General features: G+C 35.9%; 1 protein-coding gene across 1 annotated transcript; it reads left to right on the forward strand.

Annotated features, from left to right (window-relative positions):
- Positions 1–28,309: 28,309 nt before the first annotated feature.
- LOC145127308 (uncharacterized) lies at positions 28,310–34,370 on the forward strand. The gene is made up of 4 exons (XM_079062527.1): positions 28,310–28,441; positions 29,631–29,726; positions 29,805–30,078; positions 33,919–34,370. Exons 1-4 carry the CDS (start codon positions 28,310–28,312, stop codon positions 34,368–34,370), a joined length of 954 nt encoding a protein of 317 aa, XP_078918653.1.
- Positions 34,371–72,089: the final 37,719 nt, after the last annotated feature.

Here is a 72,089-nt window from a genome sequence, read left to right on the forward strand (position 1 = left end):
TTTAGTCTATGGTATTATATTTGAGATTGTTTATACTATGATTCATAAGATGAACTTATTTAAATGTAGAGCATTCTAACATGTTAAAAGAAAGTCATTAAATATATAAAGCTAGTATAGTAACAATAGTTCAAAATTGATTCGAATATTTGAATAAGGTGTATTATTATGAATATCTGTTGAAATTAGTTTAACTAATGGATCGTTCAGATTGATCACAATATGTACTGATTCAAATACATCCAAAGGTTTGGGTGAAATGTATTTGTGGCATCATAGTCTTGGATACATAAATGAGAAATTCATTACCAAGTATCCATTTGGATCGGATTTTGAATATCATTTGGCTTCAAGCCTCATGATAAATAAAAATCTTGTTTATCAAGATATATGATGAATACATCATTGGGTGATGTGAATATCTGTTGGAATTAGTTTGCACTTTGCACTAATGAACCATTCAGATTAACCATGATACATGGAAAGACCAACTTCGTATGAGAATGATCTAGAACCTTTCATGTATTTAGAGCTCTCATAAAGCGAAGTTAAGAATCAATTGGGCAATAGGATGAGACGTTCATGGTGAGCATCTCAGTCCAAAACCTTATCGATCATCTAAGTGATTGTGAAAGAGTTTAATGATCTATCTCCACCCCAAAACACTACCACTAGGAACTGTTAGTTGGATAGAGAAATAAATCGTTCATTGATGTTGCAATAGATGATTCGCATTATGCATACTAACAATTCATGGATTGTACCATGAATAGTGTTACGAGAAGTCCTTTGGCCTTTTACCAACTAGTAAGGTTCATAAAACACTCTGTGATATGTGAAGTAGGATTCAATCCTTACTTCCACATATGGAAGTATACGATTATGAGGCTACGCTCTTCGTGAAGCGCTTGACAATATACAACATAGAATAGAGATCTGTTATCTCGTTGGAGAACCCATCAAGCATTTTGGATAATTGTTTAACAATCCTTTTGAGAACAAAGTGTATGTTACACGAAGGGCAGTCTCCCAAGAGAGGGAGATGATTTCCAAATAGGCTAGTGGGAGCCGCATTGATCTTGATAAGATTCGAGATTCAACCAACGAAGAGCCTAAAGTTGGACATAGCATTCAATTTGGAATTGAAAGACCCATTAAGGAAACTAACATACCTCCATCTTTTTCTTATAGATCTGATAGCTGACGTCATACACATAGTTATATAAGAGTTTATATTACTGAGGTATATGAGTCACTGGTAGATAGCAATCAGAGTGTACCGGCTATCAGAAGCTATGGTAGGCCCTAAAGGCTACAACATGGAAGAAAGACTTGGAAAGCGAGATTCAGTCCATGTATGTTGTAATTTGGTAGATCAAGATCTTGGACTTAACGATTAGGTGTAAGTGGATCTGCAAGAAGAGATAAGCATGGATAGGAACAAACACATAATCGAACCAATGTAGGTTGTGAAGGAGGTGTAAGCTTAACAAGTTCAATTATGGAGCAAAATAAGCATCTCGTAAGTTAGATCATTATTTCAATGAGAAAGTTCAAAGAGTTTGAATTTCGAGAAATAAAGATGAGCCATACATATGTCATTGCTAGTGGGAGTAATTGGAATCCTTGTTTCAGTGAAAAATTTTAAGGATTTGAATTTCAAGAAACATAGATAAGGTATATATGTCAGTGTTAGTGGGAGCACTAGAATCACCCTTGTACTGTACGTAGATAATGTACAATTCATAGGAAACTATAGTCTAACTTAGCAAGTGTAAAAAGTTGGTTTGGTAGGGGAATTGCTTTACTATGATATACATGGGAGATACAACACACGTACATAATAAGGATCTATGGAGATAGATCTAAGTGATTTGTTGGATTGGGCCAAAGTAAATGGAATTTTGAGGAAACTCGACATTCAGAACTCAAAAAGGAGTTTAGGCTTATTATAATCAGGCATTACATTCAGCGATGCTAATCTCCTAGTTCTACTGTTGAGCTAAAGAAAATGATTGGTGTCCCACATGCTTCTGCTATGGGATCGATCATATATGTCATGACATGAACCATATTTAATGACTCGTATGCCTTGAGCATGACAAGTTAGATTAGATCAATTTGGCAAGAATCACTGAATGAAGATCAAGAACATTCTTAAGTGTCCTAAGAGGACAGTGTAAATGATCTTAACAGTATGGAATATATCATTGTGAAAGTTACATTGATGCTAAGTTCCTCGTTGCTAAAGACGATTCTATTAGCATTCAGAATTCGTGCTTTTACTGAATGGTGATGTATTAGCTTAGAAGAGTACCGAGCAATACACCATAGGGGATTTAACAAATTTAGAGTATATTGAAGTTGATTAAATTGCAAAGAAGAAAATGTGGCTAAAAGAGATTCATTAGTGACATCCTTTTTTTGAAATTCAATCATTGATGGTCCTTTTGAAGTTTCTTGTTATAGGTGATTTTGTATCATGAATGTGTATTTAAGTGTAATGGATTGACCTGTTGACCAAAATTCAATCTTGATGAATATTAAATAAGTAAGGAAGGTGCGGAGTGCACACTTGTTTAAGTTTATTCAAGATTCAAAGTAGATTGTCATTTAGGGGCGAATCCCCTAAACAAACGGGGGTCCGGGGGCAGCGCCCTTGGGAGCGGGGTCCAAGGGGAGGCAACCCCTGGCGGGGTCCAAGGGGTAGAGCCCCTGGCTGGGGTCGAGCTAAATTTTCTGTAAATGAACCCCATTTTTTACTTGATTTTGACCTTTATTAATGATCTCGTTTTAGTGACTCTTGTTGGTTTTGACAGTTGGAGTAGTTTTTTGGACAAAGAAAACTGCCTTGACAGTTTTCAGACAAATGAACTACTTAATCATTTTGGTCATCAATTTTCCTGGTACAACAACATTCACAAAATTCATAACAACCATATTTTCTGTTCTTGCTCTCAATTCTGAGTCTTATCCGATTAAAGATTGGAAGTACCACCCAAATACTTTAATCTGAAAGTGAAACCACAATTCTCAGAATTTCCAAGCCTTTCTATACCCCAATTTCTTACAAATATTAAAGTATTTCCGTGATCATGGAAAGTGGTGATTCTGTGAAGGAAATGACAAGTAAGTTTGACAAACTGGACAAGTTTGAAGGGTAAGATTTTCGTAGATGGAAGAAAAAGATGAAGTTTCTCCTTACCACTCTGAATGTGGTGTATTTTCTGAGTACACCCATGCCAGTCTTACCACAATCTGTTGAAGATGAACCTTTGGAGGCAAAAAGAAGAAGATCAAAGTGGGAAAATGATGATTACATATGTAGTGGTCATATTCTCAATGGTATCTCTAACTCTCTTTTTGATATCTATCAAAATTTCGAATCTGCAAAAGAACTGTGGGATTCTCTTGAATCCAAGTACATGGCCGAAGATGCTTCTAGCATGAAGTTTCTTGTAAGTAAATTTATGGGTTACAAGATGGTTGACTCCATGCCTGTTATGGAACAATTCCATGAAATGTTAAGGATTCTGGGACAGTTTGCTCAACAAAATCTGAAAATGTATGAAGCCATTTCTGTGGCTGTGATCATTGACAAACTGCCCCCTTCGTGGAAGGATTTTAAACACAATCTAAAACATAACAAAAAGGAATTGACTTTGAATCAACTTGGAAGCCATTTACGGATTGAAGAGTCCTTAAGGACTCAAGAACTTGATAATAATCCCAAAGGCAAGAACCAAGTTGGTTCCTCTTCTGTGAACATGGTGGATGGAGAAGGATCAAAGAACCAAAAGAAGTCTAATGGAAAAAGGAAGTTTAAAGGAAAGGATGACAAGTCTTACAACAAGAAGGCTAAAGTGGTGTGTTGGAATTGTAACAAACCGGGTCACTTCAAGAAAGATTGTCGTTTTTGAAAAGTGAACAAGGATGGTGCCGGACCAAGTGGATACAAGGATCCAGAAAAGCAACAAGGTCAGATTTTTGTTTTCATGCAGAATTCTAAATATATTCAAAATTATATTTATGTGATTTCTGAAACATTTTATGTGTAGGATGATAATGTTGTTGGATTTTGAGCATTCTAACACTCCTAAGTGTACATGCAACCCTAAATACCTTGGATCTATGTTTTCTCTATTATACATGCAAATATGAACTTTCCAAGGTATTCATCCTAACTAGCATAATAACATTGATTCATATGAATATATCAAGTTAGAATTACATACCTCTTTGATGTAAAATGACTTCATGAAGCTTGAGTGCCTAGTGCCCCAAGTGTGACACCTCCAATGGTTCACACAACACCAAATACACTTGGAATAACTTGAGAGAACATACACACTTAATGAAAATCGGCTAGCCCTTATCATCATACACTAGTGGCCGATTTTGCAACAATAAGATGCTTATATAGTTAGTGACAATTAGGGTAAACCCTAATTGTCATGGCTTTCCATTTCCTTGGATCCCTGGGTTCAAACATACCATGGAGCATCCATGGAGCGTCTAGTGGGTTTTAGCCCAACTTGACAATCCATGGAGCATTAGCCCACCATACAAGTAAAGGTGATTTACACAATCAACCCATATATTTAATTAGTCTTCTTTTGATCACTTAATTAATTCTAGATTAATTCTTGATCAATAGTTATTAAATAATCTTATTAATATATTATAACTTATAATATATTAACAAACCTTAAGTGTTATTTTTCTCATTATAGTCTATCTAAATGCATGATGCCATGCAACCCAAATGGACCATGTCCGGTCGGGTCAAGTCTTACCAATTATAGTTATGGACTTAGACATTAATCCAACAGTCTCCCACTTGGATAAGTCTAAAACTATTATTGCGTATGAATTCAAGAACCGACTGGAAATCGTAGCTCTCAAAAGCTTCCGTCGAACTCTGACCTTGCCGATGATCTCTGACCTTTGTCAATGACTTGTCCATTAGATAAGTGATCATATATTCCTCCATTATAGATATCATATGGACTGAGACATGGATTATCAATAATTCTCTCAGTCCATTTGTTGTTTCCCGATTTCCGATTCATGATGACTGACTGATTGAGCAAATCAAATCAGTCCTGGCTTGGCCAAGCACTCACATGTGTCATCACTAAATCATCGAGGGGCCCACATATATCGCTTTTATCCCGAAGGTAAAAGGAATGGATAAACTTCGACTCATATGGCTTGTTCTACTACTTGTTGAATCATACAAAAAGGCACGTTTTATAACATCGAGTTACCAATGCGGTTTCGTGCAATCAATGTATATCCAACTCATAGTAACAACTCATATCTCTAGGTTTGAAGAATATAAGATATTATCGTCTCATGATCACTCGTGATAAAATCCATGAAGTGATTCAAATGAGCGTGGGTTGAATCCAATACTCAGAACTTATGAGCACTCATGAGTGTTGTAGCACTGATTTGTCCAACATCTTAGACCTCTACAAGCCAACCCATGACATTCTCGATTCATATCTACTTCCAACATATGACCGGCTGTGGATGGTTTGAATAACTTAGTCATTCGGGAAGAATAACCTAGTTTATTCTGGAAGTCAAAACATGCAAAATGAAACACAAGAATAATTGAATCCAATATGGTATCAAAACCTATGAATATAAATAGAACACTTTTATTTATCACCATACTGATTACTCATTATTCATTGTTTCGGTTTTATCAACTTTATACTTGAATTAAAAAACACTAGTTGTCCCATGCTCCAAGCATGTACACTATGTTTTTCAAAACAATAGCTTTGCCATACACAAAGTATGCACTCTATGTTTGTCTATGGTCCTTACTTTGTGAAATAAACCAATTGAACATAATTTCAATGATTCTAATTTCACACTCCCAAATCCTTATCGAAAAATGTGAGAATTTCAAATTCCTATCATTTATCGAAATCTGTTTAGATTTTAAACTTATATGAACTGACCCTCTTGTAATGAATATGTACAAAGTCACAAAGACTTGTCAACAGTCATTATAAGGTATTCCAATGGAGTTCAACTCCATGTAAACTAAGTCTCATATTCAAAGTACATTGCTTTGAACATGCTTCTTGCATTAAGTTTTTCTAATCTTACACAGATTGCTTCCATATGGTCCTTCCAAAGTTAACACTATACTTCCAACTGTCCCTGAGCAATCAATCTTTGGTAAACCTTAGATTGTCCTCGACAATTGCTTAATCATTTTAGTCATATCCAATTCTATACCTTTTCCCCTTCTTAACGCCCCAAGCATTTGGAAAATTTAGAAAGGATAAATATTATAGCACATGCAATCGATCCTGTACCCAAAGCAAATGTGACACGATTCATGCAATCGATCTTGTACCCTTTTCCTACCTTGTTAAATCCAGGTTAGAGTGCCGGTTAACCACACACGCTCCACTAACGGTTTAAACAAAGTGCAAAGTGTAATTTCATTGATTAGCACCTTATTCACATTTTCCTAAGTAACTAAGATTAGGAATTTATAAGTGTTTAGTTACTTAGTATTTATCATTAATACTTTTAATGAAGGGAGAATTATAGTCCTTATCCTACCCGTTCGGCTAACGACCCTCCACCAGTCAAGGAAGCGGTGGGTGAGAGTGGACACCCATTAAACTGCCATTTTATAGGCAGTAACCTTATACCCCCCTTATAGACCGGCTTCGTGAATGAGGCCTACTAATGGTAAAACGACTTTACTCTTATACATATATATAAATATTATTAACTTATAATATTATAAAGTATAAGGGTTGAATTTTAACTTTTAAAATTCTAAGGGCTTAACTTGGAATTAAAGTATTCATAAGGGAAAACTTTTCAAATTCCAAAAATTGAGGGTAAGTTTTGAAACTATTCAATTCCATAACTTATGTGTTTAAAGTAGTTTTAATTAAAAGACTCTTCAAGTTCCATAACTTGAGAACAAGTTATGGAAGACTTTAAACTATTAAAAGAATAAGACTTTTCTTTATTCATAACTTATGAAATATTTATGAGTTTTATGAAACTTTAATGTGACTTTTCATGTAACTTGAGGACAAGTTACAAAAACACATTTTAGAATCAACTCTTAGATTAAAATGGATTGAAAACACATAATCAATTAACTTTCCTATTAATCTAAGCAACTCATATGAACAAAATAATTCAAATCAAACTTTTTCATGTAATTAGCCTAAACCTTAAACTAATACAAAACATGAATCTATTGACAATTATCTTTGAAATTGGATTAGCATGAACATTACCACATCAAAAACAAGTGTACAGGGTCAAAACAGCTTATGGTAATGTTCCTAGTCCAATTCCAGCCACAAACATCAAACAGCAAGCTGTCAGCACCCAAAACTCGTCGAGTTCTTTGAGGAACTCGTCGAGTTCATGCCCAAAAAGATGAACTCGTCGAGTTTTTTGCATAAACTCGTCGAGTTTTATGGTCTGGACAGTTTCAGCTTTGAAAAAACAAGTTTGCATCAAGTATAAGAGAAAAAAAAAACCTGGATTTGATACCACTGTTGGATTTTGAGCATTCTAACACTCCTAAGTGTACATGCTGTTGGATATAGTGTCTAAGTCCATAACTATATTTGGTATGTACTTGACCCGACCCGGCATGGTCCATTTGGGTTGCACTTCACCCGAACAATTTATGGATAATCGTTTGAGAATAGTATAAGTTATGATTTATTAATATATTATAAGTCCTAATATATTAATATGAAATCATATTATTTAATTAGTATTGATCTATAATTAATCTAGAATTAATTTAGAGATCAAAAGTATGACTAATTAAATATGGGCTCTTGTATTTATATAGTGTGGGCTAATGCTTATTTGGAATGGGCTAGGCTTGCATGGAAAGTCTAGGGATACTTCATGGAGCTTTAACCCATGGATCTCATGGAAATGAAAAGACATGGGTATTAGGGTTTACATGGATGTAACCCTAATCCACCACACTATATAAAGGAGGCTTTGGTTCTTGAAATAACATGAGTTGATGTGTGTAAACTAAGAGGGCCGATTTCAAGAAGTTTGTGACTATTCTCTCAAGTTTCGAAGTTTGTGGTGATTTGTGACTTCCATTTGAGGCATCCACATTATTGGTGCTAGGCTCTCAAACTCCAAGCAATCAACTACTACTACAAGGTAAGTAATTCTACTAGTTTTATTTGATTCAAGTACCCCATGCCATGCTAGTTAGGATAAGAACCTTGGAAAAATAATTATTTGCATGTATCTTAGTCAAACATAGATCCAAGGTTTCTAGGGTTGCATGTACACCATAGGAGTGTTAGAATGCTCAAAACTCATCAGTGGTATCAGAGCCTGGTTTGTTTTATTTGATAGTTGATGCAAAAAAAAAAAAAAAAAAAAAAAAAAAAAAAAACTTGAAAATCGAAGTTTTGTTCAGAAGCTCGTATCAAAATTTCAAATTTTGTATATGTACTTACGATTCTTGAAATTTTTGATATGAACATTCATAAACATATGAGTTTAGAAGATCATAGAAATTATGTGCTAATAATTGATTAAATTAATTCTTGATCTTTATGTGTTTTAATGGAGTCCATAACTAGTTCTTAAGTTATGGATAACCAAAAGTCACATTTATAAATAACCATTAAAAGAACACATAGGTTACAAAAAATGAAGAGTCTTCATTTTTAATAACCATTGACTCATAAGTTATGAGAAATGAAAAGTTTTGAAAGTTTACAAAACTTGCCCTCAAGTTTTGGAACATGTAAAGTCATATTAAAAACTTTAATTCCACCCCCTAGAATTTTAAAAGTTAAAATTCAACCCTTATACTTTATAATATTATAAGTTTAATAATATTTATATATGTATAAGATCAAGTCGTCTTACCGCTAGTACGCCTCATTCACGAAGCCGGTCTATAAGGGGGGTATAAGGTTGTTGCCTATAAAATGGCAACTTAATGGGTGTCCACTCTCACCCACCGCTTCCTTGATCGGTGGAGGGTCGTTAGCCGAACGGGTAGGACAAGGACTTATAAATTCTCATTAAAAGTATAATGATAATACTAAAGTAACTAAACTTTATTGAATTCCCAATCTTAGTTATTTTAGGAAAATGTGAATAAGGTGCTAATCCATGAAATTACACTTTACACTTTGTTTAAGTCGTTAGTGGAGCGTTTATGGTTAACCGGCACACTAACTTGAACTTAACAAGGTAGGTAAAGGGTGACTTAATGTTTATCATAGTATCGATGGAGCGTGTGTGGTTAACCGGCACATCGATTGAGGGGTAATACATTAAGGGTACCAAGTAATTTGCATGGTTACTTCACACCTTGTTTTGTGATCCTCGGCATCCCAGTCACAAAACTTGAAGGGCACACTCGAGATTGAAACATGCCATTGAAGAAAGTTCAATGAATCTCAAAGAATCTAGGAGTTTCTAAACCAATTAAAACCTAATTAAATATTTCGTTTTTCATGGTGGAAATTGGTGAATCGTCATTCACCTACCTTCAAATATCTTATAGCTTAGATTACGACATCCCTCTTCTAAGTTATAAAATATTGTGTTGGGTCCTAGCCTTAATATTACATTTGGGTGTTTTGTTAAGGACTATCTCTATATCTAATCTAATCTATTCCCTCTTCTTATCAGATGCCTTCCAATAACAATGCTTCTGGCTCAAACCCTACTAGCTCCTTCTCTCTCATGAATCTTTGTGGGAGAGTCATCTTTGATGGGTCCAACTTTACAGATTGGATCAGAAACATCAGGATGGTCACTCGGTATGAGAACAAAGAATATGTTCTCGACAAGGAGCTGAAGGTACCCGAGCCAACTGCTACTCCTGAAGAGCTTGCTGAATATGAGGTACATGAAAGAGATGCTACAAAAATGGCATGCATCATGATGGCCACCATGACAGCCGAGCTCCAAAAGTCCTATGAGGACTATTATCCTTTTGAGATGCACCAGGACTTGATGGACCGCTACCATCAAAGTGCTCGTCAAGAGCGATATGAAATAATCTCCTCCATGATAACAACCCGAATGAAGGATGGTGAACCCATCACGGGCCACATGCAGAAAATGCAAAGGTATGTGGACTGTTTATTGAAGCTGAATGTGAACTTCCGTGAGGAGTTAGCAATAGACATCATTTTGCACTCCTTGCCATCGTGTTATGATCAGTTCCGCATGACATATCACATGAACAAGGAAGAAGTCACCCTCAGCAAACTTCAAGGACTCTTGAAGACCGCCGAAAGTGGTCTAAAGGGTAAGTCGGTTGTTACTACTCCTACTCCTACTCCAACTGCGGCCAATGTCTTGGCAATCGGGCATGGCAAAGGGAAGAAGAGAAAGAACCCTTCTAAGGGTACCAAGGGTAAGACCCTTGAAGGCTCCTCTTCAAGCAAAACCAAGAAAGATTTTGTCACTCCTTCTGCTAACCCTAATGAGGGTGAATGCTTCTATTGCCATGAAAAGTCGCACTGGAAGCGAAACTGCCCAAAGTACCAGCAAGATTTGAAGGATGGGAAAGTAAAACCCAACCATGCAGGTATATACACTATATTGTCTAATAACTCACCTCATTCTAAGTCTTGGGTCCTTGATACAGGTTGTGGTATTCACATATGTTGTGATTTGCAGGGACTAAAAAGAAGTGAGAATGTGGAGCAGGGAAAGATAAACTTGATCATGGGAAACAGGAAAGCTTCACCTGTCACCAAGATAGGAGTTTATTCCTTAGTGCTAAATAGTGGGTTTACATTAGATTTGAATAAATGTTATTATTCGCCAGAAATGGCAAGAAATGTTATTTCCTTTCATGCATTGTATAGACAAGGTTTTACCTTTTATTTTGATAATAATAATAATGGTAGTATTGATGCTTTCTTTAATAATGTTCTTTATTTTAAAGCATTACCTTGTGATGGCGTGTATGAAACTGTATCTGTTGTAGATAATCTAGGAAATAATGTATTGTGTATTAACTCTTCCACTAGCTTAGATAAAGCATCCTTATGGCATTGTCGTCTTGGACATGTAAGCAAGAAACGTATAGGCCAACTCCAAAAGGATGGAGTCTTGGAGTCATTTGACCTAAAGTCAGATGATAGTTGTGAATCTTGTTTGCTTGGTAAAATGACAAAGTCACCTTTTACTGGCACTTGTGCTACGGGTGAAGGTTTGTTGGACCTCATACACACGGATGTGTGTGGACCCTTCAGAACCGCCACAAGAGATGCTAATCGGTTCTATGTGACTTTTACTGATGATTTTAGTAGATATGGATATGTCTACCTAATCAAGCATAAGTCAGAAACCTTTGAGAAATTCAAAGAGTTTAAGCAAGAAGTGGAGAATCAGTTGGGCAGGAACATTAAGATGCTTCGATCCGATCGTGGTGGTGAGTATCTTAGTACTGAGTTCCTTGACTATCTTAAGGAATGTGGGATTGTCTCACAATTGACACCTCCTAGGACACCACAGTTGAATGGTGTATCTGAGAGGCGCAATCGGACCTTGTTGGACATGGTTCGTTCCATGATGAGTCGAGCTTCGCTACCAATCTCATTTTGGGGGTATGCCTTAGAGACTACCGCCCATATCCTTAATCTAGTCCCTACAAAGAAGGTTGCCAAAACACCTCACGAGGTGTGGACTGGAAAAGTTCCCAATCTAGACCACATCAAGATTTGGGGTTGTGAGGCTTTCGTGAGACGCGAGACTCACGATAAGCTCGAACCCCGAAGCGAAAGGTGTATTTTTATCGGCTACCCACAGAAATCCTTTGGTTACATCTTCTACATACCCAGTGATAATGTGGTCTTTGTAGCAAGAAGAGGATTCTTTCGAGAGAGAGAATTCATGAGCCAAGGAGACAGTGGGGGGCAAATTGACCTTGAGTAAATTCAAGAGTCAAGTGGTGAAGGAACCTCAAACCCTAGCCCTCAACCTGAGGAGGAAACTCCTGTTGAGCCGACTGAAGAATCTATACATCTGAGGCGTTCCACCAGAGTTAGGAATGCACCTGAGCATTATTATGGTTTTCATATTACTGCAGAAGGTGAGACACTTATCAGTGATAACACACTGGTAAATCTGGATGAGCCTAACAGCTACACGGAAGCCATGGCAGGCCCTGAGGCTGCTAAATGGAAAGAGGCTATGGATAGCGAGATATAGTCCATATATGACAATCAAGTTTGGAACTTGGTTGACAATGTACCTGATCGTAAGATAGTTGGGTGCAAATGGATCTTCAAGAAGAAGACCGACATGGATGGTAATGTAAACACTTATAAGGCACGACTGGTTGCAAATGGTTATTCTCAAACTCCGGGAGTTGATTATGATGAGACCTTTTCACCAGTGGCCAAGATTAAGTCTATTAGCGTTCTGTTAGCCATTGCTGCATTTCATGATTATGAAATATGGCAAATGGATGTCAAAACCGCTTTCCTTAATGGAAAGTTGGCTGAAGATGTTTACATGGTTCAGCCAGAGGGTTTTGTCCGTACAGAGTACCCCAGTAGAGTGTGTAAGCTTGAGAAATCCATTTATGGATAAAACAGGCACCTCGCAGATGGAATCTTTGCTTTGATGAGAAAGTCAAAGAATTTGGCTTTTCAAGGAGTGAAGATGAATCTTGTGTCTATATCAAGGCTAGTGGGAGTATAGTCAGCTTTTTGGTACTGTATGTGGATGGCATACTACTCACAGGAAATGACATCCCAACCCTGCAGGAAGTAAAGTCCTGGCTTGGGAAGTGTTTCGCTATGAAGGACCTTGGAGAGGCTGCCTATATCCTAGGGATAAGGATTTTGAGAAACAGGAGTAAAAGACTAATTGGACTTAGTCAAAGCACCTATGTGGACAAAGTGTATGCTATGACGTGTACTCGACCTGATGTAGCCTTTGCTTTGAGCATGGTTAGCAGGTATCAGGGGAACCCTGGCAAGGCACACTGGACTGCGGTAAAGAATATCCTCAAGTACTTACGGAGGACTAAGGACTGGGTCCTTACCCTCGGTGGCAGTGAGGACTTGAGAGTTGTAGGGTACAGTGATGCTAGCTTTCAGACTGACAGGGATAATTTCCGCTCTCAGTCGGGCTGGGTCTTTACTCTAAACGGAGGGGCAATTACTTGGAAAAGTTCCAAGCAGGAGACAGTGGCTGATTCCACTTGTGAATCAGAGTATATAGCAGCAAGCGAGGAAGCAAAGGAGGCTATATGGCTAAAGAACTTCATCGGAGACCTTGGAGTTGTACCAGCTATAAAGGAGCCAATGGAGATTTTCTGTGACAGCAATAGTGCGGTTGCCTTAGCCAAGGAACCAAGAGATCATGGGAGATCTAGACACATTGACAGAAAATATCACTTCATTAGACATCGAATAGAAGAAGGAATCCTCGTGGCAAAGAGGGTATCATTGGATGAGAACCCAGCAGATCCCCTCACGAAGGGACTGACTTGGGCTAAGCATCTCCAGCATGCTCGGAGCATAGGGCTAAAGGATGATATTAGTTTTAGTAGTTAGATAATCTTGAAATTTGTAAAATGTAATTGACATTTGATGATAAATAAAAGCTGTTATTTATGAGTAAAGTGTTGCTATCTCTTGTCAATCATTTACTATTATTTCTTTTTGCATGTTTTGACTTCCAGAATAATTATGTTATGGTTTATATCATATTATTCAAACTCCCCACAGTCGGTCATATGTTGGAAGTAGATATGAATCAAGACTGTCATGGGTTGGCTTGTAGAGGTCTAAGATGTTAAACAAAGCGGGGCTACAACACTCATGAGTGCTCATAAGTTCTGAGTATTGGATTCAACCCACGCTCACTTGTATCACTTCATGGAATTTATCTCGAGTGATTGTGAGACGGTAATATCATATAAGTCTTCAAACCTAGAGATATGATTTGTTGCCTATGAGTTGGTTATGCATTGATTGCACGAAAACGCATTGGTAACTCGATGTTATAAACCGTGCTTTTGTGTGTAATTCAACAAGTAGTAGAGCAAACATATGAGTCGAAGTTATCTATTCCTTCTAGGATTAGAAGCGATATCTGGGCCCCTCGATGATTTTGTTATGACCTATGAACCGGGCCCGGTCAGAATTAAATTGATGTGTTCAGTTAAGTTCTATGTCAAACAAATCGGAAGTCGGGAAACAAATGCATTCTTCAATGGTGATTTAGATGAGGAAATTTACATGAAACAATCTGAAGGGTTTGTGATGCCTGGTAATGAACATAAGGTGTGTAAGTTGAAGTAATCATTATATGGTTTGAAACAAACACCAAAACAATGACATTAAAAGTTTGATGATGTGATATTCTCTAATGGTTTTGCATTAAACATTGCGGAAGAATATATATATATATATATATATATATATATATATATATATACATATATATATATATATATATATATATATATATATATATATATATATATATATATAGAGAGAGAGAGAGAGAGGGAGAGAGAGAGAGAGGTAAGTTCAATTGAGAAAAATTAAAAGGTTGAGAATATGAGAATCATTTTCAGTCAATCATTCTTGTATATGTAAAATACATTTAGATTAAGTCATTAAGGCGCACCGGTAATTTCCACATCATCTATTATTCATTCATCTGTATCGTTCCTTATTTCTTCGTCAACATCATTTGTCTTCATCAACATCGTCTGTTCTACTACTTGTTCTTCATCAATGTCACCTGTTCTTCATAAAAAAACATCGACACTCATGAAAAGATCAATTCTTCATCAAAAATCTTCGTTTATTCATCAAAATGTCGTGATTTATCATCAAAAACATTTATTCGTACTGTTAAGTGTAAGTCGTGATTCTATTTTGTCTAGTTTCATTGACATCAAACAGAATCGTAAAAAATACTTTATATTTATTGATTGCACATCATTTAGCGATCACCAATCATCTAAACTTAATCAATTGAACCTTCACCAATATCAAAAAACAGATAGCAATCAAACGTTCATCAAGATAATCATATATTTCAAGAATTTTTAAAAAAATCATTTTTCAGGCTTTGAAAATTTTCGTTTTTGATACATTTTTTTCACAATTTTTTATCTCAACCTATTGATTAGTGATCTATTTTGATAGTATTTTATTTGTTAGTAATTATTGGCTTCACAGTATATTCACATATGAATATTACAAGGTGTATTCACAAATAGATATATAATTTTATATGTTATTCGCATATGAATAACTTACAGACTTGCATATTTGTTTTATGTTTTAAAAATCATACTAATTAAGGTGCGAAAACATATTCATATGTGAATATTACGTGGTAATTTAGTTTATGCATTTCATCAAACAGTTGGAATGCATACAAGTTGGCTTTTTAAAAACTATTAAAAACATTATATGAAATTTTTCAAAAAAATTGATTTGTTGTTTTTCTAACCTTATTTTCGAAGTTTTGTTTGACGATCGATGCTGAACGAACGATAAGAAGTGGATATGTTGTTGATTATCTATGATGTTGATCTAATGAAGTTGGGAGTATAATTAATCGCAGATGTTGAAGATATGCTCGTATTCAAGCAGAATTGAAGGTTGGATTGAAAGAACCAAAAACGAATTTTTGTTGTCTACTGTAGAATGATGTTGATAAACGTGTTATTGATGAAGATGATGATTGATTAATGTTGGATGATGTGGATCGAGAGTTTAATTAAAGAAATTTGGATGATTTTTGAAGGTTGGAGAAATTTGGATGATAAACGATCGATTAAGAATCAACTTGAACTGTTATCTAATTATCCATATTTACGTATCAGCCATTGAAGGTTTATCTTATAGTATATTTACAAGTTTGTCAGTGTGTCTTTTATGCCTAGATGCTAATTAAATGATTAGCTGAGAATAATTCCCCCATTCTCAACATTTTTTTTCTTAATTGAACCCTCCTCTCTCTCTCTCTCTGTATATATATATATATATATATATATATATATATATATATATATATATATATATATATATATATATATATATATATATATGGGAAAAGTGAATATACTTTTTAGGGTATATATGCTTAGGTACCCAAACACATCATAATACGTCGTTTTGTTTGATATATTCATTATAATGTTCTTAAACTTCAACCCTAACTTGATTTGCTTTCAACATATTCGAAATTTCACTATTATCTTTCACTTACATCACATCTTTTTGACGAACACATATCAGGCTATATATATTTTAGTTGAAAATGATAATTATGTAAGAGGAAGATAAATATGTAATTTATAAAAATCTTGGAAGTAATTCAAGTTAGAAGTTAAATTATAAAAACACTAGACAATTAGAATGAATTATATGATACAAAACGACGTAGTATGATGTTTTGAGTACCTAAGCTTTTATATATATATATATATATATATATATATATATATATATATATATATATATATATATATATATATAGGTATGATAAACATAGAACCAAAATTATCCATTGAATCATAGAACCACCTTATTTATTTTTGGATCAAACTAGAGTCATTAAGGGTATAATGGTAAGATATAAAAAATTATTTAACTAAGAAAATAATATAATCTATTAAACACCATTAAAACAAGGATTCATTAAATCTAATTAATTACTATCCAAAATAGTATGAGTTTCCTATAATATAAGTGTATGTGCTTTTCTAAATATTGAATTTTTTTATACTATACGTATATAACTATCATCAACAGACCTCATCAAAAGTAAATTTATTTTTGTTTAGTATTACTGAACTAGTGAAGATTCCCCGCATTGCAGGGTTAGTAATCCAAATCAAATCAAACGATGCAGTTCCAAATTAGTCGAGACAATCCCCTCAAGTGACAAGATATAACTCTTGTGCGGATTCAATGGAATCCAACATCTGAATAATATTCTCATGCTTTTACTTCGTCTAGATCTGCAAAAACAATAGACATCATGATTGACCAACAAATATACAACTGATGGAATGCAACAAATAGCAATGTGTTTTGATTTTTGTTAAAAAAATCAAATAAATTGTTTAAAACAAAAACCAAAAGGTGTAAACTCAAAGTACATTGCTAGTTGGTGTTTCTTTTTTGGAAAAAGAATCAACACAATTTTTTTTATTTTTTATTTTTAAAAAAGGTTGTAAATTGGAATTACAGCGATATTTACAGCATTAATAACCAAAAAATGGAAAATGAACCAAAGAGAAATGTATTTTGGTTAATGCAAAGTACATTGCTATTTGGGACATTTTACTCCTAAAAATGGAAAATGCACCTAATATATAGTTAGCTTTTTGGGATAAAAAAATCAGAAGAAATTACAAAAAGCAAGAAAAAAAATGTGTAGATGCAAAGTACATTGCTATTTACTACATTTACCATCTAAATATGGAAAATGCACTAAATGGCAATAGTAAATTACCATATTGTCCTTATCATCTCATGTTGAATAATAACATATTAAAGTCCCATTTTCTCTTCATCTTTCTGACTATTTATGACCTCCGAAGGTTACTCGCTAACAATTTTTTCAAGTTCCTCCATTTTATCCCAATTCTATGTGTTTTCATCAATTCAGATATCAGTTTGTCAAGTTTCCAAAAATAAGTAATATCTCCCGTAAAACACAAAACAAAAATCATATAAAAATATAGTTTTTGCTTACATATCTATGTCTTATTTTCCAGGACTTCACTAATTTATCCCTATATCAATGTGAAAAAATTAAGGATCATTAAAACCAAAAGTTTAATGTCATATAAGTATCAAATATAGTTTACATGCCTTTTTTTCCAAAACCTGACTAACGGACTCATGTAAAGATTGTGTTACAGTTAAGAATTGTTGACAACCAGAAAAATTAACAACTCTGACGAATATACCCCTTTGTGCAAGAGCTATGTAAAGAGTCCTACCTATTTGTATATTAAATTCAAGATTCATATAGGTTCATTCACAATGCAGATATATAATTGTGTTAACCCAAATTTAAAATATATAAAGATATATGTAATTAGATTATATCATTATAATAAAATGATTAGTTCAAGAATTAATGGATTAATTAGTAGAGAATTATGAGCTTTAATGGCAAAAAAATTGTCACTTTCATTGGGGCAGTAAATTTGATCAACTGAAAAGGTTTCATCAGTTATACACTTAGGAAATATAAATAGCACGAAAAATCGAGTGAAAACCCCACAAGAATTGTGTGGAATGACTGAGAATCAAGGGAGAAATAGGGTTTGGAGGTTCTTCAAGATTTTCGGAGTTTTTTTTTTTTTTTTTTTGAAATTGAGGTACATTTATCCAATTTAAGCTCAAATTGGTTGTTTAAATAGGTTTATACAATTGCTTTACATGTTTTGGTTCAACTCCTTGTCTCAATTCAACTGAACCTGTAGCAATTTAACAAAAATTTGACGAGTGTAATTTTGGTATAATAAAACCTAGAACTTGTATTGTTATTGGATTTACTTTCGAAAATTGTGACTGGAATATGTTAGTAAGAATTGGAGAGGGTTAATAGTGATTTTATATATTTTATTTGGTGAAAATTTGAAGCTTTTGTATATTCATCAATGGCAGAAAATGAAATTTCAAGTGAAAGAGAAAATATGTTCGGGTCTGGTGTATACATGGGTTAATCGTCCTTTTTAAAAAAAATAAGAAAAGATTATTAATATTAATATTTTATCTTCTAAAAAATGATTAGAAATGAATGGTGGCGGTCGAGGCAACTATTCACTTTTCATGTTACCTGCTTTTATTTTCATTTCAATTTAAGGAGTATCGTTTCTCTGTTCAAGTATTTAGAAAATACAGGAATTGTCCCTGAACTTTTAGGATTTTTTATTTTAAACAATGACAAAGGAAATTGAAGTTTTCAAATATAGCCCCTACATTTTTATAACTTGTTGATCTATTAACTAACATAGTTGAATATATTTCACTTTTAGCCATACATCCTTATATTTTATGGATGGAAATATTTATGGTTTTACAAAATAAGCATAATAAGTTTTAACATTGAGTTTTATTAATTATTTCAAAGTGCTATTTCTTAAGGAAATATTACATTATCTAGTAATCTATTAGAAAAAGGTTGTTATAAAAATCGTAATCAACATATGTAATTATTATTAGTCGGTTGAATGAGACATACGGGTAGTTGAACCAAAATGATCATATATGATGCTTTCTAGGATTGAGGCCTTAAAAATCATATTGGTTAAATGTAGGGTGCGTGTAGTGTGGCAAGCTTTGGTTAAAGCCTAACGCCAACAAGGTGAGTTTTGTGTGAATTTTGTGGTTGCTTGCATTAAAAGTTGATTCTAATTTATTTGCAATTACATGTTACCATTGTTATTGCTATTAATGTTTATGTGAATTTTATGAACTGTTTTATGTAAAAGGGTGAAAATGGTGGGTGACATATATATATATATATATATATATATATATATATATATATATATATATATAGGGAACATGTGTATTAACTACATGGTCTTATTATTAGTCGTCATACAGGGTATCAGTACACGACGTAGAGCGTAATACGCGGCGGAGAGCTTACGCTCTGATTAATTAGCCGTAAGAATATTTGTTGTGCCTAGCGGATGGACTTGTTCCATGGAAATGACAGTAGTTCCCTAATGTGTCACCAAGGGTGGAAAGAAGTGAAAAGAATTATATTTGATAAATTGTTGCATTTGTTTTTATTTTATTGACGTCAATATGCATGAAAACCACGAACTCACTAGGCCCTAGGCTTACCCATTAGGATCTTTAAATGCACACAACCCAGGAAATAACGTAGCAAGTGGCAGCGGGAATGGAAAGGATAAAGCTCAGACTTGAAGAAGGCGACAAGTTTTGAAGAAGACGTGGCACACCAAGTGTTTACTTAAATTTCTATTTGCTTCCGCTATTATTATTAATAATGACATAAGTATTTGAATGTTCGAATTTTAGAAGTTTTGAGACCATGTTATGTTAATATTGGTACTTGAAATTTGGGGCGTTACAAGTTGGTATCAGAGAGATGCTTAAGCAGATTAGTCGTTGTTTAAACGCCTAAGCTTAAATGGAGGAGCGGTAGATCGCATAATCTGGACTGCCTCTCGTTTGTAGGTACTATGGATCGTGGAAAGGAAATCGTCGATAGTGGGTGTGAGGTGAGGGTACGAGTGGGTTACTTCCTCACGAGAAGTTGAAGGCTGAGTTAGAGCTCTCTGATTCGGAAGCAGTCTGGAACCAACGACTCCACTCAACCTCTCTGAGCAGGATGAAGAAGACCAAGATATGGAATCTGAGGAGGAAGCCGACGAAGATCCTGAGAATGAGCCCGACGAAGACCCTGACGTGGAACTCAAATAAGACCCCGAGGAGGAACCCAAGGGAAATCACGTGGAGTACCTGTTGGATTAGATGTCTAAGCCCATAACTATTATTGGTATGTACTTGACCCGAGAGTAGCATGGTCCATTTGGGTTGCATATCATCAGGACAATTTGTTAGGATGGACTTTTGAGAGAAGGTTATTTATGGTTTATTAATATATTATAAGTTATAATATATTAATATGAAATCATATGTTTTAATTAGTATCGATCAAGAATTAATTTGGAATTAATTTAGTGATCAAAAGAGACTAATTAAATCCATGGGGACTAATTATGATAATTAGTTATATTTATATGTGTTGGGCTTATGATCCATGTTGGACCAAGTTTATGCATGGATACATAAAGAGTTGGGCCACATGAACCATGGATCATAAAACCCATGGGTATGGATTATGGGTTATACCCATGACCCTTGGAATACTACATATAAACAGGTTACTCCATAGCCAAAATCACCACTTCTTTTCTTAGAGAAATATGGAGGTGTTTTGGTGCATGGAATTCTCTCTCAAGAGCCACCTTTGTCCTAGGTGTGTTGTGATTCCATTTGAGGCATTTCATACTATTGGTGCTAAGCTCTTAAGGCCAAATACATCAAGACTTCAAGCAACATAAAAGCTACGTTTCCCTAACTAGTATATTATATGGTTTATGTCAAATGCATGCTAGTTATAGGTTTAATGCCTTGGAAACCATTTGCATGTGTAATAGAGAAAAGATAGATCCAAGGTATTTAGGGTTGTATGTGCACCATAGGATGTTGTAGTATACTAAAACCTAACAGTGGTATCAGAGCCATGGGTTGTTTTCTATTATATTTGATGCAAATGTATTTTTTTTCAAGTTGAAGGAAAAAAAAAAGAAAAAAAAAACATGAAATTTGTCAAATTTTATGATAATTACTTGATTTTATGAAAAACTAATTATTTATAAAATTTGAGTCACTTTACTACAAGAGTTGAATTAGGTCAATTTATTAAAAGATAGAATGATATGATTATTTTATTTGTTTTAAAAGTTTGATCTAAATGGTTTTAAGGAGTTACAAATTTTGTCATAAAATTTTGGAACTCAAAAGTTTTTTTTTAAAGTTATGATCTTAAGAGTTTTGAAACTTCCATAAGTTATGGATGTGAAATGTCTCATTTGTTAACTCTTTAGGTTATGAATTCCAAGAGTCTTCAAAGGATAATTATCAAAGTTTCAAGATTTGTATTAGTTTATATGATTATCTAATTACTTGAAAATTGTTGATGTGAATTATCTTTACTTATGAGTTTAATCTAGATCATAGAAAAATTATTTGATTATTGTGTTAATTGGAATATTTGATCTTAATGGTTTTTATGAACTACAAGTTATGGAAAGTGAAGAGTTTTTCTTTTTAAAGTGTCATTAAGTCTCATAGGTTATGAAAATAGAAGAGTCACTATTTTTAATGTCATCATTAAATGATTTAATGTCTTCCATAACTTGTCCTCAAGTTATGGAACTTGATTTTTTTTTTCATTAAACCTTAATTAAACTCATAAGTTATGAAAAATCCAAGAGTTTTGAAAGGTTTCAAAACTTGTCCTCAAGTTTTGGAATTTGTAAAGTTACCCCCCATGTATACTTTAATTCCAAACTAGACCTTAGAATTTTAAAAGTTTAAAATTCAACCCTTATACTATTATTATAATTTTAATTATATAGATATGTATAAGATAAAGTCGTCTTACCATTAGTTGGCCTCATTCACGAAGTCGGTCTATAAGGAGGGTATAAGGTTACTGCCTATAAAATGACAGTTTAATGGGTGTCCACTCTCACTCACCGCTTCCTTGACCGGTGGAGGGTTGTTAGCCGAACAGGTAGAATAAGGACTATAATTCTCCCTTCATTATAAGTATAATGAATAAATACTAAGTAACTAAACACTTATAAATTCCCAATCTTAGTTACTTAGGAAAATGTGAATAAGGTGCTAATCCATGAAATTACACTTTGCACTTTGTTTAAGCTGTTAGTGGAGCGTGTGTGGTTAACCGGCACACTAACCTGGACTTAAGAAGGTAGGCAAAGGGTAACTTAATGTTTATCATAGTATCGTTGGAGCGTGTGTGGTTAACCGACACATCGATTGAGGGTAAATATTAAGGGTACCAAGTATATTTGCATGGTTACATCACACCTTGTTTTGTGATCCTCGGCATCCCAGTCACAAAACCTGAAGGGCACACTCGAGATTGAAACATGCCAATGAAAAGTTCAATGAATCTCAAAAGAATCTAGGAGTTTCAAAACCAATTAAAACCTAATAATACATTTCGTTTATCTTGGTGGAAATTGGTGAATCGTCATTCACCTACCTTCAAATATTTTATAGCTTGGATTACGGCATCCCTCTTCCAAGTTATAAAATAGTTTGTTGGGTCCTAGCCTTAATATATCATATTGGGTGTTATATTAAGGACTTAAATCAACTTTACGTGAATTTCTCCCATTGTTGATGTCTGGTATAGACAACAATGATCTTCCCAAACCAAGCTTTCCTAATGAATATGACTTCCCGAGTTTGGCTCATGGAAGTCATACTTCTCTTCCTCCACCTCCTCCAATTATTCTCCTTAACCCACAAGTTCAAGGTCACTCAAGCCCTAATGGCAAGCAAGATCTATGTGTGATCACATCTTAGAGATGAAGTCACATATTGACAAGCCGGGAGAGTTGGGTGTCAAAGTCTTGAGAAAGTTGGATGTTCAATCACTTTCGAAGTCACATAGTGAGTTCCTTTGGGACTACTATGAAACAGACTATGACATGAACCTTAATGATCATATCTATTTGCTTGGTGCTGCTGAATCAGCAATGATTTGGAACGATAGTAAAGCAAATTTGATTAGAAGATCAACTTCCAAAAAAAAAAATTTGGACAGTGACAATGGTGACACTGGAAATCCAAAAAAAGCATTCTCTTCCCAATGGAAAGGGATTAGCCATAGTCAACCCGGTTGACCAAATGGTAAAGATAAAGGCTAAGTCTGAGATAGTCCCATTACCAAAGGGTCCATATGTTTATTTTGCCAAAGGAAGGGGCGTTGATTGCAAAGCTGCCAAATTTACCTAAGGATGTTAAAGTCAATAAGTTTGACTCTACATCAGGTAGAGCCCATTATCTAACTCTGTTAAGTTCTATTCTGAGATCCTCATTACATGATGTGACTGGGTCACATGTTGATGTTTTAAGAATCAAAGAATAGAGAGAAATCTTAAAGGAAGTATATGCTGATTCTGATCGCGAAGGTGGATTTCGATCGCATCAGAATTTTGAGCAGTTGCTTAAGAAGTCATGATATATTGCTAAGGAATAGATAACAACAATTTTCCATGTGGATTGTAAGGATAAGTTTTTCCGCAAAGTTTTAAAATAAAAGAAAATTGTTTAATTTTATTTATTTGAAGTATCGTTACAATGGCATTTGTGGAAAATTGTTGCTTATATGATTCCACTGACAAAAATATTGGAAAATGAATTTGATTCTTTCATTTGTGGTAGTGTCTAAATTTACCAAATCAGGAAAGTTCCTCATCACCCAAGTTTCAATTGGACCGAAACTTGGAATCATGCAAGTTGAATAGTATGATGAATGAGAACTTTCAAACATTGGAAAATCAAGACTAATTACTTGTTCACATGGATGTGTGAGTCAAGTGAAGGACTAAAGGGATCGAGTACACATTCTTGTGCACTGGTCATGTCCACCACAAAGCTCGTTAAGACTATTTGATTTACTAAAGTTTAGTAAATATGGTTATACTTACAAGTTTAAGTATAATTCTAAAACATTGGAAAAGTCTCAATGTATGGCAGAACGAATGGGAAGAATCAAATTAGGCAGAAAGATAAAAGTTTCTCAAATATGAAAAGATGCGAGAGTACTTTAGTATCATGTTTGTGATCATCTTAATGATTTAGAAATCATATCACATTTAGTCCTCTAAAGGTCATCTTAGTGCATTCTTATGACTAAGAAGAGGAGTCATGAATTGTTGAAATGGTTAGATCAGGAAGATGAGTCATACTTCGTTCCAAAAAAATTCTTAGAGTCATACTCCAAGATTGTAACTTGAGTGACATATCTTAAAGAAAGGTTTAAAACACTTGTCAAATGTAAGAGTAAAAGTGTCCTACTCTTGTACATTTGAAATTGGTAAGTTGTGATGTTTTGGATAAAACAAAGACCAACTAAGGCCAATTGTGTGAAGTGTTTGTCTTGATAAAGAATCCGCACTATATCTTGAATATTTGGCAAGATAGTCTTATATGTCAAGAGGATAGTGGGAGTCTTAAAGATCCTAAAAAGAATTTCAAGAACTAATCAAGAATAAAACCTGAGGTTCTTCACTAGCACACGACTTGAGGTTTATAACCTATCGTGTTGACATATTCTGTGCCCATTCCAGTTAAAGTTGGCTTTGCATAGGAGTTCTGAAAGTTCTCAATTGGTTGCATAACAACTTGGAAGCAATGGCAGGCCCTGTACTGCCAGGTGGCAAGAAGTTAAGATTGCATAAGTTCAGTCCATATGAGTTTGGATTTGTCATTATCCTTGTCTTGTGACTATGGTTTTGACGATTCACATGGATAAGAACACATACACCATAAAATCTAAGGGTCATAAGGTTTCTCTCCGATTCATGAAAATGATGGTGAGGAAACACTTCCACCAAGTAGATTTGAAGCAGTTGTCAAAAGGTCTAAACAATTGAGACTATGATTACGGCATCCCTTTTCATAGTTCTGAAATTGTTTAGACACACATGCATGCTATCTAAGGAAATGTGTATGATTTTGATAAAGTTTTATCAAAGCATCTCGTATCAGAAATCTGAACTTTGGTAAGAAAGTCAATAAAGTATTGATTTCTAGAAGTCCAACTTATTTCTTAGTACATGTCAAAGCTAGTGGGAGCATAAGTGTTATGCTAATAATCATCATGTTAGTGGGAGCATGATAATTATTGTTAGTGTTGCAAGTTAGCAATGCTAATTATAGAAAACAAAAGTTTCAATTCGGGAGGCTGCAGGGATTGAAAAAGTTGTTTTGCTATAATTAAGGGAGAGGATATACTTCATTTCAGTTCTAAAGGCTTAGATTGAGACCTTAATCATCTTTAGTCAAGAATATATATATGAATTTCATGTTGGATTGGTTCAACTTAAGGAAATTCTGTATATTGCGTTCTCAAAATTCGATTATGATTACGACATCCCTCTTCATAGTCAAATTTTGAAAACATGGCAAATAAAAATATTGTAGCAAAAGACTGGTCTAGAATCATGTCTTTATGTGAGACATCATGAATCGTGTACCATTTGCTTTGGGTACAGGATCGATTGCATGTGCTATAATATTTTTCATTTCTAAATTTTTCCACATGCCCAGAGGCATTAAGAAGGGAAAAGGTCTAGAATTGGATATGACTAAAATGATTAAGCAATTGTCGAGGACAATCTGAGGTTTACCAAAGATTGGTTGCTCAGGGATAGTTGGAAGTATAGTGCTAATTTTGGAAGGACCATATTGACATATTCTGAAAAGAGGCATCTCTTATTCAGAAGTGATAGTCAAAATGAGAATATGGAGTTGTCTCCATAGGTGGAAGTTATCTGTGTAAGATTAGAAAACTTAATGCAAGAAGCATGTCCAAAGCAATGTACTTTGAATATGAGACTTAGTTTCCATGGAGTTGATCTCCATTGGAATACCTTATAATGACTGTTGACAAGTCTTTGTGACTTTGTACACATTCATTACAGGAGGGTCAGTGCATATAAGTTTAAAATCTAAACAGATTTCGATAAATGATAGGAATTTGAAATTCTCACATTTTTCGATAAGGATTTGGGAGTGTGAAATTAGAATCATTGAAATTATGTTCCATTGGTTTATTTCACAAAGTAAGGATCATAGACAAACATAGAGTGCATACTTGGTGTATGGAAAAGCTATTGTTTAAGAAAAACATAGTGTACATGCTTGGAGCATGGGACAACTAGTGTTTTTAATTCAAGTATAAAGGTGATAAAACCGAAACAATCAATAATGAGTAATCAGTATGATGATAAATAAAAGTGTTTATTTATATTCATAGGGTTTGATACCATATTTGATTCATTTATTCTTGTGTTTCACTTTGCATGTTTTGACTTCCAGAATAACTAAGTCGCTCTTCCTGAATGATTAAGTTATTCAAACCATCCACATTCGGTCATATGTTGGAAGTAGATATGAATCAAGACTGTCATGAGTTGGTTTGTAGAGGTCCAAGTTGGTGGACAAAGTGGTGCTACAACACTCATGAGTGCTCATAAGTTCTGAGTATTGGATTCAACCCGCGCTCATTTGAATCACTTCATGGATTTTATCACGAGTGATCATGAGACGATAATATCTTATATTCTTCAAACCTAGAGATATGAGTTGTTACTATGAGTTGGTTATACATTGATTGCACGAAAACGCATTTGGTAACTCGATGTTATAAAACGTGCCTTTGTGTATGATTCAACAAGTAGTAGAACAAGCCATATGAGTCGAAGTTTATCCATTCCTTTTACCTTCGGGATAAAAGCGATATCTGTGGGCCCCTCGATGATTTAGCGATGACACATGTGAGTGCTTGGCCAAGCCAGGACTGATTTGATTTATTCAATCAGTCAGTCATCATAAATCGAAAATCGGGAAACAACAAATGGACAGAGAGAATGATTATAATCCATGTCTCAGTCCATATGATATCTAGAATGGAGGAACATATGATCCCTTATCTAATGGACGCGTCATTGATTTGTTCAGAGTTCGACAGCGGCTTTAAAAGCTACGATTGCTAGTCGGGTTATGAAGTCGTACTTGCAATAATAGTTTTAGACTTATCCAAGTGGGAGACTGTTGGATTAGATGTCTAAGCCCATAACTATTATTGGTATGTACTTGACCCGAGAGTAGCATGGTCCATTTGGGTTGCATATAATCAGGACAATTTGTTAGGATGGACTTTTGAGAGAAGGTTATTTATGGTTTATTAATATATTATAAGTTATAATATATTAATATGAAATCATATATTTTAATTAGTATCGATCAAGAATTAATTTGGAATTAATTTAGTGATCAAAAGAGACTAATTAAATCTATGGGGACTAATTATGATAATTAGTTATATTTATATGTGTTGGGCTTATGATCCATGTAGGACCAAGTTTATGTATGGATACATAAAGAGTTGGGCCACATGAACCATGGATCATAAAACCCATGGGTATGGATTATGGGTTATACCCATGACCCTTGGAATCCTACATATAAACAGGTTACTCCATAGCCAAAATCACCACTTCTTTTCTTAGAGAAATATGGAGGTGTTTTGGTGCATGGAATTCTCTCTCAAGAGCCACCTTTGTCCTAGGTGTGTTGTGATTCCATTTGAGGCATTTCATACTATTGGTGCTAAGCTCTTAAGGCCAAATACATCAAGACTTCAAGCCACATAAAAGGTATGTTTCCCTAACTAGTATATTATATGGTTTATGTCAAATGCATGCTAGTTATAGGTTTAATGTCTTGGAAACCATTTGCATGTGTAATAGAGAAAACATAGATCCAAGGTATTTAGGGTTGTATGTGCACCATAGGATGTTGTAGTATACTAAAACCCAACAGTACCCTGTGGAAAAAAGAAACGAAACGTTTTGTATGCCCTATGTGGAGTTTACGCCAACTAGTCCTAGTTTTATTGGGAGCAACTATATTAGAAAGAAATGCCCCAGACACAGCTTGAGATCCACAATCTGAAAAGAAAAATTGAAGGGATAGATGAGCATAGGTTAAGGCTCATACAAGAAAACGAAATACGTGTTAAGGCTGCTGAGAAAAGTAAGCAAGATACGAAGGTTAGAAAAGGAAGTAATAGAGCTAAGGAAGCCCACTATCACCAAGTTCTGGGAAGGATCCGTGGCTCGGGCAAAGCGAGCCAAGGCCGCGACATATGGATTCCTAGATAGGGTGGTTGGAAGAGACCCACCTCAGGTCGAGGTGCTGGTCATCCAAAGTGGTCCTAACGGTCGAAAAGCTAAGAAGATAAGGAAGTACTTGAAGGAGGGAAAGAAAGTCCTGATATATGATGATATTGTGTTTAAAAAAGTAGAAAGAGGGAGTTTGATATGTTTTTTTTATTTCTCTTGGTTGTTGGCTTAAGTTGTTTGATGTGAACAAAACATATGTCTCTTTTTGAAATTTTGATAATTTGAAATAAAATTTTTGTTTGATATACTTATTGTGTCATAAACATAAATATGTACTTAATATGTCTTCACGAATATCTCGGAGGTTCACTAGGGTCACCCCGTAGGAAGAACGCATCCCAATTGGAGCTTATGTCAGAGCACCAGGAGATGTACCGGAAACCCCACTGATCCCAAATGCTAGTCGTGGATGGGGCCAAGGAAGAGGAGGAGGCAGAGGCAGAGGAAGAGGCCGAGGAGCTGTTACAAGACCGATACCTGCACAATCGACCCATGACAGCTCTGGATCCCACCGTGGTCGAGGTTGAGGTCGCGGAAGGGGTTGTGCGGAAAGCATAGTCACTAGAGAAGAGTTGGTTGATGAGATTGCTCGGGAGATTCGAGCCACCTTGTTAGATGCAGTTGCTCAGACACAAGAAGCAATAATGGGTGAGTATGAAGATACCTTGGATGGAGGTGAAGAAGACTATGAGTACAATACACCAAATATAAATCATTAACCAAGTATTGCACAACCCTGAAGGCATCATGACAACAACGACCGACGAGGTTGTAGTTACAAGACGTTCATGAATTGTAAGCCACATGTATTTAACGGAGAAATTGATCTCGTTTTGTCGTTAACATGGATCATGGAGATTGAGGGAACATCTGATACTAGCAAATGTGTGGCTGAGGACATGGTGTTTTATGCTGCGACAATGTTAAAAGGGTAGGCAATACATTGGTGGGGCATGGTGAAGGAAGTTAGGGGGCGTGAGGCGGCCAAGAAGATGTCATGGGATGAGTTTCTCAGAATCTTTAAAGAAAAGTTTTCCCTCGAACAACGGTTAAACAGTTGGAGGAAGAATTCTTGAGGTTGGAGCAAGGGAATATGACTATGAGAGAGTACACCACTAAGTTCATGGAGAAAGCTAGGTTTGCTGAATTTTACGTATCTACAAAAGAAAGAAGGGTGGAACGCTATCTTTAGGGATTGACAACAGGTATTCGTTAATTTGTGCAAATTCAGAAACCAAGTACTTTCCAGTCTGTTGTAGACGCTGCAGAAGGCCGCGAACTTAAGAAGAATCGTCAAGGTGAAGACAGGGCTTTGGGGAAAAGAAAATGGGATGGTACAAATAATGATTCCAAGAAAAGCAAGACTTCAGGTCAAGAGCGTAAGGTTGATCAAGGTTCTGGTGTAAAGCAATGTTCGAAATGCAACCGTTATCATAATGGGGAGTGTAACATGAATCAGAAAGTTTGCTACAAGTGTGGAAAGCCAGGGCACATAGCTACAGAATGTATGTAAGACAGGAAGGGTATGTTACAGGTGTGGTTCCCCTAACCACATCAAGTCGGAATCTCCCCAGAATAAAGGTAGCAACAATCAAGGCAGAATAACAGACAATCGGTCGGCGGATAAAAAGGCTGACACTAGTAGACCAAAAGCTTGAGTTTTTCGCCTGACGGCTAAGGAGGCTCAAGAGACCCCGGATGTGGTGAAAGGTACTTTCCTAGTAAACTCAATACATGCTAGGGTATTATTTGATTCTAGTGCAATTAGATCTTTTGTGTCTACTACTTTTGTGTCTACTACTTTTTGCAAATGTCTGTGAGATCCTGTACCACCCGGGCAAGGCTAACGTTGTAGCCGATGCCTTGAGCCGTAGGGCGGAGAATGCCCTGATACGAGATATTTGTATCAGGATGACGGTGATGACTCCGGTATTGGACACCATCCGAGAGGCCCAGGCAGAGGTTGTGAGACCGGAGAACCGCAAAAGAGAGCGGGTGATTGGGCAGGTATCGGAGTTTGTTACCGATAGTCGAGGGCTTATGACCTTTCAGGGTCGGATTTGGGTACCGTTTACGGGCAGGTCACGTACCATCCCGATGGAGGAGGCGCACAGATCGAGGTTCTCAATCCATTCCGGGGCTACTAAGATGTATTTGGACCTGAAAGGAGATTATTGGTGGCCCTGTATGAAGAAGGATGTTGTGTGGTTTGTTGAGAGGTGCTTGACCTGTCGCAGAGTAAAGGCCGAGCACCAGCGTCCGCATGGCAAGTTGCAGCTACTTGAGGTTCCCCAGTGGAAGTAGGAACAAATTTCTATGGATTTCATCACCAAATTGCCGAGGACCGCGAAGGGTGTCGATGCAATCTGGGTGATTGTTGATCGGTTGACGAAGAGCGCTCACTTCCTTGCTATCAGTGAGAGCTCTTCCGCAGAGAGGCTGGCAGAGATGTATGTGAGGGAGGTGGTATCGCGGCATGGAGTACCGATCTCGATTGTTTCGGATCGAGATGTACGTTTCACTTCCAAATTCAGGAAGAAATTCCATGAGGAGTTGGGTACGAAGTTGCATTTCAGCACCGCTTACCACCCGCAGACTGACGGACAGAGTGAGCGGACGATTCAGACGCTCGAGGACATGCTTCGAGCATGTGGGTTGGACTTCGGAGGAAGTTGGGACACGTATTTACCATTGGCTGAGTTTTCCTACAGCAACAGCCACCATTCGAGTATTGGTATGCCTCCCTTCGAGCTCTTATACGGGAGGAGGTGTCGGACTCCCATCTGTTGGGGAGAGGTAGGGCAGCGAGTGATGGGTAGCACTGAGATAGTGCTTAAGACGATTGAGCAGATCCAGCAGGTCAGACAGGGGTTACTGACAGCCCAGAGCCGCCAGAAGAGTTATGCGGATAGACGACGATCCGAGCTCGAGTTCCAGGTTGGAGATTTCGTACTCCTGAAGGTATCTCCTTGGAGAGGAGTGATATGGTTCAGGAAGAGGGGCAAGATGTGACCACGATACATTGGTCCATTTAGGGTGATCGCGAGGGTGGGTAAGGTAGCATACCGCCTGGAGCTACCTGAGGAGTTGAGTCAGATCCATGATGCCTTCCATGTATCCCAATTGAGGAAGTGCATAGCCGATGAGACGGCGGTTATACCGTTAGAGGATAATCAGGTGGACGCGGGTTTGAATTACATTGAGAGGCCGATCGCGATCTTGGATTGAAAGGTCAAGGTTCTGAGGAACAAGGAGGTCCCCCTGGTTCAGGTCCAGTGGCAACATCGGAGAGTGTCCGAGCTGACTTGGGAGCCGGAGTCAGAGATGCGGGAGCAGCATCAAGAATTGTTTGCAGAGCGAGACGTCGAGGGCGAAGACTGATTCTAGTGGGGGAGAATTGTAACACCCGGATTTCCAGGTATATTATTTTAATTATTTATTTTTGAGAATCATTGATCTACTCGACGAGTCGGTGCTATAACTCGTCGAGTAGAAGCGGGGTGGCCACGTAAGTTTAATGAACTACTCGACGAGTCCAAGAGTAGACTCGCCGAGTAGGCACTGTGGGTGAAAACCTTAAATCCTCGGGCTTGTGCCCTATTTAAGGAACCTTATGGCCCTCATTTGCGGCTACCAGTCCAGAGAAAGAAACCCTAGTGAGCTTGAGCATGTGGTGTGAGGAGAAGGGCTATTTTAATCTTTTTTAGTGTGGTTTTTGCAAAGAAGAAGGAGATACCAACAAAAGAAGGTCAACTGGGGTTGCTATTTTGTGGTTTCAAGCAAGGAAACTCCATCTTTGAGGTATTAAATCGAACCCTTCTTATGTTTTGTTGTAGAACCCTTGAATCTAGGGTTTTCTCTATCCTTTATTGGCTTGGATTTGATGCTTATGATGTCCCTTTAAGTGTTAAACTCTGGACCTGGACCTTGAGAGGTCCAGAGAGCCCTAACCTCCCTGCTTTATGCTACTCCATTAGAGATATGAACCTAGGTTGCCATTTTAGAACCTATTTCACCAAAAGAAGCCCTATGTTGATTGCATGAGTATAAAGGTTGAACCTTTACGTGATTATTGTGCATGGGAAGGTCAGATCTGTAGGTTAGAGAAACAGATCTGACCTCAGAAGGTCGTTTGAGCATTCTCATGGAAGAAACTCGTCGAGTCCATGAGCGGACTCGACGAGTCGAGTCGGGTTGCCCCGCGATTTGTGTTCATGGGTTACCCGTCGGAGAAAGGTTGACTCAACGAATCGAGTGAGGCCTTGAAGGATTCAGAGGACACGCATGGACTCGCCGAGTCACCTGAGTGCACTCGACGAGTCTGGTCAAAGTTTGACCGTTGACCGGGGTTGACTTTTAGGGTTTTGGTCAAACTGGTTCAAGAAAGGACAGGGAGGGGTAGAATGGTCTTCTACCCATTCTTTAGGAATAAGGACAAGAGTAAGTATTGATTAGAGATGTTATTATATTGATAGGAGGAGGCTAGATCGGGTTATCGGGCAAGAGAGATTATCCGACATCGTACGAGGTGAGTCTTCTCACTATACTTTACCTGGAATGGTAACTATTAGTGACCGAAAGGTCTTATGTTTATGAGTTATGAAATGTGTGACCGGAAGGTCTTATGTGCTAGGACGAGTACGTGATATATGTTCCTATGTGATATGTATATGTTATGTATATTATGAGTAGCATGGTATGGACCGAAAGGTCAGTGTGATATGGACCGGAAGGTCAACATGGTATGGACCGGAAGGTCGATAGTGTATGGACCGGAAGGTCAACGTGGTATGGACCGAAAGGTCGACAGACTAGGACCGGAAGGTCTACTCCAAGAATGGGATCGAAGGCCCTTGAGACACATTGACCGGAAGGTCTAGTAGAGTTATAGCCTCGAGTGGCTAGTTGTATGTGCATGGTATTTTGGGGAACTCACTAAGCATTTATCCTTACCGTTTGTGTGATATGTGTTTCAGGTACCAGCGAGGATCGCGGGAAGGCGCCGACATGATCTGTACACATTGATGAAGTTTTATGTATTTGAGATCTTAGGATTTTTTATTTGGATGACATGTGTTACAATGGGTTTTTGATATTTCTTATGAATGAAGTTATGTTTTAAAAATGAAAAATTGTTTTGGAAATTTACGTTGTTACAGTTCTGGAGTAAAGCAATGTCCGAAATGCAACCGTTATCATAATGGGGAGTGTAATATGAATCAGAAAGTTAGCTACAAGTGTGGAAAGCCAAGGCACATAGCTACAGAATGTATGTAAGACAGGAAGGGTATGTTACAGGTGTGGTTCCCCTAACCACATCAAGTCGGAATCTCCCTAGAATAAAGGTAGCAACAATCAAGGCAGAATAACAGACAATCGGTCGGCGGATAAAAAGGCTGACACTAGTAGACCAAAAGCTAGAGTTTTTTGCCTGACGGATCAGGAGGCTCAGGAGACCCCGGATGTGGTGAAAGGTACTTTCCTAGTAAACTCAATACATGCTAGGGTATTATTTGATTCTAGTGCAAATAGATCTTTTGTGTCTACTACTTTTTGCAAATGTCTGGGTAGAAATGTAAAGACTCTAGAAAATGCCTTAGAAATTGAAACTGTCGACGATCATTGGGTAGTAGTAAGGGAGGAATATGATGATTGCTCTATCGAAATAGAAGGTTACATAGTACCGTTAAAATTGTTACCTATAGCCCTAGGTGAATTTGACGTTGTTATAGGGATGGATTGGTTGTCGGAAAATCAAGCGATCATAGATTGTGAAAATAGGATTGTTCAAGTTTGAGTTCCAGGAAAAGTAAAAGTAAAGATTTATAGCGACCGACGAGTTAAGGACCCTGTTTTGATATCAGTGGCTAAGGCAACTCGTTATCTAAAGAAAGGGTGTCAAAGTTATTGGGCATATGTTTTCAATGCCAAGCAGGAAAAGCCTTAAGTAGCACATATACTAGTTCTATGCAAGTTCCAAGATGTGTTCCCTGATGACCTAACTAACTTGCCACCGGATAGGTAAGTGGAGTTTCGAAGCGATCTTACCCTAGGAGTAGCACCGATAACTCATGCGCCCTATCGGTTAGCACCAACAGAAATGAAGGAGTTGATGGCTCGGTTACAAGATCTGCTCAACAAGGGTTTTATTCGGCCCAGTACCTCACTGTGGGGTGCACCAATACTGTTCGTCAAGAAGAAGGATGGGACAATGCGAATGTGCATTGACTACAAGGAGTTAAATAAGGTGACTATAAAGAACCGGTATCCGTTACCGAGAATTGATGATCTATTTGATCAGCTTTAGGGGCGAGTTACTTGTAAAAGATCGATTTGCGGTCGGGGTATCACCAATTGAAAGTCAGGGAAGATGATGAGACAAAGAGAACCTTTCGAACTAGGTATGGTCATTGCAAATTCCTAGTAATTCCATTTGGTTTAACCAATGTACCAGCTGCATTCATGGATCTGATGAACCAGGTGTGCAAGCCATACCTAGACAACTTTGTAATTGTATTTATCCATGAAATCTTGATATACTATAAAAGTAAAGCAAACCATGAGTAACATCTACGGCTAACACTTAGCTTATTGAGAAAAAAAATTATTTGCCAAATTTTCAAAGTGCGAGTTTTGGTTTCGAGAAGTCAATTTTTTGGGACATGTTGTAAACTAACATGGTATCAAGGTGACCCAGCAAAGATTGAGGCTATCGAAAAATGGGAGCCACCAAGAACCCCATCAGAAGTTCGAAGATTTCTTGGGTTGGTCGGATACTATCAAAGGTTTATACAAGGCTTCTCGCGCATAGATGCACCGCTAACTACCCTGACAAGGAAAAATGTAAAGTTCGAATGGAAGCCAGAAAAGGATGATGCCTTTAACCTCTTAAAGGAAAAGATTAGCAATACACCAGTATTATCACTACCAGAAGGTAATGATGGCTTTGTTATTTATAGTGATGCATCCAAGTTAGGCTTAGGGTGTGTTTTGATGCAAAACGGTAAGGTGATTGCTTATGCCCCATGACAGTTGAAGGTTCACGAGCGTAAATACCCAACACATGATATGGAGTTGGCCGCAGTAGTGTTCGCTTTAAAGATTTGGAGACACTATTTGTATGGGACAAGGTGTCAGATCTTCACTGATCACAAGAGTCTGAAATACTTGTTTGGTCAAAAAGATTTGAACATGAGACAACAATGGTGGATGAAGCTATTAGAAGATTACGATTGTGAGATATTGTACCATCCAGGGAAGGCAAATGTTGTAGCTGATGCACTAAGTCGCAAGGAAAGAAGAGAACCACCTAAGATTCGGATGATGAAGATTATTGCAACCACCAACTTACTGGATGATTTGAGAAAGAGTCAGGAGGAGGCCTCAAAGGAAGAGAAGTGGAAAAGTGAAAGAGTGGTGGGTGTAATACATTCATTGGAAAAGGATAGTCGTGGGTTCAAGTGCTTCCAGGGAAGGGTTTGGGTACCACGAGTGGGTGATGTGTGTAAATTATTTCTCAAGGAGGTGCACATGTTGAAGTACTCTATCCATCCGGGAACAAACAAGATGTATCAGGACATACAAAAATCTTACTGGTGGCTAGGGATGAAAAAGGATATAACCTATTTTGCTGAAAGGTGTTTGACGTGATTGAAGGTGAAGGCTGAGCACCAAAGGCTTTCGGTAACTTAGTCACAAAATGGACTTTGTGACTAAGTTACCGAAAGGTTATGACGCGATTTGGGTAGTCGTTGATAGATTAACCAAATCGGCACACTTCCTTCCGATTAAGGAGAAGTACCCATTGGAAAGGTTAGATAAGTTGTACGTTGAAGAGATAGTGAAACTACATGGAGTTCCATTGTCTATTATTTTGGATCCGGATAGTCGCTTTACATCGACATTTTGGGGTTGCTTCCAACGAGAAATGGGTACTCGAGTATAAAAGTCGCACTATATGAGGCTCTATATGGCAGGAAGTGTAGAACTCCATTATTTTGGAATGAGGTGGGGGAGAAATAGTTGGTTGGACCTGAACTTGTTCAACAAACTACCGACAAAATACAGGCGATTAGGGATAACATTAAGGTTGCTCTGGATCGACAGAAAATTTATGCAGATACGCGGAGAATGATTCGGAGTTCTTGCAGAGCGGAACCGTGCAGTACCTAACACGAGATATGTCTTCCAAAGAACAAGGCAATTGTTTCCATTTCTTTATTTCTTTTTTATCGGAATTTTTTTATTTTTTCATCTGATTTAGTCATTTTTATGTTGCCAATAGTGTATCAGGTTGGTGATAAAGTTATGTTAAAAGTGTCCCCATGGAAGGGTGTTGTGCGTTTTGGTAAGCGAGGGAAGTTAAGTCCCCGCTATGTTGCACCCATCATAAGAAAGGAATGGATTGGAGAGGTAGCCTATCGATTGGAGCTACCAAGTGAAATGCATGACATTCATAGCACGTTCCATGTCTCTAATCTAAAGAAGTGTCTAGCGGATTGCGCCATGGAAGTGTCACTTCAAGAAATTAAGGTTGATGAGAAGCTACGTTATACGGATGAGCCTGTCGCAATTATAGATCGAAAGGTCAGAAAGTAAAGGAATGTGGAGATACCACTCGTGAAAGTTCAGTGGAAGTATCATAAAGGTTCAGATGCGACATGGGAAATCGATAGAGATATGAAGAGTAAATACCCTCATTTATTTGCTTAACTCAAATTCCGAGGACATAATTTTTCTTAGGGGGGAGTTTGTGATAACCAAATTTAAAATATATAAAGATATATGTAACTAGATTATATCATTATAATAAAATGATTAGTTCAAGGATTAATGGGTTAATTAGTAGAGAATTATGAGTTTTAATGGTAAAAAAACCGTCACCTTCATTGGGGCAGTAAATTTGATCAACTAAAAAGGTTTCATCATTTCGACACTTAGGAAATATAAGTAGCACGAAAAATCGAGTGGAAAGCCCACAAGAATTGTGAGGAACGACTGAGAATCAAGGGAGAAATAGGGTTTGGAGGTTCTTTAATATTTTCGGAGTTTTTTTTTTAAATTAAGGTCGTTTATCCAATTTAAGCTCAAATTGGTTGTTTAAATAGGTTTATACAATTTCTTTACATGTTTTGGTTCAACCTGTTGTCTCCGTTCGACTGAACCTGTAGCAATTTAACAAAAATCTAAAGAGTGTAATTTTGGTATAATAAAACCTAGAATTCGTATTGTTATTGGATTTATTTTCGAAAATTGTGACAGGAATATGTTAGTAAGAATTGGAGAGGGTTAATAGTGATTTTATATATTTTATTAGGTGAAAATTTGAAGCTTTTTTATATTCATCAATTGCAGAAAATGAAATTTCGGGTGAAAGAGAAAATATGTTCGGGTCTGGTGTATACATGGATTAAGCGTCCTTTTAAAAAAAAGATTATTAATATAATATTTTATCTTCTTAAAAGTGATTAGAAGTGAACGGCGGTAGTCGAGGCCACTGTGCACTTTTCATGTTACCTGCTTTCATTTTCATTTCAATTCAAGAAGTATCGTTTCTCTTTTCAAGTATTTAGAAAATACAAGAGTAGCCTCTGAACTTTTAGGATTTTTTATTTTAAACTATGAGAAAGGAAATCGAAATATTCAAATATAGCCCCCTACATTTTTATAACTTGCTGATCTATTAACTAACATAGTTGAATATATTTCACTTTTAGCCATACATCCTTATATTTTATTGATGGAAATATTTATGGTTTTACAAAATAAGCGTAATAAGTTTTAACATTGAGTTTTAGTAATTATTTCAGAATGTTATTTCTTAAGGAAATATTACATTATCTAGTAATCTACTAGAAAAAGCTTGTTATTAAAATCGTAATCAACATATGTAATTATTATTAGCTGGTTGAATGAGACATACATGTAGTGGAACCAAAATGATCATATATGATGTTTTCTAGGATTGAGGCCTTAGAAAATTATATTGGTTAAATGTAGGGTGTGTGTAGCGTGACAAGCTTTGGTTAAAACCTAACGCCAACAAGGTGAGTTTCGTGTGAATTTTGTGGTTGCTTGCATGAAAATTTGATTCTAATTTATTTGAAATTACATGTCACCGTTGTTATTGCTATGAATATTTATGTGAATTTTATGAACTGTTTCATGTAAAAGGGTAAAAATGGTGGGTGACATATATATATAAGGAACGGGTGTATTAACTACACGATCTTATTATTAGTCGTCGTACATGGTGTCAGTATGTGGCGGAGAGCTTGCGCTCTGATTAATTAGTCGTAAGCAAATTTGCTGTGCTCGGCGGAGGGACTTTTTCCCTGGAAAATGACAGTAGTTCCCTAATGTGTCACCAAGGGTGGAAAGAAGTGAAAAGAATTATATTTGATAAATTGTTGCATTTGTTTTTATTTTATTGACATCAATATGCATGAAAACCACTAACTCACTAGGCCCTAGGCTTACCCATCAGAATCTTTAAATGCACGCAACCGAGTAAATAATGTAGCAAGTGGCAGCAAGAATAGAAAGGATAAAGTTCAGACTTGAAGAAGGTGACAAGTTTTCAGGAAGACGTAGTGCACCAAGTGTTTACTTAAATTTCTATTTGCTTTCGCTATTATTATTAATAATGACATAAGTATTTGAATTTTCGAATTTTAGATATTTTGAGACCATGTTAAGTTAATATTGGTATTTGAAATTTGGGGCGTTACATTAATACAATTTTTTTTTCTTTTTGTAACATTTGGATTAATCTTTTCTTGAATATTTGGGGATGTGATTTCCATTATGGACCTGCAAATTACTATATTCGACTTCAAAAGTCCAATTGTATACCACTCTTTGGAAAAAAAATTATCAAAGAACATAAATCTAAGCATTTCAAGGTTTTAAATTTCAATTGCAGTGAAATTAGGAATCAAAATCAAAGCTTAGCAATCAAAATCAAAATGGAAAGTTTCAATGGTAAAACATGTACATGTTGCTAATATAAGATTTTCATAGTTAGAGAGTGTAGAAATACTATCAGTTTCTAAGAGTAATCAAACCATAAGAATAATCAAATAATAATCTGAATGGGCAGAAACTCCAAAAATTGCCTTAAAAGGATCCGCCACTTAGCCTCCAACATAAACTGTTTTATCATATCCTTAATAAAAAATGATGTTAAAAAATTAGAAGTTATATTAATATTGTCAAGTTTAAATTCTCACCTTCATAATGTATCAAGATTGCATTCGGTTTGGCACGCATTTCTTGTTGTTCAAAAAAGTTCAAGATCAAGCGAAAGGGTAATGAACCTTGCTAACTTTTAAACTACATTCCAAAAGAAATAATAAATTTCAACCCACGTGTAACTATATTATCAGAGCTGAAGGCATTTCCCTTACTAACAGTTCCATCGACAAATTGTCTCTTAACATTTTCACTTTAGAACTATTCCTCATATGTCATTCGTAAAGCACGACTTCATCTTTTCACATTACATTCATAACCCTAGAAAAAGGTTAGGAATTTGAGAAATGTAAATTCGATTTTGCGTAGGGATTCATAAAGTGAAACAATAAGTATGCTGATTGCCAAGTAACAAAACGTATGATTACAAATTAAATGAACAATATGCGAAGTATACAACCTATAAATACTAAAGAATCTATTTTTATCATATTAGAAATAATCTTACCTTGATTTTACCAAAAAAAAAGAGAAGAAACGATTTTTACACAATTCTATAAACTATGTGAAATCAGAACAACTACCCGTAATTTATAGACTTAAAAGATCGGATTTTTCCATGTTAGGAGTATTCTTATTGCAAAAAAAGAAGCGATTTTAACACACTTCAGAATTGACATAAAAGGTGCAAGTACTCATACCGATAAAGACTTAAAAGTCAGATTTTTCCATGTTAGGAATATTCTAACATCCTTCAAAAAAAGGGAAGGATTTCTAAAGTATAATTCAAAAGATTATGATTGAAATTTGTTAGTACCCAAACCTTATAACTACTTTAAAGATCGTATATTTACATGTTAGGAAAACTCCAACCTTCTTTCACAGAAAGAGAAACAATTTCTAAAACATAGTTCAGAAACTTACGTGAAATCTGTATGTACCCAGAACTTATAAAGGCTCTAACATGAAAGCTTTCAATATTAAGATTTATCTTACCTTTTCAGGATCTTTAATGGAGCCCTGGCCTCTAATGAAGACACGACATAGAGTTGAGGCTTCAACCCGCTTAAATGAATTTTTTCTAGGACCTAGAATCCTCTGAACGAAGTTAAACAGTTGATATTTACAAAGAAAAAAAAAACATCATTAAGACTTTCCATTTTTGTCACGATATGTCATGAAGAATTTCTTTAAACACAAATAGCATACATTCGAGCAGCTGTTAATGGGTATATTCAAACGCAAGATCTTCTTTGTAATGAATGAACATGGGCTTGCTGGTGCAGAATTCCAGTGAAGGAGGGAATAAATTAGTGGCAGTTGAAAAAAGTTTGATCGAAATATTTTACCAGACTTCATTGAGGACTTTCATCGAACACATTAAATGCATATAGTGTTCCAATTTTGTAGTTGGACCTCCAATTTAACATTCTCCTTTTGCTTAGAGGCATTATTCTTAGTGAGAATTTGTTGGACCTCCTCAACAGGAAATCTTTAGTCCCTAGTGAATGAGTCTAAACTGACCATGAGCTTCGTTTTCTTGTTGGGAGGAGCAGAGGAACCTTCACCATCAGCATTATGAACTCCCCCTGTGGAGGTGGTCTTCCTTTTTCTTATGATGAGTTTATCATCATCATACTCAACATTACTATCAGCACCTTAAGGAATCTCCCCCTCATGAGTAGCTTTTTGATAAATGATGTTAAGAGGCACAACTCGTGAAACGAAGTCCATATCCAGAAAGCCTCATCATCCTTAGTGTCAGGATTATCATCATCATCAGAAGAATGTTCAACATATACCACTATTTGTTTATCCTTCTCCCCTTTTTTGGCATCATCAGCATGTTTCGGAGACGTTGGAGGAGTGCTAAGAGGGAGAGAAGGAATTGGGGGAGGATGATTTGAATGTGGAAGAGGTTAAAATGAAGACTGGGGAGGTGTTGGTGGAGGTGGTTGATCATCATGATGAAAGCTAGAGGGATAATCAACAATATCTTTAGTGTCATCAACCATGAACACGATTCATTTTATATGAGCCACATCTGCCTCAAGATTGCACATACGTTGTCCTAATGACTCAGCCAAGTTGACCAACAGTGTATGCTTCGCAAGCACCGTTGATTGAAAATCAGGTGAACTTGACTCCCCCTGAAAGGTAACAGTAGATTGAGGAGGTGAATATTGGGGAAAAATAGTATCAGCATGAGGAGGGAATGACTGTGGAGGAGTGACACCATGCTATGAAGTGAGAGATGACAACCAAACTGATGAACACGCTTGAAAAGGAGTTGATCCATGCAGCTGTATGATAGGTTCAGGTGAAGGAGAGGTAGATGGATAATAGAAACGAATGTGTTTATTTTGTCTTCGAGGAGATACCTTATCTGAAATTGGAGTGTCAGATAAGTGACCTTCAACTTCATATTCATTCTCTCGAAGTGCAAAATGAGCAGGTGTATGAGCAATAATATATGTTTCTTGAACGAGTATATGAACCACTTCAGTATTTGCACTATTGTAAGGATAAGAGCAACTTGAGTAACTGGAGGATTTGTTGGTATCTTCTTCTTCATCTTCCTCCTAGCTGGAAGAATTGTTGGATTTTTCATCCTGAATTTCCTCATCTTCTACATCCTAATAATTATATGGATGCTCTGTACAAAGAAGCATCCACTAAAAAAATAAAATATTTCCATTTTCAGGGCCTACAATGATTATTTTAGAGGAAAGAATCAGAGCTGGTAGATGCCCCATGATTGATGTTACAACCAATTCCAACGTGATACAAAAAAAAGAGCAATCCAGCGTTGATATGGGACGTAAGTTGAATGCTTATTTCCGCTGATACACTCCACTATCCGATTGAAGAATAATTTAGCAAAATCTAGGTTCTTGTCACAAACAATGGCATATAGGATTCTAAACTCAAACAAATTCAACTGGTTTAAGCTGCCAATTGTGTGCCCAAGACATTTCCCTAGGACCCCTGTAACATAGTTCGAGCCAACATTAAGGTAATGTCGATGAACATATTTTCTAGGGTGTTGTTTAACCTGAAGAGATAGAGCATATGCAATTCATGAAAAAATTGATTTGCATCCGGCTTCCGAAAGAGTCTCGTCATATGTGTCTGGACGAGGGAGACGAAGAACTTGACATATTAGCATAGGAGATATTTCGACCCCAGAATGACCATCTCCGATAGTTCCGGAGATTGTTTGAGAAACTGCTTCAAAAGTACATGAGTAATAGAACTCACATACTTTCTTTGGGAAGAAGGTTTTTGGAATGTCACTTAGAGCATAGAGAAAAGTCAACACTTCAAAGATTCAACGAAGTCTTCGAAGCCTGAAATTTGATATTATGGTGGAATGACATCTATGAAGGCGATGAAAATGGGAGTATTAGGGGTATTCGAAGCCTTTAGAACATCTGCAGTTGGAACAAAAGCGAAAAGAACTCAAGCCGTTGACGAATTCTATAAAGAACTTTGAGAGAAAGCAACATAACTTTGAAGAAGATGGAAATGATTGGAGTGGGATTTCAAGAATATTTGCTTGAAAAGGGAAATGGAGTGACCTAGTAGAGAAAAAACTCCTATTAATATTCAAAAAGTTTCATACTTGTCTTATGAAATGCCACCATCAAAACATAAAAGGTACACAAGAAAAATAAAATAAGAGAATTAATCTAACAATGAAGCATTAAAAAAGGAAAACATGGAACTTTTTCAAAAAAGTAATAAAGTCCAGATATAGTGGATCCACTAAATTGAAAGATCATTAACGATTTCCATGTTTCCAAGATATCTACCATGCTACCCTTATCTATAAAAATAATATAACTTAAACATAAACAAACACATTAAATTGCAGATTCAAGCACACAAAAAATATAGAGAGAAATATTCTTAATCTTTCAAGTGTTGCAGATGGATTCCAAGATCCATATTTAGCAAAATCAAAGGAGATCCAACAAGTCACAATCTTTGTAACAAACAATTTAGATGGTTCTAATCTTTGTAACCTTCGAGTTATGAAGGTCAGCAAGAGACGACTTAAAGATACAAGGTGTTGGGAATGGAGAAATGAGAGGCATGGAGCAATGTCTTGACAATGTGTTCTTTAGATCTCAGATGAGGTTTCGTGTAGAAAGAAGAGTGTCTATGGAAATTAGTTGTGCCATACTCACTAGCCTCGTTGGAACAGAAATAGGTTTCAAGAAAAGGCAAGAAGAGCATCCACAACCTATCGTTTACACACAGTTCTTTTATATCATGTGTCAACAGTAAGTTCCTCAATGTTAGTCATCCTAACCATTATCTTCAAACTGAAGGATGCATGCATTGAAGAAAAGATGCAAAGCCAAACTCAATGATAAGTTCCTGCAACAAATGGTGTGCAAGGTTAGGCGAGCTGGTATTTTCTTCTTAAGAAATAAAGATATTTGTCAGCTTCGTTTGTTGAAGATAGATGATCCCGAGACTAAAAGATTATAAGAAGATACATACTAGTGATGAGTAGATATAAGAGATATAGGCAAAAAAAAATGTATACTCCTTTGGTAAAAGCAAAAGTAGATTTTTTTTTGAATTTTTCTTAAAGCAGAAATCTCAAGTTTTTGAAGATATTAAAAGAAACAAATTAAAGTAAAGAAAGCATTAAAAAATTATTGTTTATTAGACAAAAAATAACATGAAACATGAAATGTTATTCTTCCAGATGGAAATAATAATGATAGTGTTCCTTGAATACACAATTTTTCCCTCCTCCTTCAAGAAGAAAACTTTATAGCCGGTGACACACAATTGATGTATTTAGATGAGATTTTTTTGAAGACCATCAACGTAAGACACATTTTTCAGCTCAATTGATTTGCACTTGATATTACCAAAACCTTTTATTACTCCTTTGTTGGTGTCTCTATACGTTACTATAGGGCCATCTTTCTTCACATAATCATCCATGAGAGACTTGAATTCTTTCATATGTTGCAGTCATTTACTGTCAAAGTTCCAGATATTCTCTTGACCCTGCAGTACTAACGCAACAATCTTCAAACAATGACCTATTTTGCAATGGGTCTCTTAGGACGGAAAATGTTATGGCATTCATTAGGAAGACAATTTAGAGAATTTTCCTTCTTGATCAACTTGTTATTTCGAACTATGATGTTGTCAGCAAGTTTGGTATTCTCTTCAAATGTGCTCTTACTAATCTTGTGTGAAGGGTTTCCACAACGATAATATATCCTAATTCTAGTAGTTTTCTTATTAAAACATGATGTTTTATTTCTTGTAAATTTTGGCTTCCAGTGAGGGGAATTCTGGTCCCTTAATTTAAAAACCCTTTCTTTTTTCATGGAACAGATACACTGCACTGTGAAGAAAAACTATCATTACACACTAATGAGTTGGAAGACTCATTAGTTCTAGAAGTGTTTGAAAGACAGTCAATGTCAATTTTACTTACAGTGCATTGAGGAAATTCACTAAGAATTTCATTCAATGAGTGAAATGCACCATTTGAAGTGGGATATTTTTGCAAGGTTTTAGTTGAAGTAAACACATACTCACGAGTTGGAGGTTGTTGTGATGGATCGAGAGCCGACAAGTGAGATTTACATTCAGTGTGTCCGTTTGAGTCAGTAATACAATGTTTTTCAAGATCACAAGCAGCGTCAAAATTTTGTTTAGATTCAATATGTTCCAGTATTTTTACAGCATCATCATTATTGCTACCAAGAATTTTTTCAAACTGATCAGGAATTTGAGCGTTTATTATTTTTTTTAACTTGAAAAGTGAATGTGCCCAATTGTGAACTATACGTTGTATCTTTTTTGCAAGTTCATCATATTTTTCCATTTCAGTGAACAAGAATTTGTTTGATAAAGACAAATATGTATTCTCTCTATTCAATAGTGTGAGAGAGTTTTTAGTGGCAGTTAGTTTTTCCTTTAAAACCTTAATCTTTGATTCAAGTATGAACTTTTCAGAGTTAGATTTTGCAAGTTCAAGATGAAAATAATCAAACATATCAAGTTTTTTTTTATTAAAAGAGTAATTGAAAATTTTCTTAACATTATACATGGAAGTAGAGTCCCAGTCTTGCATCTTTGAGTCCCTGACAACTTGTGAAAGATCAACATAAAAAGTCCTTGAACTGCTACTGGACTCCTCAGTGTGAAATTCATTGATGTGAGCAATTAGACACTTTCCTTTTGGTTCCTTATATTTAGAAGACTTTTACTAATCTACCCATTCCTCAGTTATCTCTTGTTTGGGCACAAGTGCTTTTGGAAGAGGAATGTTTTCTTTTTCATATGAGACAAAAAAATTTTGTACATTACTTCGTAGCTTTCTGATTTTTGCGATGCTTTCTTTTCCATGCATTCCATGGAAAACTGATCAGTGCTCCCACACTTGAAGCACTTCCCATCATCATTTCTATCAACGACATTCTTTCTTGCTTATGTACTACTTCCTCTAGACTGAAACTTCTTACGGCCACTTGACCTGCTTTCTTCATAGCATTTGACAATGAATGCAACACTAGAAACTAACTCATCTAGGTAAATAGCAGAAGTTTCAGCCTGATCTGATCCTTCACTGTCACTAATAGATATTTCCTTTCTTGAGATCAATGGCATATATTTTTCCTTGCTATAGTCATTCATGATGTCTTTATGAAGAGCCATGATTTCTTCATAATTCCGTAGACTGCCAAAAAAGTAACTTTAGATCCATGGTCTTGATCTTCTTGTTGTTCTTGATAACATCAGTGTGATGTTCCCAGCTTTTGCCCAAGGAATCCAAGAACTTTAGCACCAACATAAATGATTGTTTGGTGGTGCCCAACCTGCACATATCACTAAACAAATAGTTAAACCTGTTAAAGGTTTGAGTCAGTGTCTCACCTTGTTGAGTAAAGTATTGATCATATCAACGGTTTATGTTGTTGATTTGAGTTTCTTGTGTTAGGAATTGAGACAAGGTACATGCAGCGGAAACACTATCACACACACAAACACACGAAGGAAATAAAGCAAGAAGGAACACAAGGATTTTACGTGGTTCGGATTCGGTGTAAATCCTACGTCCACGGGCTGCAACTAGATTTTCTTATTAACTCGATAAGATTACAATTTATAACTCTACAAGTTATATTTGATGCACACATACAAAGGGTTACATCGCACACATATATATATATATATATATATATATATATATATATATATATATATATATATATATATATATATATATATATATATATATATATATATATATATATATATATATAGGAGAGAGAGCCGTACTTTCTTTTGTTTACACAAATTGCCGTCCAAAATTTTCCTTCTATTCACATATTGTGAATATAATATTGCGGCCGTCCATTACCGACCATGCAAAAAATGCGTCCAATAATAAACAATTGATTTGCCGTACCTCCATTCAATATTAAACAATTGAATTGTTTAATATTTTTCAAGTTACATTTATGGCCCTTGAACTCTTAGGAACTTGTCAATTTGTTCAAGACTCCATAAATCTTAACAATCTCCCACTTGGAGGCTTGAACAACTTTAGCTTTTCTCCGCCATTCAACTCTCAATTACTCCAGTAATCTTAAAAAACAACCAAGTCCTTTTAGGCTTCCAGTTCCAATGAACAAGCTAAAACTTAGTCTGATTTCTCTAGTTGCAGCCGCCTCTCATCATCAATTACTAGAAGGGCCAGTTGAAGCTCCCACTAGCTCCAACTCAGCCGTGGCTAATCCCACTACCGACTCATCCTCTGTCTCAACCGGTTTGGACACTCCACCAGATCCAGAGATACACCGAGGACCACTAACACTCTCCCAACTTTGCAAACATTCAACAGGAGAGAATTTTTCAGTCTTAGTCTTCAAAACCCAACGGCTCTTTGTAACTGTACCCGAAACACGTCCCGTGCTCCCACTGTCACAGAATCCCCTGAGTGGTTTAGACTTTCGAACTCGTTCAGCTAACATCCCTTTGGCTCCAGAATTCATGTTTGCAAAATAAAGTCTCTTAGCCCTAGATTTAGCGAACCAGATTTTGTCTTGCTTAACAGGGACGGTCATACTTCCCTCAGCAGGTACCTCAACCATATACAATGACCCACACTTCATACCACGAGCAATCACCAGATCACCATTGACCACCCTCCATTTACCACTACCAAACCTTACTTCCAGTCCTTGTTTATCCAGCTGACCAACAGAAATCAATTTCTTCTTCAGCTCCGGAATCACCCTGACATCCTTCAGGCTCCATGTACTTCCTAATCAAGTAACCAAATCAATATCTCCCATGCCCGTTACCTGAAGCATCTCGTCATTTGCCAAACGTACCTTTCCAAAATCTCCTTCTTTCAAATTCACCATCGTTTCCCCGTTGTCCATGGCGTGAAACGAAGCCCCTGAATCCATGACCCAAGAGTCTACAGAACTTTCCATACTGAGTATCAATGCATCATCCTCAGACACACTCTCAGCACCAGCAATGTTCAATTCTTTTTTTGGACATTGACTCTTAACATGTCCCACTTCTTGACAATTCCAGCATTTCACATTCTTCAAAGTTCTAGAAGAACTTTTTCCCCGACTCCCACTGCTCCTGCTATTCCCTCTACCTCTTCCGACATTTAATAAATCAGAAGAGGAAGATCCACCTTGATTCTTGCGTCTGATATCTCGCCTAGAACCAAATCTCTAACCCCTTCAAAAGTCATACCACTGGTCCCCACGGAACTTGTAACAGCAGTAACTGTTCCGGACCAGCTATCAGGTAGCGAAGCTAGTAGCAGCGAAGCTTGAGTCTCATTATCAAATTTAATTCCCACAGATGATAATCTGGACAGAATTGAATTTAGATTGTTAATGTGAACCGTAACTGAGCCTTCCTCATTCATCCTTGTAGTGAACAGCTCCTTCATCAAGAACACCTTGTTAGCCGCCGATGGTTTCTCATACATATTTGACAGAGCCTCCATCATACCACGCGCCGTGGTTTCATTCATGATGTTGAAAGCAACGCTCTTCGTCAATGACAATGTAATAACCGCGTTGGCTTTCTTGTCCTTTGAGTTCCACGCATCTTTAGCAGCTTTTTCAATTTTCTCCGGTTTGTCTCCGAGTACCATGTCCAAGTCTTTCTAACATAGCAATGCTTCTAATTGCATTTTCCACCAGCTAAAATCAGAGCCATTGAACCTTTCGATTATAATCTTGTCTTCAGCCATTACGACAAACAAGATACAAATCAGGTACACTCGTGCGTGATAAAAAAAAAACGATCGTACCCTCCAAACCTCGCTAACCAGGCTCTGATACCAGTTGTTAGGAATTGAGACAAGGTACATGCAGCAGAAACACTATCACACACACAAACACACGAAGGAAATAAAGCAAGAAGGAACACAAGGATTTTACGTGGTTCGGATTCGGTGTAAATCCTACGTCCACGGGCTGCAACTAGATTTTCTTATTAACTCAATAAGATTACAATTTATAACTCTACAAGTTATATTTGATGCACACATACAAAGGGTTACATCGCACATATATATATAGGAGAGAGAGCCGTACTTTCTTTTGTTTACACAAATTGTCGTCCAAAATTTTCCTTCAATTCACATATTGTGAATATAATATTGCGGCCGTCCATTACCGACCATGCAAAAAATGCATCCAATAATAAACAATTGATTTGCCGTACCTCCATTCAATATTAAACAATTGAATTGTTTAATATTTTTCAAGTTACATTTATGGCCCTTGAACTCTTAGGAACTTGTCAATTTGTTCAAGACTCCATAAATCTTAACATCTTGAACTTGTACAATTCTTTCGTATGCAACTGTCAGTGTCTCCATAATTTCACATGCAGATTCATGGTTCTGAACCAGGTGATAAATGTGATAAGGAAGAGGATTTCCAATGGAAAACCTAGCTTTCACATATAGACTAATGAGTCTTTTATCTTCTTGATCACAGCTTGTCTTCGGTTTCTGCTTCAACCCACCAGCGGGCGCATTATCAACCATGGTTTGATACATGAGAATGCATGGGGCATTTTTAACAATGTTGAGCAAGTCATAATCCATAGTTTCAAGAATAACCAAAGCTTTTGTCTTCCATGTGGAAAATTTATTTTCATCGAACAATGGAATTTTGTTTGCTGATGAGGAATTGGTATGGTATTAGGATGGAGAACACGTGATATCTTGAATGTATCAGAAATCTTGATCTGATAACACTTATAGGACATCTCAACTCCCTTGCTACTTTCATGCTAGGTACTCCTACTAACAATGCACGTTGCCTTATGCATGCAAATTATACACAATAAAGGACCAAATAGACCGTCGAACGAAAGAGTCTTCCTTACGAACACAACCAGACAAGGAACATGAAATAAGGATAAATCAGTCATTGTAGGACTATATAATCCTCACAATATACAATTTTTAAAGCATACACTTAGTAATAACTTCTATCAATACATTTTCCAATTCATACATATCATCCGGTTCCTTCTAGGCTATAAGGCATCACATAACAGGCAAATCTATCATACAATTCCTAAGAGTATCCTTAGGCTTATCCTAGCATGCAAGCATTCATATCCTATAACATATCAACATGTATGTGTATTCTGGGAGTTACTTACTTAAGCGCGACTGACTGCACGCATCACACCCCCTTTTTCTTAATAAAAGTCTTTAGAAACTTATTTTCTTTCAAAAGATTACCAATTCCTCAGTTTGAGTTTAGTCACACCCGAGAGTGTGCTCGAATCCTTCAAACCAAGGCTCCGATACCAACTTGTAACGTATCGAAAATCCATGGTAAACTTTTCATTTCTAAATAAATATTTTATATAACAAATTGTTCTCAAAACCATTCAAGATAAAGATAGTATTTAAGCATCAAAGTAAAAATTATCAATGTGGAATAAACTATGGGGGATGTTGTATAGTCACTCTAGGTTCTCCCCTTTCGAACGGGAAGTACTTGAAACAATAAACATAAGCCGTAAGCACAAAGCTTAGTGAGTTCCCCAAAATACCACATACCATATGTATCGTTGGGCCTAGTCCGCACATTGGGTCTATCCCGACCTACTCATTGAGCCCAACCCAACATAAAAATGGACCTAGTCCGTCATATAATGGGCCTAGCCCATCCTATAATAATGGGCCAATCCTCACATGAGATTGGGCCCAACCCTACACGCATGCCCTTGTGCCATGCCCGTCATACAAATGCAAGAGTCACAAAGACAGCTAGCATTCTACATAACATATCCTACTGGGCAGGCATTGGTGCCTTTTACCAACGAGTATAATCAGGAGACTCACCTCAATCCGAGATAACTAAAACACACACGTGTTGCTGCTATCGGGTTCCTCACACTGAACATATCTATATTACCCTTAATCAGGAATTAGGATAATTTCCCATAATTCTAGGTCCAAATCATATCTCCTTATAACAATGGGTAAAAGACTATTGTAACCCTTTTATACTTAGCCCAACAAAGAAAGGCCCAAACCCGAAATGACTCAAGGCCAAAAAGCAGCCGAAAAGCTATTCAAGTACATACGCCCAACATATGACGCTGAAGCCAAAATTCATTTCCAAAACTCTTAATGCCTTAAGAGAACATGCATAACTTCTAAATTTGATTCTTATAGGACGTCCTACATCATAAATTTCCTAACTTTATGACTTTTCATGGCTTAATGGTGCCTAAACCAAAGCCCTAAATCTCTAACTTCAACAAAAGACCACCAACTCATGCATGGAAGGAATAGAAGGACCAAGATCACATTTTTATGCTTCCTAATAAATCCATAAGGGATAAAGTTTCCAACTTTGTCCATTAGAATGGTCCAAACAACCAAGATCTAGTCTTCGAGTCTCAAAGGGACAAAAAGTGCATCTTTTTCTACTTAATCTATTAAGTCCAAGTCTCCAACCTTTATATCTAAATCAACATGATGTTTAGATGGATAAATTTTCCAACTTTATCCATAACAAGGTCACAAACTTTGAAGATCTAAACTTAATGCATTAAAGTGACCAAAAGCTCATAATTCCCAAGACTAGATAGATCTATCAAATGCATCATCAAGATTCACGCGTTTTACCTCCAGAAGAAAGAGTAAGGTGAACAACATATGGATCATTAAGCTCCAAGACAACCAACACTTCTCCAAGGAATTATTCTTCTCCCAAATGCACCAAAATCCACTAAGAACCACTCAAAGGCTCAATATCCTTCCAAGTGGGGCTAGGGTTTCGAATTTAGGGTTAGAGGGGATGGAGGTTGAAGATAAGGAGGGTTGGAAATGAGATAAGGTTTCTAAATAGGGTCCAACACCAAAAAATAGGGTTTGCATACGACCTGGGTACACCCAGCATACTATGTTGGTCATCCGCGATAATTCCTGACCAGTACTCCCAACTTACTTCATGTACGTCTAGCATACTCGACTTACCCTAAAATCCTCATAACTTCTAACGGTCATAACTTCTTCGCTCCAACTTCGTTTTCGACGATCCTCATATCCACAGAAAGGTATTGAGGAGCTCTAAAACCCTATATAATTACTTTTGACTTAAAATACATCGAACTAAAATCCTTAATTCATAAAAGAAGTTTGAAACACCACTTTTCCTATTTTACTGTTTGACTCGAGATCATAAACCTAAGTCTTGGATCATATAATCTACATTACCCGCATCCAAATGGGTCTAAACCTCTCTTTCCCCAAATCCCGAAGCCTTATGATACTTGATCTAAGGGTCATAGCCCCGAATTATGAAACGGCTCGAAACATGATGTTGCATGTTTATTTTTGGGTTTCTATCAGATTTGCTAGTCTCTTTTCCCGGTTTATCTGACAATTTGTTTCATATATGACACTGATATGATTTCGTAGTTTTATCTGGATCAATTTGGATCAGGTTTAACTTTCCAATTTTTCTGTTTGATTTTGAGAAAATGTAAAAGGTTAAGAATGCTAGAAAATTGAGAGAGAGTGAGAGAGAGAGAGAGAGAGAGAGAGAGATTGATAGTTTGATATATAGATAGATAGAGAGAGAGAGATGTAAGTTATTTTGAGAAGATGTAAAATATTGAGAACGCAATAACAAATCATGAGCATCCAAATGTTGAGATCAATGGCTAAGAAAATAGGTACATTTAACTAAATTTATCAATGTTATGCGTGTAAAATATAAATTGTTTGTATACATTATATACAAGTAAACGTATATGGGGAATTATGAATTTAAGGTTGTTCCTAAATATTAGCATAACTAACATATGATGTATATACAAAGTTCAAAACCCATTTCTATGGAATTAAAAAAACACAATCGTTCTTGTGGTCCGTGTGTGTGTGTGTGTATATATATATATATATATATATATATATATATATATATATATATATATATATATATATATATATATATATATATATATATATATATATAGGAAACATCATTTGAGAACTTATAATTTCCCGAAAACCTAAGAACTAATGTTAGATCATTAGATCAAAAAAATAAAGGGCTTAGATTTCTAATGGCAATTCTATAAATAACTACAGAAAAAAGATGCGGGGGGTATCTAAGTTTTTGGACCCATAGGTGTAATTGGCATTGAAATATGTCAAATCTATTTCTCTCTCCAAAACCAATTTCACAACTGCATATCATAGATGATCACTCACTTTCTTCCGTTGTCGATTTTTTTCCACCAAAAGCACCACCGTCCGGAATCCATGCCGCCTCCGGCCTTCAAATCTTTATTCTCTATATTTTCAGCTACGAATCAAAGAGTCAACAAATCTCTAATGCCGTCACAAAACCTTACAGGTCATGTTTTTGACAGTCTTTAATGGCGGTCCTCGTAGAGGTCGTTATCAAGTAGTCGCTGCCATCTTCGAGTTTGCATTTCGCTTTGGAAATTTCCGTGCCTACTTCCTCTATTTCAAATACATAAGTTGATATGATTAGATAAGAATTTTGATATGCTCAAATTAGTTACTCACATGTCATCCACCCCAAATGTCAAGGTAGCGCAGTTGGAACCGGTATAACAACCGTAATTCATGAAGCTACAATTTGATTGAGCAGTTTATTGACGTTGCCTATACTTCATCGAAATATATATCTAAATAATTTTCTTTCTTTTAAAGTCCATGCTATTTTTTAGTACACACATATCCTACACTATACCTTTATGTTGCTTGTAACTATATCAAATTAAGGAAGTGTCCAAACAGTTGTAAAAGATAATATATAGTTGTATGATCTTCTTTCACAGCAACATGCAAGGTTCTTGCTTTAAATCTTCCAAAGCACGGAAATGAAAGATGCATTGTTTTTTATTCCGTCTCTGCAAAAGTTGATCATGATATAGGTATACCCCTTAACTCACTTTATTTCTCGTCCATATGATTTCATCTTCATATGTTGTTTCATACATTGTATATGTTTATAAATTACATTTTCACTATCTCATGAGGGCATAAGATAAAGTGAACTTAACAAGAATTTGTACTTTTCTATGGTACATGCTTATTTCTAAAAACCCTGAAGCTAAACATGGATACAAGTTAATCTTTGGTTTGAAAGTTTAGGAGTTTGATGCTTTCTACTTTCTACTTATCTAGAAGAATTTAACGGTATTTATCTAAACCACTACCCTCTTGTCGAAAAATCCATATATGAATTGTTAAATCAAAGCCTTTGAATAGGAAAAGAACTTTATCACCCACAAATCTTGTCTTTAACTAAACTATTAAGAGATTGGAATCATTGTCTTAATTGATTTGGTTTTATCAAACAACTATATTAGAGAATCTAATGGTCAGGTCATTTATTATTTTTGACATAGTTCCTTTAGTTTGATATGAATTATGAAATAACTTTATTATTTTTGGCTTCCTAATCTATCTTCACTTCCAAACTCTTTATGCCAAGTTGTCCAACTTATATTTAAGAAAAACGCTTTCACAAAAAAAATAAGTTGGACATGCAAGGTGGTTAAGCTTAAACTACAAAAAAAGTCTCATTTTATTGGTAACAAGTTTTAAGAAACAATTGAAATAAGAAGTTATTAGACAATAATTACAATTTATTGCACCATCCTAAAAAGCATATCTAGTCACATCTAACATAAAACCTTAAAGACTTTATTTATATGTATTTTGTTGCCACTGATTTTAACATATATATTTTTTAATATTTAAACTACCTTTCACACGTTACTAGTAGTAGAAAGCCTACCCTTGAACTATATAGCTTGAAACAGTATATGTACATCTTTCATCTTTCTCATTGTTTCTTTACCATTAAATTATTTCTTTATGTTTGTGAGGAAATTTTAAATTTCATTATTAAGTAATTGATTTCTTGGTATAGTTAATGGATTTAATCAGAGAGAAATTTGATGAAATAGATGAAATCGCATATGAATTACATGTAAATCATACCTGAATCACATATGAATTACATGCGATTCACATTCACATATGAATCACATGTGATTCACATGTAAATCACATATAATTCACATTTGAGTCACATAAGAATTACATGTGATTCACATGTACTTCACAAGTAAATCACATATGAATTACATGTGATTGACATGCACATATAAATCACATGTAAGTGACACATGAATCACATATGACTTACATGTGATTCACATGTAAATCATATATAATTCACATATGAATCACATGTGATTCACATGTAAATCGCATATGAATTACATGTGATTCATGTAAATCAGAAATGAATCACATATGAATTACATCTATATGCATACATGCATTTTGTGCGAGTGTTCTTCATTATTTTTTTCTTGTAAATTTCACGTTTGAATCTCAAAAGATACAATCACACGTAAATATCCCATTATGTAATAACATGTAAATCTTACATGATATAATCACATAGGGAAAAAATTCACAAAAAATTTCAAGATGCACCGACACCATTCCCTACACCCATGATGTTTCATTCTAACTCCGCCACTACATGTTCTTGATTTTGTTTTTCTTTACAGAAACAACATTGTAATTAAAGAGTCAAGGAACTGATATATGCACATCAGCAAGAGGAGCGTTATTTTCATCGTTCATCATCACCTTTTCGTGATACAAACCTTCAATTAGATTGGCAATAGATACACACACAAAGCATAGAGTCAACCCATATTCATCTTCTTCTCCTACCTCAGATTTTAGGTTTGATTTGTTATTCTTTTATTTTTTATTTGTTGTTTTGTTCTTTTTCTGAATAAAAGGGTTACAATTATGCGATTTGTAAGATAAGCAATATATCAATCATTCGTATGCTAAAGTTGAGACTAAGCTAAATAAGTAATTTGAATAATGAGGATTGAGTACTAAGCAAGGGATGTTCTTACAATATGGTGGTTTTAAATGATAAACACCAAAATCAATGCCTCTTCCTGGGTTTTTGTTCATTAAACTGGTCCATCAACCTCCACGCCCAATCCTGCCAAAATGTCTAGAGTTTTTTTTTACTGATCAATGTTGCATGGTTTTTTTATGATCAGTTTTCTTTTCCAAGCAAACATTTTTTTTAAGATCATAGCTGCATTTTTTTCTTTCTAATTAGCTGCAACTATTTTCCAGGAACATCAACTACCTTTGCTCTTATTCTTATTAATTAATTTCCCTTCTTATGGATTTATCAGGTTGCATTACCGGTAGTTAAATAGTACATTGATCATAGACCATTCAGAAGCTTGAATATCTTTTGTGAACATGTGAGCATGTATAGGAACTTTAAAAAAAAATAACTTTGCACAAGAAAGCAAGAATAATAAAGGTTTGTATTGATGGATAAAAGGTTGTGGTATACAACTTAGTGATCATTTGTACCTATGAAACTTCAAACCAAATGCAAATTCTTAGATTATAGTAAATTACATGGTTTATCCCTGTAACTTACATATTTAGTCATTGTGTTAATTACATCAAGCTGGCTATAAAACGTGTTGGTAAAGAAATGGTCAAGTATCTCAATGATTTCCAGTTCGGGGTCAGGGTGTCGGGTGGCGCTGAAGTCGTATTACATAGCGCGAATAGGGTGTTGAGTGAGCTCCAAAGGGCGGGTCTCTTTCCATGCTTACCGTGGACTTTTCCAATACCTTAAACCTTGTTGACAGATTTGCATTACTTCATGAGGTCAGATTGAGGTGCCCTTCTATATCTTTGTAGATAGAATTCCTATATGGTCAATCAGCAAGGTTGTATCTAGGAGACACACTTATTTGGTGTACTGCTGGAGTTCAGCAAGGAGACCCCTTGGGACCACTTCTCTTTGCTCTTGTATTGCACCCACTCTTACATAATATTGGAGACAATTGTCTGAACCTCATAGTGAGCTACTTCTACTTCGATCTTGTATGGGTATTGCTAAACTTTTTTGTGGGCTTAGGATGTGCCAACCCGTTCACATGGAGGAGGCAGAGTTGTTCTTTGATAATGGGTTGTGCGAGGCGATTGATGAAATCGTGGTTTGTAGTGGCCCTTTCTTTGGCAACATAAAGTAGCGACTTGCTTCCCTGCCTATCCGGTTTCGTGCTTTGGCTTTATACTCGGCAGTAGACGCTGCCTCATATGCTTTTGTTGGCTCAAGGGCCCAATCTTAGGTTTTGCAAGACCACATCTTATAGGATAGCGGCATTTATCGTATGGATTCTGATTATGCTTGTACCTTAGCTTCTCTTCGTAACAAGCTACCGGACATTGACCTTAGAAGTTTTACTAGTAAGGACACCGCCCCCCCCCCCTAAATCCTAGAATACACTGGCGAGTTCCATTTTTAGTAAAATTGTCCAAGATATGGAAGTGCATTTCAACATGACGGCTTGGCAGAAAGCAGTTTTTCTAGTGTTTACGTGCACCACATGCTCAATATTTTCTTCTAGCTATCCCTATAGACGGGCTTGGCCAACATATGTCTCCTGTGGAGTATTGTACCATCCTCCAATATCGACTCAAGATTCCAATATTCCCAGCCGATGAGATATGTCCGGTGTGCCGCAAGACATGTTTGGACTCTTTTGGAGAGCATGCAGTTCATTGCAAAGAACTCCCGGGTTTCAAATACAGGCACAATATGGTTAGGGATGTTTTGGTCGACATATTTAAGCATGCCCAAGTTTCCGCCAAGAAAGAGGCTCCTGTGATTTCTTGACTGACCTGATAGAAGGAAGGTCAACCCTTAGACCGGTTGATGTTTTGATTATTGGATGGGTTGGAGGGAAACACGCATGTGTGGACCTTACAAGGGTATCCCCTCTCGTAGGCTCGAGGGTCGGGGGTTTCACGGTTGGACAAGCTGCATTAAAAGTTGCTACATGCAAGGTTACCAAACATGAGAAATCGTGCGTGGAAAATCAACACGTTTTCATACATTTTTCATTTGATAAGTTTGGTTTCCTTGAGCCGGATGCAGTGGAGCTTATCAGTAGAGTACGACGGATAATGCATAGCAATGTTATATCCCCAAGATCTATGGATGTAGTGTTGGAAATTGTGTCCAAGGTCATTAACTATTGGTAATATTTCTAATAATAAAGGGGTCCTTTTGGGTTGCCCTCAAGGCCCAAATCGAGTGGCATAAATAAAGGAGAAATTGGTTTATTAATTATTATGGTTAATAATTAATTAGAAACTAATTGGAAATATATTTTGGGAATTAATTAACTGTTTAATTAATTAAAGGGTTGAATATTCATTAATCGATAGTCGGTTAATCAGGAATGTTCTAGAACCCTTTATGGGATTAGGGTTGGATGAAAATCACTCCATACCACATGGGAAGGAATAAAAAACCCTGGAGGTCATACAAGGCTATATATAGGGCCTTAGGGATTTCATTCTTCCTTACACTCTGGCTTGAAGTTTCGCCAACCCATCTTGTTCTCCTCTTAGGGAAGATTCTAACCCTCTTTGGGTTTGTGAAATTGAACCTTCACCTAGTTATTATTATTCCACTCTTTGGTGTCATTGGGTGTGATACCATTAGAGGGATTCTGGTACAGGTCCTCTCATCCAAGCAACTTCATGGAGGATCAAGATCTCAAGCATGGAGAACAAGGGATACATAAGAGGTATGTTTTCCTTCTTTGTTTTATGTTTCCTAGGGTAGATTTAATTAGCATGAAACAATAGATCTATAGGTTGCATGTACACTTAGGTATATCGTCATTTCGATTTTTCTGCTACCTAGTTTAGAGTGTATTTGATGCGTATAAAACCCAACAGTAGTATCAGAGCCATTGGTTCATGGTTACATTCACCCTTGATCCATGTTTATAGTAAATACTTGTTTGAAATTGAATGATAGAAGAATAATTTAAAGTTTCGTTTTTGTTAAAACCTTAGTTGCAGCTCACGACGTGAGAGCTATGAGCTCACAACGTGAGCTCGGCAGAATTAGGGTTTCAGATTTTCTTCTATTTTTCAAATATGAAGGTTTATTAAATATGGATAAATACCAAATTTAAAATGTTTTAAATCTGGAAATTTGATAAATACTATTTAGATGTGTTTATTTGTATTTGAATATTTATTTATTTATTTAAATCGATAATTTAAATATTTAATATTATTTATAATAGGGATTTATAAATTTGAATATTAAACCCTCATGATTTATTAATTGTTACATTGCATCCTTGCAATTGATTAGAATAAATAATAGACAACTAAATTTAAAATGTTTTAAATTTACCCCTTATACTTATATATATATTAGATTTGTATCTATTAAATAAGAAAGTTACAACATGTGCTCTCGCGTGTTTAAATATTGACATTGTCAGTCTTACCATGACTAGACTCACCCATTATGATGTAGGGGTTTAAGGAGGTCTCTTTGATTCCTAGTGAGGTCTGTTTTTAATATGCTTTGCGCTTACCACCCTCACCGCCCTATTGCATTTTGAGAATGGAATTACAGAAAGGGTTTGATAGTGATAATGGTAAATCTAAAAGTATTCTAAATACATGTATAAAACAAAATCTCGTATTATTAATAGAATTTGAGTTCATATTATCCATGAAAATTGTACATTCTCGTTATGTTCTGTTGGTGGAGCTCGTGTGGCTAACCGGCACATCAGTCTAGAGTATAGTTGAAAATGATATGGAACTCGCGAATCTCAAGCGTAACTTGATTCGGGGACCATGCAATTTTTCATGGTTAATTGACAATCCATTTAATGTGAATATTATGTTATCCATAAAAGTTGCACATTCTCTTTATACCTTGTTGATGGAGCTCGTGTGGTTAACCGACACGTCAATTTGAGAGTATAGGTAGAGAATGATGTGGAACTCGCGAATCTCAAGTGTAACTTGAGTCGGGGACAATGCGATTTTGTATGGTCGATTCACCATCAGTTCAGCGATCCGCGGCAATCCCATCATTAAATTTAAGATGAACATAATCCGAGATTAACATGCCATTGATAGTCAATGAATCTCAAAGATCTAGGAATTTCGTAGTGATCGAAATTGGCAAAAAGCTTTGCCTACCTAAATAACTTTATGGTGTGTTTACGTCATCCCTTTACACATCATGGAGCCAAATATGGATCCTAGCCTTCTAAAATAATTTTATTTAGGGTGATTATTTTCCAAGGTTAAGTAAAACGAACTATAATGGAAATTAATATTGAATAATGTCGATAACCTTATCCTCTAAAATCTACTGCTTCAAAACCTCTAAGGATTAGTTGTGAGGATGGTCAATATTGTCTAAATTCGTAGTTTGGGAATAGTTCTTATAAACAAAATGAAAGATCATGCCTTTGATAAAGCTTTTCCTAGGTTACTCCAAACATTGCATTCTAATCTATTAGAAAGAGTAGTTTTAAAGTGTACGATGTAAATTAATTGAAGTAAAATGGAATTTCCTTGAGTTAGGAGTTGACTAGGGTTAGTCAACTAGCTGACATGTACATATAATCAGTTCATTCTGATTTTGATATGAACAACTTGGAACATACATGAAAGGAGTTGTGTAGCATTTTGAGGTTTCCTTTTGGAACTAACATTGCCAATCATAGAAACTCAAACTTCAAAACACTCTCACAAATTTACTATCATGAATAAAGCCAATTGCCCATGACTTATAAGGATATTAGTGTTGGTATACCTAATCTAGGCCCAAATACCTAGGACAAAGAAAGGCTTATCCTGAGACATGTTTTAATATCTATTTGTTTCCATAACAAGAAAGGACATAGAAAGCATACATGCCCAAAATATATATATTTAAGGTGAAAGGACTGAAACATGAAGAAGTTAAATTTGATCATGGATCATGAGCCCGTGCTATTTTCCATAGATTCAAAAGATAACTAATTCTCTTGTGTTTGTTATTCAATCAAATATACGGATTTATAATGTCATCAGAACATTACTTCTAAACCACGAGTATTTTACTAAGGATTAAGTACTGGCATTTGCAAGGATGTTTAGTGACTAAAATGAAGTAAGACGACTGAAACATGGAGAATATAATTTGATCATGAATGTCAACCGTTTGCTCCTATTCATGGGATCAAAAGACAACTCTTTTCCCAAATGTTTAGTCTATGGTATTATATTTGAGATTGTTTATACTATGATTCATAAGATGAACTTATTTAAATGTAGAGCATTCTAACATGTTAAAAGAAAGTCATGAAATATATAAAGCTAGTATAGTAACAATAGTTCAAAATTGATTCGAATATTTGAATAAGTTGTATTATTATGAATATCTGTTGAAATTAGTTTAACTAATGGATCGTTCAGATTGATCACAATATGTACTGATTCAAATACATCCAAAGGTTTGGGTGAAATGTATTTGTGGCATCATAGTCTTGGATACATAAATGAGAAATTCATTACCAAGTATCCATTTGGATCGGATTTTGAATATCATTTGGCTTCAAGCCTCATGATAAATAAAAATCTTGTTTATCTAGATATATGATCAATACATCATTGGGTGATGTGAATATCTGTTGGAATTAGTTTGTACTTTGCACTAATGAACCGTTCAGATTAACCATGATACATGGAAAGACCAACTTCGTATGAGAATGATCTAGAACCTTTCATGTATTTAGAGCTCTCATAAAGCGAAGTTAAGAATCAATTGGGCAATAGATGAGACGCTCATGGTGAGCATCTCAGTCCAAAACCTTATCGATCATCTAAGTGATTTTGAAAGAGTTTCATGATCTATCTCCACCCCAAAACACTACCACTAGGAACTGTTAGTTGGATAGAGAAATAAATCGTTCATTGATGTTGTACTAGATGAGTCGCATTATGCATACTAACAATTCATGGATTGTACCATGAATAGTGTTACGAGAAGTCCTTTGGCCTTGTACCAACTAGTAAGGTTCATAAAACACTCTGTGATATGTGAAGTAGGATTCAATCCTTACTACCACATATGGAAGTATACGATTATGAGGCTACGCTCTTCGTGAAGCGCTTGACAATATACAACATAGAATAGAGATCTGTTATCTCGTTGGAGAACCCATCAAGCATTTTGGATAATTGTTTAACAATCCTTTTGAGAACAAAGTCTATGTTGCATGAAGGGCAGTCTCCCAAGAGAGGGAGATGATTTCCAAATAGGCTAGTGGGAGCCGTATTGATCTTGATAAGATTCGAGATTCAACCAACGAAGAGCCTAAAGTTGGACATAGCATTCAATTTGGAATTGAAAGAGCCATTAAGGAAACTGACATACCTCCATCTTTTTCTTATAGATCTGATAGCTGACGTCATACACATAGTTATATAAGAGTTTATATTACTGAGGTATATGAGTCACTGGTACATAGCAATCAGAGTGTACCGGCTATCAGAAGCTATGGTAGGCCCTAAAGGCTACAACATGGAAGAAAGACTTGGAAAGCGAGATTCAGTCCATGTATGTTGTAATTTGGTAGATCAAGAACTTGGACTTAACGATTAGGTGTAAGTGGATCTGCAAGAAGAGATAAGCATGGATAGGAACAAATACATAATCGAACCAATGTAGGTTGTGAAGGAGGTGTAAGCTTAACAAGTTCAATTATGGACCAAAATAAGCATCTCATAAGTTGGATCATTATTTCAATGAGAAAGTTCAAAGAGTTTGAATTTCGAGAAATAAAGATGAGCCATACATATGTCATTGCTAGTTGGAGTAATTGGAATCCTTGTTTCAGTGAAAATTTTTAAGGATTTGAATTTCAAGAAACATAGATAAGGTATATATGTCAGTGTTAGTGGGAGCACTAGAATCACCCTTGTATTATACGTAGATAATGTACGATTCATAGGAAACTATAGTCTAACTTAGCAAGTGTAGAAACTTGGTTTGGTATGGGAATTGCTTTGCTATGATATACATGGGAGATACAACACACGTACATAATAAGGATCTATGGAGATAGATCTAAGTGATTTGTTGGATTGGGCCAAAGTAAATGGAATTTTTAGGAAACTCGACATTCAGAACTCAAAAAGGAGTTTAGGCTTATTATAATCAGGCATTACATTCAGCGATGCTAATCTCCTAGTTCTACTGTTGAGCTAAAGCAAATGATTGGTGTCCCACATGCTTCTGCTATGGGGTCGATCATATATGTCATGACATGAACCATATTTAATGACTCGTATGCCTTGAGCATGACAAGTTAGATTAGATCAATTTGGCAAGAATCACTGAATGAAGATCAAGAACATTCTTAAGTGTCCTAAGAGGACAGAGTAAATGATCTTGACAGTATGGAATATATCATTGTGAAAGTTACATTGATGCTAAGTTCCTCGTTGCTAAAGACGATTCTATTAGCATTCAGAATTCGTGCTTTTACTGAATGGTGATGTATTAGCTTAGAAGAGTACCGAGCAATACACCATAGGGGATTTAACAAATTTAGAGTATATTGAAGTTGATTAAATTGCAAAGAAGAAAATGTGGCTAAAAGAGATTCATTAGTGACATCCTTTTTTGAAATTCAATCATTGATGGTCCTTTTGAAGTTTCTTGTTATAGGTGATTTTGTATCATCAGTGTGTATTTAAGTGTAATGGATTGACCTGTTGACCAAAATTCAATCTTGATGAATATTAAATAAGTAAGGAAGGTGCGGAGTGCACACTTGTTTAAGTTTATTCAAGATTCAAAGTAGATTGTCATTTAGGGGCGAATCCCCTAAACAAACGGGGGTCTGGGGGCAGCGCCCCTGGGAGCGGGGTCCAAGGGGAGGCAACCCCTGGCGGGGTCCAAGGGGTAGAGCCCCTGGCTGGGGTCGAGCTAAATTTTCTGTAAATGAACCCCGTTTTTTACTTGATTTTGACCTTTATTAATGATCTCGTTTTAGTGACTCTTGTTCGTTTTGACAGTTGGAGTAGTTTTTTGGACAAAGAAAACTGCCTTGACAGTTTTCAGACAAATGAACTACTTAATCATTTTGGTCATCAATTTTCCTGGTACAACAACATTCACGAAATTCATAACAACCATATTTTCTGTTCTTGCTCTCAATTCTGAGTCTTATCCGATTAAAGATTGGAAGTACCACCCAAATACTTTAATCTGAAAGTGAAACCACAATTCTTAGAATTTCCAAGCCTTTCTATACCTCAATTTCTTACAAATATTAAAGTATTTCTGTGATCATGGCAAGTGGTGATTCTGTGAAGGAAATGACAAGTAAGTTTGACAAACTGAACAAGTTTGAAGGGTAAGATTTTTGTAGATGGAAGAAAAAGATGAAGTTTCTCCTTACCACTCTGAATGTGGTGTATTTTCTGAGTACACCCATGCCAGTCTTACCATAATCTGTTGAAGATGAACCTTTGGAGGCAAAAAGAAGAAGATCAAAGTGGGACAATGATGATTACATATGTAGTGGTCATATTCTCAATGGTATCTCTAACTCTCTTTTTGATATCTATCAAAATTTCGAATCTGCAAAAGAACTGTGGGATTCTCTTGAATCCAAGTACATGGCCGAAGATGCTTCTAGCATGAAGTTTCTTGTAAGTAAATTTATGGGTTACAAGATGGTTGACTCCATGCCTGTTATGGAACAGTTCCATGAAATGTTAAGGATTTTGGGACAGTTTGCTCAACAAAATCTAAAAATGTATGAAGCCATTTCTGTGGCTGTGATCATTGACAAACTGCCCCCTTCTTGGAAGGATTTTAAACACAATCTGAAACATAACAAAGAGGAATTGACTTTGAATCAACTTGGAAGCCATTTACTGATTGAAGAGTCCTTAAGGACTCAAGAACTTGATAATAATCCCAAAGGCAAGAACCAAGTTGGTTCCTCTTCTGTGAACATGGTGGATGGAGAAGGATCAAAGAATCAAAAGAAGTCTAATGGAAAAAGGAATTTTAAATGAAAGGATGACAAGTCTTCCAACAAGAAGGCTAAAGTGGTGTGTTGGAATTGTAACAAACCGGGTCACTTCAAGAAAGATTGTCGTTTTCGAAAAGTGAACAAGGATGATGTTGGACCAAGTGGATACAAGGATCCAAAAAAGCAACAAGGTCAGATTTTTGTTTTCATGCAGAATTCTAAATATATTCAAAATTATATTTATGTGATTTCTGAAACATTTTATGTGCAGGATCATAATGTTGTTGGATTTTGAGCATTCTAACACTCCTAAGTGTACATGCAACCCTAAATACCTTGGATCTATGTTTTCTCTATTATACATGCAAATATGAACTTTCCAAGGTATTCATCCTAACTAGCATAATAACATTGATTCATATGAATATATCAAGTTAGAATTACATACCTCTTTGATGTAAAATGACTTCATGAAGCTTGAGTGCCTAGTGCCCCAAGTGTGACACCTCAAATGGTTCACACAACACCAAATATACTTGGAATAACTTAAGAGAACATACACACTTCATTAAAATCGGCTAGCCCTTATCATCATACACTAGTGGCCGATTTTGTCAACAATAAGATGCTTATATAGTTAGTGACAATTAGGGTAAACCCTAATTGTCATGGCTTTCCATTTCCTTGGATCCATGGGTTCAAACATACCATGGAGCATCCATGGAGCGTCTAGTGGGCTTTAACCCAACTTGACAATCCATGGAGCATTAGCCCACCATACAAGTATGGGTGATTTACACAATCAACCCATATATTTAATTAGTCTTCTTTTGATCACTTAATTAATTCTAGATTAATTCTTGATCAATACTAATTAAATAATCTTATTAATATATTATAACTTATAATATATTAACAAACCTTATGTGTTATTTCTCTCATTATAGTCTATCCAAATGCATGATGCCATGCAACCCAAATGGACCATGCCGGGTCGGGTCAAGTCTTACCAATTATAGTTATGGACTTAGACATTAATCCAACAGTCTCCCGCTTGGATAAGTCTAAAACTATTATTGCGTATGAATTCAAGAACCGACTGGCAATCATAGCTCTCAAAAGCTTCCGTCGAACTCTGACCTTGCCGATGATCTCTGACCTTTGTCAATGACTTGTCCATTAGATAAGTGATCATATATTCCTCCATTCTAGATATCATATGGACTGAGACATTGATTATCAATCATTCTCTCAGTCCATTTGTTGTTTCCCGATTTCCGATTCATGATGACTGACTGATTGAACAAATCAAATCAGTCCTGGCTTGGCCAAGCACTCACATGTGTCATCACTAAATCATCGAGGGGCCCACAAATATCGCTTTTATCCCGAAGGTAAAAGGAATGGATAAACTTCGACTCATATGGCTTGTTCTACTACTTGTTGAATCATACAAAAAGGCACGTTTTATAACATCGAGTTACCAATGCGGTTTCGTGCAATCAATGTATATCCAACTCATAGTAACAACTCATATCTCTAGGTTTGAAGAATATAAGATATTATCGTCTCATGATCACTCGTGATAAAATCCATGAAGTGATTCAAATGAGCGTGGGTTGAATCCAATACTCAGAACTTATGAGCACTCATGAGTGTTGTAGCACCGCTTTGTCCAACATCTTAGACCTCTACAAGCCAACCCATGACAGTCTCGATTCATATCTACTTCCAACATATGACCGACTGTGGATGGTTTGAATAACTTAGTCATTCGGGAAGAATAACCTAGTTTATTCTGGAAGTCAAAACATGCAAAATGAAACACAAGAATAATTGAATCCAATATGGTATCAAAACCTATGAATATAAATAGAACACTTTTATTTATCACCATACTGATTACTCATTATTCATTGTTTCGGTTTTATCAACTTTATACTTGAATTAAAAAACACTAGTTGTCCCATGCTCCAAGCATGTACACTATGTTTTTCAAAACAATAGCTTTGCCATACACCAAGTATGCACTCTACGTTTGTCTATGGTCCTTACTTTGTGAAATAAACCAATTGAACATAATTTCCATGATTCTAATTTCACACTCCCAAATCCTTATCGAAAATTGTGAGAATTTCAAATTCCTATCATTTATCGAAATCTGTTTAGATTTTAAACTTATATGCACTGACCCTCTTGTAATGAATATGTACAAAGTCACAAAGACTTGTCAACAGTCATTATAAGGTATTCCAATGGAGTTCAACTCCATGGAAACTAAGTCTCATATTCAAAGTACATTGCTTTGAACATGCTTCTTGCATTAAGTTTTTCTAATCTTACACAGATTGCTTCCATATGGTCCTTCCAAAGTTAACACTATACTTCCAACTGTCCCTGAGCAACCAATCTTTGGTAAACCTTAGATTGTCCTCGACAATTGCTTAATCATTTTAGTCATATCCAATTCTAGACCTTTTCCCCTTCTTAATGCCCCAAGCATTTGGAAAATTTAGAAAGGATAAATATTATAGCACATGCAATCGATCCTGTACCCAAAGCAAATGTGACACGATTCATGATGTCTCACATAAAGACATGATTCTAGACCAGTCTTTTGCTACAATAATTTTATTTTCCATGTTTTCAAAATTTGACTATGAAGAGGGATGTCGTAATCATAATCGAATTTTGAGAACGCAATATATAGAATTTCTTTAAGTTGAACCAATCCAACATGAAATTCATATATATATTCTTGACTAAAGATGATTAAGGTCTCAATCTAAGCCTTTAGAACTGAAATGAAGTATATCATCTCCCTTAATTATAGCAAAACAACTTTTTCAACCCCTGCAACTTTAAGAATTGAAACTTTTGTTTTCTATAATTAATATTGCTAACTTGCAATACTAACAATAATTATCATGCTCCCACTAACATGATGATTATTAACATAACACTTATGCTCCCACTAGCTTTGACATGTATTCAGAAATCAGCTGGACTTCTAGAAGTCAATACTTTACTGACTTTCTTACCAAAGTTCAGATTTCTGAGATGAGATTGCCTTGATAAGACTTTATCAAAATCATACACCTTTCCTTAGATAGCATGCATGTGTGTCTAAACAATTTCAGAACTATGAAAAGGGATGCCGTCATCATAGTTTCAATTGTTTAGACCTTTTGCCATCTGCTTCAAATCTACTTGGTGGAAGTGTTTCCTCACCATCATTTTCATGAATCGGAGAGAAACCTTATGACCCTTAGATTTTATGGTGTATGTGTTCTTATCCATGTGAATCGTCAAAACCATAGTCACAAGACAAGGATAATGACAAATCCAAACACATATGGACTGAACTTATGCAATCTTAACTTCTTGCCACCTGGCAGTACAGGGCCTGCCATTGCTTCCAAGTTGTTATGCAACCAATTGAAAACTCTCAGAACTCATATGCAAAGCCAACTTTAACTGGAATGGGCATAGAACTATGTCAACACGATAAGTTATAAACCTCACGTCGTGTGCTAGTGTCAAACTTACAAGTTTTTATTCTTGATTAGATCTTTGAAATCCTTTCAGGATCTTTAAGACTCCCACTGTCCTCTTGACATATAAGACTATCTTGCCAAATATTCAAGAGATGGTTCGGATTCTTTATCAAGATAAACACTTCACATAATTGGCCTTAGCTGGTCTTTGTTTAATCCAAAACATCACAACTTACCAACTTCAAATGTACAAGAGTAGGACACTTTTACTCTTACATTTGACAAGTGTTATAAACCTTTCTTTAAGATATGTCACTCAACTTATAGTCTTGGAGTATGACTCTAAGACTTGTTTTGAAATGAAGTATGACTCATCTTCTTGATTTAACCATTTCAACAATTCATGACTCCTCTTCTTAGTCATAAGAATGCACTAAGATGTCCTTAGAAGACCAATTGTGATGTGGTTCTTTAATCATTAAGATGATCACAAAACATGATACTAAAGTACTCTCCCATCTTTTCAGATTTGAGAAACTTTTATCTGTCTGCCTAATTTGATTCTTCCCATTCGTTCTGCCATACATTGAGACTTTTCCAATGTTTCAGAATTATACTTAAACTTGTAAGTATAACCATATTTACTAAACTTTAGTAAATCATGACGAATAGTCTTATCGATCTTTTGTGGTGGACTTGATCAGTGCACAAGAATGTGTACTCGATCCCTTTAGTCCCTCACTTGACTCACATATACATGTGAACAAGGAATTAGTCTTAATTTTCCAAAGTTGAAAGTTCCCATTCATCATACTATACAACTTGCATGATTCCAAGTTTCGGTCCAATTGAGAACTTGGGTGATGAGAGTCTTTCCTTATTTGGTAAATTTAGACACTACCACAAATGAAAGAATCAATTTCATATTCCGATGTTGCTATCAATGGAATCATATAAACAACCATTTTTCATAAATGCCACTTGTAAGGATATTTAAAATAAATATAAAATTAAAACCTTTTATTTTATTTCAAAACTTTGCGGAAAAAACTTATCCTTACAGTGCAAATGCATATGAAAAACTTGTTGTTATCTATTCCTAAGAAATATATCATAACTCCTAAGTGACAGCTTCAAAAATTCTGATCACCGAACCATGCCCTCGAAATCTATCTTCGCGATCAGAATCAGCATATACTTCCTTTAAGTTTCTTCACATTTCTTTGATTCTTAAAACATCAACATGTGACCCAGTCACATCATGTAACAAGAATCTCATAATAGAAACTTAACAGAGTTAGATAGTGGACTTTTACCTGAAAAAGAGTCAAACTTCTTGACTTGAACAACCTTATGATCTTTCAGGTAAATAGGCAGCTTCGCAATCAATTCCCCTTCCTTTGGCAAGATAAACATATGGACTCTTTGGTAGTGGGACTATCTCAGACTTAACCTTTCTCTTTACCATTTGGTCAACCAGGTTTACTATGGCCAATCCCTTTCCATTGGGATGAGAATGCTTTTTCTGGGTATCCAATGTTACCATTATCAATGTCCATTGAAGGTTTTGGGAAGTTGATCTACTAATCAAATTTTTTTACTAGTCCTTAAATCATTTCTGATTCAGTAGCACCTAGCAAATAGATAAGATCATTTAAGGGTCATGTCATAGTCTATTTCATAGTAGTCCCAAAGGAACTCACTATGTGACTTAGAAAGTGATGGAACATCCAACTTTCTTAAGACTTTGACACCCAACTCTCCCGGCTTGTCAATATGTGACTTCATCTCTAAGATGTGATCACACATAGACCTTGCTTGTCATTAGGGCTTGAGTGACCTTGAACTTGTGGGTTTGGGAGAAAAATTGGAGGAGGTGGAGGAAGTAAAGTTCCAAGAGATTTGAGAAGATCATAGATGTCTGAGCTAGACATCTTTTGGGAGATATTCAAGATAGTTGATTCAAAGTCCTTAATATAACACCCAATTTGAAATATTAAGGCTAGGACCGAAGAAACTATTTCATAACTTGGAAGAGGGATGCCGTAATCCAAGCTATAAAATATTTGAAGGTAGGTGAATGACGATTCACCAATTTCCACCATGAAAACGAAATATAATTAAGTTTTAATTGGATTTGAAACTCCTAGATCTTTTGAGATTCATTGAACTTTTCAAAGGCATGTTTCAATCTCGAGTGTGCCCTTCATGTTTTGTGACTGGGATGCCGAGGATCACAAAACAAGGTGTGAAGTAACCATGCAAATATACTTGGTACCCTTAATATTTACCCCTTAATCGATGTGCCGGCTAACCACACGAGCTCCACCGATACTATGATAAATATTAAGTTACCCTTTTCCTACCTTGTTAAATCCAGGTTAGAGTGCCGGTTAACCACACACGCTCCACTAACGGTTTAAACAAAGTGCAAAGTGTAATTTCATTGATTAGCACCTTATTCACATTTTCCTAAGTAACTAAGATTGGGAATTTATAAGTGTTTAGTTACTTAGTATTTATCATTAATACTTTTAATGAAGGGATAATTATAGTCCTTGTCCTACCCGTTCGGCTAACGACCCTCCACCAGTCAAGGAAGCGGTGGGTGAGAGTGGACACCCATTAAACTGCCATTTTATAGGCAGTAACCTTATACCCCCCTTATAGACCGGCTTCGTGAATGAGGCCTACTAATGGTAAAACGACTTTACTCTTATACATATATATAAATATTATTAACTTATAATATTATAAAGTATAAGGGTTGAATTTTAACTTTTAAAATTCTAAGGGATTAACTTGGAATTAAAGTATTCATAAGGGAAAACTTTTCAAATTCCAAAAGTTGAGGGTAAGTTTTGAAACTATTCAAAACTATTCAATTCCATAACTTATGTGTTTAAAGTAGTTTTAATTAAAAGACTCTTCAAGTTCCATAACTTGAGAACAAGTTATGGAAGACTTTAAACTATTAAAAGAATAAGACTTTTCTTTATTCATAACTTATGAAATATTTATGAGTTTTATGAAACTTTAATGTGACTTTTCATGTAACTTGAGGACAAGTTACAAAAACACATTTTAGAATCAACTCTTAGATTAAAATGGATTGAAAACACATAATCAATTAACTTTCCTATTAATCTAAGCAACTCATATGAACAAAATAATTCAAATCAAACTTTTTCATGTAATTAGCCTAAACCTTAAACTAATACAAAACATGAATCTATTGACAATTATCTTTGAAATTGGATTAGCATGAACATTACCACATCAAAAACAAGTGTACATGGTCAAAACAGCTTATGGTAATGTTCCTAGTCCAATTCCAGCCACAAACA

The sequence above is a fragment of the Lactuca virosa genome, chromosome 1 (assembly GCF_052849685.1).
Source record: "Lactuca virosa cultivar CGN04683 chromosome 1, Lactuca_virosa_CGN04683_v6, whole genome shotgun sequence".
Taxonomy (NCBI): domain Eukaryota; kingdom Viridiplantae; phylum Streptophyta; class Magnoliopsida; order Asterales; family Asteraceae; genus Lactuca; species Lactuca virosa.

What these genes read in the sequence shown, in the direction of transcription:
- LOC145127308 (XM_079062527.1), top strand. Translation starts at nt 28,310, where the DNA reads ATGCCCCAGACACAGCTTGAGATCCACAATCTGAAAAGAAAAATTGAA. An exon ending in CTAGGTTTGCTGAATTTTAC is followed by an intron (nt 29,727 to 29,804) that starts GTATCTACAAAA and finishes GTGCAAATTCAG; the next exon opens with AAACCAAGTACTTTCCAGTC. An exon ending in AGGGCACATAGCTACAGAAT is followed by an intron (nt 30,079 to 33,918) that starts GTATGTAAGACA and finishes CCTAGAATAAAG; the next exon opens with GTAGCAACAATCAAGGCAGA.